Source organism: Hypanus sabinus, chromosome 8 (genome assembly GCF_030144855.1).
Source record: "Hypanus sabinus isolate sHypSab1 chromosome 8, sHypSab1.hap1, whole genome shotgun sequence".
In the NCBI taxonomy this organism is placed as follows: Eukaryota; Metazoa; Chordata; class Chondrichthyes; order Myliobatiformes; family Dasyatidae; genus Hypanus; species Hypanus sabinus.
The window spans coordinates 157,943,456-158,015,544 of NC_082713.1; the positions used below are offsets into that span (position 1 = coordinate 157,943,456).

The following is a 72,089-nucleotide window of genomic DNA, read 5'->3' on the forward strand; positions in this document are numbered from 1 at the left end:
GGCAGTGAAGAAGGCTAATGGAATGTTGGCCTTTATTACAAAGGGAATTGAGTACAAGAGCAAGGAATTCCTTTTGCATTTGTACAGGGCCCTGGTGAGATCACACCTGAAGTATTTATAACAGTTTTGGTCTCCAGGGTTAAGGAAGGACATCCTGGCTGTAGAGGAAGTGCAGTGTAGATTCACAAGGTTAATTCTTGGGATGTCCAGACTGTCTTACACAGAGAGGTTAGAGAGACTGGGCTTGTACACGCTGGAATTAAGGAGATTGAGAGGGGATTTGATTGCAACATATAAGATTATTAAGGGATTGGACAAGATAGAGGCAGGAAATATGTTCCAGATGCTGGGAGAGTCCAGTACCAGAGGGCATGGTTTGAGAATAAGGGGTAGGTCATTTAGGACAGAGTTAAGGAAAAACTTCTTCTCCCAGAGAGTTGTGGGGGTCTGGAATGCACTGCCTCAGAAGGCAGTGGAGGCCAATTCTCTGGATGCTTTCAAGAAGGAGCTAGATAGGTATCTTATGGATAGGGGAATCAAGGGATATGGGGACAAGGCAGGAACCAGGTATTGATAGTAGATGATCAGCCATGATCTCAGAATGGTGGTGCAAGCTCGAGGGGCCAAATGGTCTACTTCTGCACCTATTGTCTATTGTCTATAACTTTGTTTATGATAGACCCCTTGAAGCTGAAGACAAATATAATTTCAGACAACCTATATTGTGCACAAATTTGGAGGAACAAGAAATTAACTTTTATTGAATATATGCAATTAATTGCATAATAATGCTGATGCTTTGCAGTCATTCAACTCACTAAAAATGTTCTGTTGATGGTTTTTGTTTCTACTCAACGTCTGAGTATTCTCGATTAAGTGTCCAACAATAATCCGCCAGCATTTATGGATTCCAGTTGCCCTGATACTGTTTCTACATAACTGTAATGTCCCGGTGAAAACTTTCACCGTGCTCGTCACTGACAGCGCCAGGGTTTGCAGGGAAGAAGTGTAAATGGTAATGCAGAAAATGAGCCTTCAGTGGCACATTGCAGCTTGTGGTTTTGTATGCTCGAAGCGTGACGTCAATCAGCTGCACATACAGGTAGATCAGCTGTACCTGCTGCCAGTGTCATTCCACATAGGTTTTAGCTGTGATATGGAAGAAGCCATCGCGAGTTACTTGGCTGAGCAGGGAGATAACACTACTGACCCATGCTTTGCAGGAATCTGAGGAGACAGTAGATGATCTACTTCCCTCAGAATGTCTGGTTGCTGATTTGTACATGTCAGTAGCATGCACTTTGGTGCTCTGTAGTTGCCAAGAAAATTTTCAATAACATCATAGAATGCCTTCCATATTCTTTTCTCTGGTCCCACTAGAATTTTTTTGAGTTGCTTCTCACTAATGACCTGTTTGATTTGTGGACCAACAAAAATGCCTTCCTTAATCCTGACATCAGTTATCCTGGGAAACATCTGTCTCAAATGTCGAAATTCTTCTTGGAAATCTATAGTTTTCAAAACCTGACCTGCCATTCAGAATCTGGTCTGCCTAAGAATGCCCAAAAATGCCTGGACAAGATAGAAATCACTTCAGTTTACATTGTGGGAAGCATTTGAACTGACTTGAATTATGAACTGAAATAACATGGATGGGTGATTTTAAAAAGTGGTGCGTCATAGGGAAATTTCATGATGATTTTCATGATCAGCAGCGGAAAATCCATAAGAGACACCCAAAAGTATTCAGGAAACAAAATCCTTGTCGTCCAGTGTAATCATTAGTGAAAAAGATAGATAGATAGATAGATACTTTATTCATCCCCAAGGGGAAATTCAACATTTTTCCAGTGTCCCATACACCTATTGCAGCAAAACTAATTACATACAGTATTTAACTCAGTATAAATATGATATGCATCTAAAATCATCCTCCCAAAAAGCATTAATAAATAGCTTTTAAAAAGTTCTCAAATAGTTTACTAAAGTGCATTGAGTGGTAACTTAAGCTGAGTCCTAACCCCGGCACTTTAACATGTCTTGCCCCTGGTGGTTGAATTGTAGAGCCGAATGGCGTTGGGGAGTAATGATCTCTTCATCCTGACTGAGGAGCATTGCATTGACAGCAACCTGCCACTGAAGCTGCTTCTCTGTCTCTGGATGGTGCTGTGCAGAGGATGTTCAGGGTTTTCCATGATTGACCGTAGCCTACTCAGTGCCCTCCGCTCTGCCACCGATGTCATACTCTTCAGTTCTGTGCCCACGACAGAGCCCGCCTTCCTTACCAGCTTATTAAGATGTGTGGCGTCCCTCTTCTTAATGCTGCCTCCCCTGCACTCCACCACAAAGAAGAGGGCGCTCTCCACAACTGACCGATAGAACATCTTCAGCATCTCACTACAAACATTGAATGACGCCAGCCTTCTGAGGAAGTACAGTCGACTCTGTGCTTTCCTGCACAGGGCATCTGTGTAGGCAGTCCAGTCTAGCTTCTCGTCTAACTGCACTCCAAGATACTTGTAGGTCTTAACCTGCTCCACACATTCTCCATTAATGACCACTGGCTCCATATGAGGCCGAGGTCTCCTAAAGTCCACCACCATCTCCTTGGTCTTGGTGATATTGAGACGCAGGTAGTTTGAGTTGCACCATATCACAAAGTCCTGTATCAGTTTCCTATACTCTTCCTCCTGACCATTCCTGACACACCCCACTATGGCCGTGTCATCAGCGAACTCCTGCACATGGCAGGACTCTGAGTTATATTGGAAGTCTGATGTGTACAGGGTGAACAGGACCGGAGAGAGCACGGTCCCCTGCGGCGCTCCTGTGCTGCTGACCACCGTGTCAGACCTACAGTCTCCCAACCGCACATACTGAGGTCTGTCTGTCAAGTAGTCCGTTATCCAAGCCACCATGTGTGAGTCTACTCCCATCTCCGTTAGTTTGTGCCTTAAGATCCTGGGCTGGATGGTGTTAAAGGCACTAGAGAAGTCCAGGAATGTAATCCTCACAACACCACTGACCCTGTCCAGGTGAGAGAGGGATTTGTGCAGCAAGTACGTGATAGCATCCTCCACTCCCACCTTCTCCTGATACGCAAACTGAAGAGGATCCCGATTACACCCAGCCATGATCTTATTAAGTGGTGAGGTAGGTACACTTTTGCACTTGATTTGTATGATTGTAAGTGGGAAATCAAAGGTAAATGAGAAAATGACATAACTAATGAGGGAAAGCTGGGATCCAGGGTTATCTTCACAAAGGGAGGTTTTTTTTAAGATAGTGTGATAGAATGTCATGCAGATCTTCAAATGTAAAGTACGATGTAATGCAATATAATATAATATAGATATTGGACATGTAGCATGAGCTGAGGCACTTAAACACAGTTAATTAAAATAAATCTGGAATAACCATATAACCATATAACAGTCACAGCACGGAAACAGGCCATCTCGGCCCTCCTAGTCCGTGCCGAACTCTTAATCTCACCTAGTCCCACCTACCCGCACTCAGCCCATAAACCTCCACTCCTTTCCTGTCTATATACCTATCCAATTTTACCTTAAATGACACAACTGAACTGGCCTCTACTACTTCTACAGGAAGCTCATTCCACACAGCTATCACTCTCTGAGTAAAGAAATACCCCCTCGTGTTTCCCTTAAACTTCTGCCCCCTAACTCTCAAATCATGTCCTCTCGTTTGAATCTCCCCTACTCTCAATGGAAACAGGCTATTCACTTCAACTCTATCCCTCTCAAAATTTTAAATACCTTGATCAAATCCCCCCTCAACTTTCTACGCTCCAATGAACAGAGACCTAACTTGTTCAACCTTTCTCTGTAACTTAAGTGCTGAAACCCAGGTAACATCCTAGTAAATTGTCTCTGCACTCTCTCTAATTTATTGATATCTTTCCTATAATTCGGTGACCAGAACTGCACACAATATCCCAAATTTGGCCTGACCAATGCCTTGTACAGTTTTAACATTACATCCCAACTTCTGTACTCAATGCTCTGGAATAATAAAAATAATGTATTAGAAATAACTGATGATCCTAATGGAAGCAGCTCTCCTGTGCTTTTCCTGTTGTCATTTAGACCACTTAAAGTAATCCAGGAAACCACTCTCCTGTTTCAAGCAGTTACAAAAATAAGGTTAGGAAACGGACGTGCTGAATATGGCAGTGCAATGATGTAAAATCGTTGATTTCACAATAATTCCCTTTGTCTCTCAGTGCTTGCTGAGTGTTCCCACCATCTTCTGATTATTTTTCAGCTTTTCACCATCTACAGTTATTACTTTTTCTTGCTTTTCAGTTGACATTAAATATTATTTGACAGTGTTTGGAATGTGCCCTATAAAAGTAAGTAATTAGAAATTAAGGGAAGATCTCCCTGCGCTAATTAAGCTAAAATAATAATTTAATGTACTTCTTAGACCTGACATTATACAGCTGCACATTTATAACCTTACCTTCATCGTAACATCAAAATTGGTCATGAACGATATTCACTGAATGGCGTACATATACAGGTCATTACCTGGCCATTCCGAGGCAAGTAGTTCATTGACTGACCCAGGGGTCTACGGTGCATGGGTCAGTGCTGTGATCTCCCTGATCAGCCTAGTAACTCATGGTACTTCTTCCATATTACCCCTAAAACCTACGTGGAAGGACATTGGCCACAAGTACGGGGAACACAAAGCTGATAATTCTCCACTTGGTGAGATATTACTTCCTTCATCACTACCGGGTCCTAATCCCGGAGCTCTCCTCCGAACGGCGACTAAGGGACCTTGAAATTATATCACTGTTATTCTTGAAAAAGTATCAAACATATTTACTCAGATGTGAATAGCCAGAAATATTAATGCATTTTCACGGGCACGTTGATATTGCGTGTTAGTTTTGAACGATCCGTTTTCTTTTACCAAACGAAAGAAAAGTTTGTCCCTAATTTCGCAATAAGGATGATGTCTTTAAAATGCAATCTATGATATTATTACAACGTAACATCATTTTTTTGATGATTTCTTCCTTATGTAATCCCAAGAGAGACCTAATTTAATTCTCTGGGGGTCTATGACATCACGTCAGATTGTGCTTCTGTTTATGTGCTGGGAGTTAAGAGCTCATTTACTCACGCCAAATTGAACGGCGATATGCGCTTCGGTAAAAACTGAAACTAGGCGTCCTAAATCTGAACGAACACTCATTTGACAACTATAATAATCATTGGCTGTGTGACAGACGTCAAGTTTTCATGATTAAACTATAACAGAAACAACCAACACTCATTACAGTACATGGATAATTGGACTATCGGGATACACAATATTTACAAAATATTTCCTTGGGGAAAAGTCCCTGCAGATTCTTTTTAACTCTACTTTTTTTTCCAAGTGATAATTCTTTATACCAGCTTTTAGATCAGGTCGGTTTAACAGGAAAATATTTCAATTGTTCATTTATTAACGAACTTGGTGTTTTGGTGGAATTTTTGCCATTACAAGGCCTATAAACTTCAAAGAACCTTTCTGAGTTGACTTCAATTTGTCTTCAACGTTTAAACGATAAAGGTGCGCATTGCCTTTGCGTTTTCCTATGGCAACCCGGCATTGTTAGTAATGGCTAATTATTTCCTGAAGAAACTAGATGTTGACATTGCAACGAAATGCGGAAGATTTTAAGATATTTTGTTAATAGGATAATGATTTCTGCATAAAACAGTTCCTTCACGTGTAACATAAAAATCATGACATGAAAATGATTTCAAAGATTTATTCAGTTTTATAAAGCCACGATCTTCGACTTTCTGCCATACACGGATAAAAATGTATTACAAGTGACCATTAGCAATGCAAAGTTGACTGCTATACATAACTTACTGTAAGTAATTACAACCATGTGTATAACATTATACACAATAAATACATCAGAAATAAATATCTCCTTGTTAAGTTAATAAAACGTTATTTTGGGGGGAAACTAGTACTGTTTCCTTGCGTCTTGGTTTTCTTTCCTCAGTTATTAATTCGTGATCTCCCCTGGTGTCCGGGTTTCCAACCTGCTGTTGAACAGCGGTTCGTTATCTCCTGGAGGAGGATGAACATCTCCCCGACAACCTTGGCCTCACTCGCCTCGCCGAGCTGGAATAAACGAACCAGAGTAAGAAATTAACATCAGTTGAATGAATTCAGTGCAGGAAAACTAAGAAGTCTTCTACACGAAACATAGCGCCGAAAAGATAGTTACAGAGAGTCACGTGAATACCGAATGCTGAACTCTACCGAGGTCAATTCTTTTCTCACTCTTGATTGTGTCACGTTGTTGAAACGTAACCGAATTTGTACAGGTGATTCCCGAGTACCACACTACTAGCACAACAGTTTTATGTCATGAATCTGATCTGCACAATGTGCATGAATTCTTAGTAAATTACCTTCTCCACTTTCTGCTTCAGTCGTTCGATGTTTTTGTTGGCTTTCGTTTTATCTTCAGTATCCTGAAAAGAACACAACCAATTCAAACACAAGAACTGGTTTCAGCGCCCGTTCCAGTCAGCGGTACTTTCGCACAGTTCCCCTCCCTTCTACCACTGAGCCCCGATTTGAACTGTTTGCCCACCAGCAGAGTCATAACACTGCGTATTTAATTATTCGTTTGAAATGCGAGCGATATCAAGTCTACGTTCTCTCGAATTGGTTCAATCAGAACAGGAAACACTTACGCAAGCAGACATGTGCCGTTTCATCAGAACGGCGAGAAACTCTTTAACGTCGTTTAGATGCGAATATTTGGCGTGCAATTGGTCAGGTTGGAGAACGGTTCCAAGGTAGAAGTCAATCACCTCTTTGAGAACGTAGCAGCTACCAGATTCCTGCAAAGCAAACCATGGATCTTACAGGTATTCTCCAAAACGGAACGATACTGTGAATTGATAACGTGTGTTCGGTGAGATTAAAGAGCATCGCACCAATACAATGTCATACCTCCAGGCCTCCAAATAGATCCTTTCCCACTAGTCTCGTCTCCGTGTCCTCGTCGTGCTTTTGAGCCTGTGAAATGATGGGTATGGATTAGAGATGTTTTTAAAAAGCTTGAAACAACATTAATCTGAATGCAGAATGAAAGACAAATTCCTTTACTTACATCTTTAGACAGGGCATGGACCTTATGTCTCATTTGTCGTAGTAAATGTCCTTCTACCTGACAAACCGCACTCGCTGCCCCGGATTTCAAACTTGGAGCAGTGCTCCCTGGGACTGCAAAGCCACCAAGTACCAACACAACTACAGTCGCGAGTGAATACATTCTGAAAACAATCTATCAGTCAGATCTAGCCCACTTGCAAGTCAAAACTATCTTAACTTCGCTGCACCTCAATCAAGATTGAGATAAGGCTGACAACCAAAAGTGAAAAAGATGTGTTGAGCTAGCCCGCTATCTGCTGCTCTGAACATACAGCTGTGTGCAATGTTTATATATCTATCAAAGGTAGGACTGAAATCTCCCTCAATGATCTGATGACGGATAAATTTACTCAATAAATTTCCGCTTTCTGGCAGGTAATTCGGATCTGCTGATTGTGCAAGTTCGAACATTCTCGTAAGATCAGCATTTCGAGCAAAAAAAAACCTATTTTATGACCAATAATGGTAGTTTTCCTAATCAGATAACTCATCGTGACCAACTCCCCCCCCCCTCCACCCCCCAAAAATGCTCGAACATTTAAGGTGGCCTAATCAGCCAATTCCAGAGGGTGGATGGACAGATTTTGTTCTGTGTTCTTTGGACAGGCTAATTTCAAAGACACAGATAATTTTTTTTCCTTTGGCAATATAAGATCAATAGGGCTATGTTTCAATTGTGCACAAACATGTTAAGCCCAGAGATAAAAACAAGAACGTCAATGTCATCTGATATAACTAACTGGTAAGAGAATGGCCAACTGGGTCAGTTAAAAGGGTTAATTTAATAATACTGAAAACCAATAAGAATTGCAAGTGACCCTCACCACCAGCTGAACTGCAGTTTGAGTACTACATACAGTTCTGGTCGCCAGACTACAGATTTACCAGGATGACAGCAAGATCAGACATTTTTACCAATTCAGAAATTGGATGGGCTGGTATTGATTCCTTTTGAATAGAAGATGCTAAGTAGAGATTTAATCAGGAAATCCAAGTTTCCTTATAAGTTTACATAATATTGGAAGGATCTGTTACCTCTAACTGGGGAGTGGACATCAGATGACATGCTTAAACTGACTGGCAAAAGAAATGGGCTGTTTGTGGTTTGGTAGTCAGTGTCTGAAAGGGTGGTGGAGGCAGAAACTCTCATCATATTTAAGGAGCACCTGGTGGCGTGCCTGAAGAGTTTTGACCTGCAGGAGATGCTGGAAGTTAGGATAAGGCTGATATCAGTTATGTAGCTGGCACAGACACAACGGTTCTTTCTATGTTTTAATTTTCTATGGTTCAGTAATTCATGCAAAAATAGGTATCCATCTACTTTTCCCTTAGACAGATTTCAAAATCTGTCACATTTTGTGGTTTTCAGCAAGATCATCACTAATGCATCAGAGGATTTCTTGTTACACGAGCATGGTGGTGGACAAACCCAAGTGCAGAACACAGGCATGGAGGCAAAGTCAGAAGGCATCATTAGCGTAGCAAGCATGGAGTTGGTATCCAGGGGCAATGCTTGACCTAGAACTGGTAATCCTAAGAACCTTGAAACAAGACTACTCACACCAGAGTCAACCAACGAACTGGCAGCTCCTTGTTGTGATCACAGAGTTTTTATACTGCATTTGCTGATGGAAGGCAGGTGTTTGTAGTTAGTGGAACCTGAGAATGATTGGGACTTAATGAGGTGATTGAGGCCCAATTCCTGAGGTAAATTTCCAGGTGGGCAATTGCCAGAAGGGACCATGACATTTCTAGCTATCGGTATGCCCAATTTTAAAATCTTGAAACAGGTAATCTATTCTAAAGTCTACAACAGAAAGAAACTATCAGGAAGTTTAAATGACCAAGGTCCAAGTGTAGCGGCTACCCAAACAAATTAATGCTGTTAGAGATGAAACAAGGTGATTTATTCTGTATGACAAACTCTGATCCAATCCAATACCAATGTTCAAAAATGCAGAGAAATGTATTCAATCCTTTATTAGTAACTAGTAAAACATATAATCTTGAAGTGTAGTGTTACGAACCTCGTAACTGGGTCACTTACCAGCAAAGATAGAGACGTCCGTTGAAGTCTGATGGTACTATTTTTAGCAGCATTTATTAGTAAAAATACACAAAAATAATATCAATGCAAACATACAGATAATATACGTTGTCAATACTAAATCTAAAATTGCGGGTATAATAATAATCAATAAGAAATAAGCTCTATCGTTGTCTAGGGGATAATGTATTGTCCGATGGAAATATAAAAGTCACTTAGTTCATTCAGGCTGCAGCCTTTGGTTGGAGTCAAGAGAGAGATTTTAGAACTTGCCAGCTTTTCCTTTTTATGATGTTGATACTTCGAAATTTCGTTGGTGTGGCCTCTTCTTTAGCTAAGCCGTTCCGTGGAAGCCTGCCAATTCCTAGGCAAAGGAAAAGGACGCACGCGAGCTCCACCGGCTGTCGCTAGTAAATGCTGTCACGGGATTTCTAGCGTTTCTCCTGGTGCGTCTAAAGGGGTTGTTCCCCGACCCCTCTTTTATCCTTACTCACGGGGTCTCAGATGTCAATCAAGTTGGGATGATGCAATCCCTCAACCAGCCCACTCTGGTCATCCGCTGAGGGCTTCAATGAAGAGTACAGTACTCAATACACAATTCCATCTCCAAGAGACAATGGCCGTTATCTGTGGCTTTGTCTCGCTGAGGCCAGGACACATTCCAAACCCTGGGTATTCTGGACGACTCTCTCTCTCATTTCCTGGGTCCCAGACCTGAATTAATAGTGATCTTGCGATTCTCAAAAAGGAGGGGGCTACTTTGTACCCTTCGGCCCCTCAGAGTTGTGGCACATTCGCCACAGTAGAAAATTATGAAGCTCATGATAAGTATCATAAACTTATATACCTCAGTGATACGCAATGTACTTAAGCGGACTTGAGCAAATTTAAGTAAAATTAAACTACAAATGTAATTAAGTGGTCAACAAAATATATCACACCTGGTGGTCCCCAGCTCTAAAACTAAACAGAATAAAGCATGAATAGGCAACTTATTCCACTTGCTTTTACCATGCTCCCACCCACACTGCACACAGAATACAATGCAGATAAAAACCAAATGTATGGCTCCTACACAAAGTAAATTTATTATCAAAGTACATACCTGTCTCCATATACTACCTGGAGATTCATTTTCTTGCAGGCATTTGCAGGTACATAAAGGAATACAATAGCATTCATGAAAAGCTGTAAGTAACAAATACTGACAAACAACAAATGCGTAAAAGTAGAAAATTTAATGCAAATAATAAAGTAGTAGAAAAATAATACTGAGAACAAAATGCTAGTGTGACGCAGCAGGCCAGGCAGCATCTATGGGAAGAAGTACAGTCAATATTTTGTGCTGAGACCCTTCATCAGGACTAACTGAAAGAGGAGATAGTGGGAGATAGATTTGAAAGTGGGAGCAGTAGGCGGAGGGGAAGGGATACACAGCTGGAGAAGGGAAAGGATCATGGGACAGGAGGCCTAGGGAGAAAGAAAGGTGGAGGGGAGCACCAGAGGGAGATGGAGAGCAGGCAAGGAGTGATTGTGAGAGGGAGAGAGAGAGAGAGAGAGAGAGAGAGAGAGAGAGAGAGAGAGAGAGAGAGAGAGAGAGAGAGAGAGAGAGAGAGAGAGAGAGGAATAATACATATATACATACATAAATAAATAAGGGATGGGGTAAGAAGGGGAGGAGGGGCATTAATGGAAGTTAGTGAAATCAATGTTCATGCCATCAAGTTGGAGGCTACCCAGACGGAATATAAGGTGTTGTTCCTCCAACCTGAGTGTGGTTTCATCTGCAATAGAGGAGGCCATGGATAGACATATCAGAATGGGAATGCGACATGGAATTAAAATGTGTGGTCACTGGGAAATCCTGCTTTCTCTGGCTGACACCTCTTTCCCCCCCCCCTCTTTTCTCTCTCTCTGTCCTTCTCACAATCACTCCTTGCCTGCTCTTCATCTCCCTCTGGTGCTCCCCTCCACCTTTCTTTCTCCCTAGGACTCCTGTCCCATGATCCTCTTCCTTCTCCAGCTGTGTATCTCTTTTGCCAATCAACTTTCCAGCTCTTAGCTTCATCCCTCCCCCTCTTGTCTTCTCCTATCATTTCGGGTCTCCCCCTCCCACTTTCAAATCTCTTACTATCTCTTCTTTCAGTTAGTCCTGACAAAGGTTCTCGGCCTGAAACATCAACTGTACTTCTTCCTATAGACGCAGCCTGGCCTGCTGCGTTCCACCAACATTTTGTATGTGTTGCTTGAATTTCCAGCATCTGCAGATCTCCCCATGTAATACTGAGAATGAGTTGTTGAGTTGCAGAGCAGCTTCTGTTAAAAATGTTGTACCTTCAATGACTTATGGAATTCCAGGCTCATTATTGCCCAAAATGGAGTAGGAACATTCAGGATAAGACCAAGAACCTTGAATCTTTTGGGAAGCAGTTTGAATTTAGGGAGAAGTGGCAGAAAGAGCACATCAGTTCGCTAAACTTCCCACACCAGCAAATACTTCCTGTCCTCCATGAAGCAGAGATTGTGCATTCAACATTGGCTTTACCAGTGACCTCAGAGCTCCCTGAACTGGAGTAGAAGTAACTAATCCTAAAACTCAAGAATGCTCAGGAAGATGATCCAGTGTGACACAAACTATAGGGGACCTGAGGAGTATTTAAGAAATGCAAGCAACCTTGTGACTCTTCAACCAGATTGAAGTATCAGCACTTAAACCATGTAAAGTAATGAAAAATAGCATTGACTCACAGTACAAAAAAAAAGCGATTTTTAATATTTATTCACCTCTCAAAGTCCAACCCTATGCCTGCATCATGGAGAGGTGGAAATGGTTAAGACCTGCCAGCAGGCTCTGGTGAAGCTATATAATCCATTCCCCTGTACAGAGCATGCAATAGATTGCAGAAACGTTGATGAACTCCAACCATACCATTGATCTCAGTGGACGATAGAGACGGAAGGTCAGAGATGGCCAGGCCAAGGGTCCGAGGAAGTAAGTAAGTAATATTTATGCAGTTTCTATATAAACTCTGATAGAGTGAAATTCCACACTTGGAAAATTAGGTGTTCCATACCAAAAGATATAGGAGCTGAATTAGGCCATTTGGCCCATTGAGTCTAATCCACCATTTCATCATAACTGATCCAATTTTCCTCTCAGTCTCCTGCTTTCACCCCATATTCTTTCACGCTCTGACTGATCAAGAATCTCTCAACCTCTGCCTTAAATATACATAAACACTTGGCTTTCACAGCTGCCTGTAGCAAAGAATTCCACAGATTCACCACTGACTGGCTAAAGAAATTCCTTCTCATCTCCATTTTAAAAGGATGCCCTTCTATTCTGGGGCTGTGTCCTCTGGTCTTAGACTCTCCCACTATAGTCAAGTCAAGTCAAGTCACTTTTTATTATCATTTTGACCATAGCTGCTGGTACACTACACAGTAAAAACGAGACAATGTTTTTCAGGACCATGGTGCTGCATGAAACAATACAAAAACTACACTGAACTACGTAAAACAACACAAAAACTACACTAGACTATAGACTTACCCAGGACTGCAGTAAGTGCACAAAACAGTGCAGGCATTACAATAGGCACAGTAGAGGGCAGTAAGTTGGTGTCAGTCCAGGCTCTGGGTATTGAGGAGTCTGATGGCTTGGGGGAAGAAACTGTTACATAGTCTGGTTGTGAGAGCCCAAATGCTTCGGTGCCTTTTCCCAAACAGCAGGAGGGAGAAGAGTCTGTATGAGGGTTCATGGGGTCCTTCATAAAGCTGTTTGCTTTGCGGATGCAGCGTGTGGTGTAAATATCTGTAATTAATGGCAGGAAGAGAGACCTCGATGATCTTCTCAGCTGATCTTCTCAGATGATCCGCTGCAGGGTCTTGCAATCCGAGATGGTGCAATTTCTGAACCAGGCAGTGATGCAGCTGCTCAGGATGCTCTCAATACAACCCCTGTAGAATATGATGAGGATGGGGGGTGAGAGATGGACTTTCTTCAGCCTTCACAGAAAGTAGAGACGTTGTTGGGCTTTCTTTGCTATAGAGCTGGTGTTGAGGGACCAGGTGAGGTTCTCCACTAGGTGAACACCAAGAAATTTGGTGCTCTTAATGATCTCTACCGAGGAGCTGTTAATGTTCAGTAGAGAGTGGTTGCTCCATGCCCTCCTGAAGTCAAGAACCATCTCTTTTGTTTTGTTCACATTCAGAGACTGGTCCATTAGCTGCTGCACCTCCTCTCTGTAAGCTGATTCATTGTTCTTGCTGATGAGACCCACCATGGTCGTGTCATCGGCGAACTTGATGATATGGTTCGAGCTGTGTGTTGCAGCACAGTCGTGGGTCAGCAGAGTGAACAGCAGTGGACTGAGCACACAGCCCTGGGGGACCCGTGCTCAGTGTGATGGTGTTGGGGATGCTGCTCCCGATCCGGACTGACTGAGGTCTCCCAGTCAGGAAGTCTAGGATCCAGTTGCAGAGGGAGGTGTTTAGCCCCAGTAGGCTCAGTAGGCTTTCATGGAGCATTTTTCCATAGGAAACATGCTCTCCACATCCACTCTATCAATCACCCCTCATTCTTCTGAATTCTATGAATACAGGCCTAGAGCCATCAAAAGCTCTTTATATGATAAGCTTTTTAATGCTGGAAGCATTTTCATGAAACTCCTTTGAACTCTCTCCAGTTTCAGCACATCCTTTCTAAGATAAGACAGATAGATAGATACTTTATTGATCCCAAAGGAAATTACAGTGTCACAGTAGCATTACAAATACACAGATATACAACTATTAGAAGGGAAGTAAGAAAAATTAAAAATGTTACCTCAAACAGGCTAACAGGAGGGTGTCATCACTTCCCCAGGCTATAGGTTGGCTCATTATAGAGTCTAATGGCCGAGGGTAACAGTAACCTCATATAGTGCTCTTTGGAGCAGCGCAGTTGTCTTAGTCTATTACTAAGAGTGCTCCTCTGTTCAGCCAAGGTGGCATGCCGAGGGTGAGAAATGTTGTCCAGAATTGCCAGGATTTTCCAGAGGGTCCTTTGTCCTAGCACAGCCTCCAGTATGTCCAACTTGACTCCTACAACAGAGCCAGCCTTTCTAATCAGTTTACTGAGCCTGTTGGCATCACCCATGTTGACGTCATTGCCCCAGCTCACCGCGGCATGGAAGGTTGTACTGGTGACAACAAACCAGTAGAACATGTGAAGGAGAGGCCTGCATACTCCAAAGGACCTCAGCTTCCTCAGGAAGTAGAGGCAACTCTGGCCTTTCTCGTTGGTGCTCCACTCAAGTCTGTCATCCAGGTGCACCCCCAGGTACTTGTAGATCCTCACCACACCCGTGGCCTAAAACTGCTCATATTACCACAGTTTGTGTGAATAACTACTCCTTATCACACTTAACAACTAATTGAAGATTGAACACCAGAGTGGCGCAGTAGTACAGCAGTTAGTGTAATGCTTAACAGTGCCAGTGACCCAATTTAATTTCCTGCTGCTGCCTGTGCACGATTCCCATGTCTGCATGGGTTTCCTCTGAGTGCTCCAGTTTCCTCCTCATTTCAAAGTTGTAGGGTTAGTAGATGATGGGCAAGTTACGTAGGACCAGAAGAATGTGGGCTGGCCCAGTGTATCCTCAGACTGTTTGGCCTTGACACAAACAAGACATTTCACTGTCTGCCTTGATGTACGTTTGACTAATAAAGCCAATCTTTATCTAATCGTTTCATTTATCCTGCACATCTAGTGAATAATTAATGGCCAGGTGTGGCAACTTCATCCTATACATGGATTTCAACCCGCACTTTGAAGTACTGATATTGCATATTTCCATAACCCCAAATAAACATTGAAGACCCTGCATTGATTTTACTTGACTTTAACAATAGTTACTGTAAAACATCCATTTGAAATGTAAAACACAAAAGTAAAACCAGTCTTAATTTGAGTGCAGTTCAGAGAAGGATTGAGGCACAATGTGCTGGATGGACAAGTTCTGAGTTCTATGAAAATCTGAATCTTATCCCTAAATATCACCAAGGTGGTGAATATTGGTAGCTCGGGTTGAGGCATTTGATGTTACGGTGTTCAGTGAGCTTGCCAATTAGCTTGTAGATGTTTCATCACCACTTGCAGTTGCTGATGATTCTCTCTGGGCATGCTTACACTTATATAGGCTCCTGTGCACATTTGCTTGCCTTGGTCCTGATTGGCTACCCCTTGAATTGACCTTTAAATTCTTTTGGCTGGTCTTTCTACGAACTCCTAACTTGATGTTACCTCGACTGTGATGAAACATCTGCAAACTACAAACGTTTGTAATTGGCAAGCTTGGCTAACACCACAGCATCAAATATCACCAAGATACAAATTTCACTGCACAGATTTATCAATGATAACAAATTACTTAACTTGACTATGGTTGTTCTTGGTAAATTTTTCTACTAAAGTGCTTTCCCATTGCCTTCTTCTGGGCAGCATCTTCACAAGATGGGTGACCTCAGGCATTATCAATACTCTTCAGAGATTGTCTGCTTGGCATCAGTGGTTGCATAACCAGGACTTGTGCTCTGCACCAACTGCTCCTATGACCACCCACCACCTGCTCCCATGGCTTCACATGACCCTGATTGGGAGGCCAAGCAGGTGCTACACCTTGCCCAAAGGCAACCTGCAGTCTAGCGGAGGAAGGAGAACCTTACACCTTCTTTGGTAGAGATGTATCGCCATCTTACCACCCAAATGTTTCAATGTGAAAGTGATAAATAAATCTGAACCCGAAACTGATATGATACCTGACCTGATACCGTGAAATCTTATGTCTTGAATATAAAAGTTGTCCACTTTATTGCATATTCACTTCAAAGTATGGAACCAGGTTCAACCTGGAAGTTGGAAAATAACGTGACTTTTTTAAGGTTTAAAATAGATGCTCAACCTACTCCTGCCAAAATGTTGCAAAATGTTCTGTCATGTGCTGAGCCTTGAAGCAAAGTGTCTGATCTCAGGTTCTGTGGCAATCGTGTTAATGGAAATGGAAATTGACAATTCTGTATATAGCAAATAAATGAGGGAAAGTAATTGTTAACATTTGATTAATTTTTCAGTCATTGAGCATAATAGAGCAAAAATAATTTACTTTTAATTAAAGGGAAGAATTCTTAATATGTATGCCGTGTTTATTCTCACATCCGCTTTCCCAGAAGATTGACCACCAGTGTTCTTATCAAAAACCTTAATTACCACATGGGTTACTCTGCTACAGGCATTTCAGTAGTTTTAGAGATAAATGTGATAGATACAGAATAGAGATTGGGCTGCAGCAAGGCATCAGTCTGCAGTTGCAACGTTTCCATTGAACCTGACAGCCCAGTGAAGGATCACATAAGCATTATATATTGTTTAGTTTCAATTCATCTACATTCAAAAACAATTATACACAGCAGCTTATGTTAAAAATTCCAAAATATATATACCTTTAAACATTAGAAATCAATTAAATTCATTAAGGCAGTCACAGCATGAGATTTAGCTAAATGGCAATGCACAACAGAGAATCATAAATATTGAATACCTTATATTTCAGTCTTACTTTGTTTTAAATCATAGCTTTTCAATGGTAATCAGAATTATAAACAGCACATCTGTTGTGCTCCATATTTAGTGCCCTTCTGATGATAAAGGATGAGTAACATCGAAGTGCATTTTTGCATCAACTTAATTAAAACCCGCTGTTACGATTAAAGTTCTTAAAGGTCTCATTTTGAATCAATTTTATTATTATCTTCTAGGGAACAAAACAAAAATTTTTACAAGCAAAAGTCAAACCCTGAAGTCCAAGCAAACTAACCTGTTCCTGGCAGCTTTGAGTGAATGTTACCATAGAAACAAAGATGGAGTGAAGACAACACCACTTATAATAAATCAGTTGGATTCAATTACCTTGATTCTATGAAAAGAAAGTTATTTCCAACAGGGGTCAGGAATAAGTCAACTCATGGATGTTAATTTAGTTTAGTTAATTGAATATGAACTCTTTCAGCTTATGTTCCACGCAAGACAACATTATAAATCCCATTCAAAGTGCTGTCCTAGCACCTGAAAAATGTAGGTGAGAACTTGAATTGTCAAGGCATAGAGGACTACGGACCAAGTGTTGGTAAATGGGTTTAATATTAGATAGGTGCTTGAAGGTCAGACGAGAGGGTTGAGGGGGGAGCAGGTGGGAATGAAGTGCTTCTTGCTGTGCTGTATGATTAATGACTGAGCTAATCAGATGGATAAATAGCAGTGCATATTCCATGTATCAGCATTAAGCGTGCTTGACTGAAAAATGAGTGAAGAGAACGTACCACTGATAATTAAAAAAATTGAACACCAGGGGACTCAGAGAAACATAATGCTCTATTGCTGAGTAATTTTAGAAATTAGAGAACATTTGTGATCCATAGGAACTTATCATAGTTTTTCATTCAAGATGATAAACATCTATTTATTCTTCTTCCACATGGGTTTATCCAGGTTTCCCCAAAACTGTTTTTTAAACTATTTGACTTATGTACTCCTGAAGGTATCACATCCTGTATTCCAGGTAAATAGATTCTCTTGTATTCCTTTTGTATTTATTCAGGTCTAAATGATATTTCTATGACCCCAGTTCAGGTGTTTCCCAGAAATGGAAACATCTTCTCTACAGCTGTACTATCAAACATCCTTCATAATTTTGAAGACTGTCAATTCTGTTAGTTTGCTGTTCAGATTTGTTCTTTTAGAGAGAAGGTATCAAATGTGTTATTTATATTAATAATACTTAACATTTAAAATACATTCATACCTTCACTTAATTCACTTTCTATTCAGCTACAGATGAAATTGATTTATTCCAATGAAAACAAATGAGTGTGTCACTGTTCCCTCTAAGTTATGTGGGTGTGCTACCGTGCAGTAACTGAAGTGCTCCTTCACACATGGCCTTTGTTGCTGTGCAACTGGAACTTTTTAATATAATGTTAACATGATTTTGAAATTATGCTAATATAATTTTGAAATATATGTTAATAGAATTGTGAAATACTCTGTAATTTATTATGTATTAATGAATATAATCCATAATTTTTCTAAATTATAAATGTACCACAACCTTTACTTGGAAATGTTTCAGAGCTTCAATGTATTTACATTGCCAGTGTTTCAATTCATATCGCTGTTACAAATTATGATGTTAAATGCTGCATGGAAGTTGGTAGCTCATTGTTAATGATGAATGCCGATGCCATCTAGTCGAAACATTTTACTTTTCCCATTGTGTCTTTCAGTTGTTTTGACTGCCTAACATTGTTTACTTGTGTTGTGAGTTGTAGTTGGTGGTGGTTTGATGTGAAAAATTCTATATTCTGACCTCTTGACATCATTGGAAAATTTCAAGCTTATAGAGCTGACTGTAAACATGGATTCAGTGTTATGAATTCAGTCAAATGAAAATCCAGAAACAGACTAGAAGAGGAACATTTTGATAATCTATTGAGTATAGAGATTTTATTTTTCTGCAACTATGGTCTAACGAATTCTCTTCCCTCACCTATCTTCACTGACAATGTAGATGCATATTAATTAATCTATTGTGGGTTTTATGATCAGGTTGAGCGAGTTGGGGAAACAAAAGTAATGAAAGAGATATCAGGGTGCCACAGTGTGCAATGCCATCTCTATCTGAATCAGCTCAGCTTCTCTCCCGTTTCCCCAGGTCATATTAAAATAACTTATGTAGATGCCTTTGGGATTTCTATAAAATTAAGTATATTTGATGCCATTGATCATTAAATGATTAGTGAAACGAATTAACGCACACAAAATGCTGGAGGACCTCAGCAGGCCAGGCAGCATCTCTGGAAAAGAGTACAGTCAATGTTTCAGGCAGAGACCTTTCAGCAGGACCCTTCCATAGATGCTGCCTGGCCTGCTGAGTTCCTCCAGCATTTTGAGTGTGTTGTTTGGATTTCCAGTATCTGCAAACTTTCTCCAGTTAGTGAAACGAATTATGTAGTTTTGGAAAAATATTTAATATCAATTATTGCTCACATCTAGCAACTTTACATCAGCTTACAAAGATTGGTTGTCATGGATTGAAAACGCGCTCTTAATGAATAGTTTTTTTGTTTTAGTTTCATTGCATGTTTAGGCTAAGGTGCAGCAGAAACTAACACAATAATTTACGAAACATGACAGCTTTTGCCAAAACTATCCAAAGTTATACAGAAATTTAGGACAAATTCTGCAATAAACTTGCCAAGAGATACTAATTCACTTATCAGAAATATCCTGCATGAAAAGTATAAATGTTGTGTATACCTATTTTATATTGTTATTAATCGTGGGAAATTAGTATGTGTAGGGTGTTAAATGCAAGATTACGAAGTGTGGTGACACCGTTCTAAAACATTTAATAGCCTGGCACAAAGCAGCAAAGTTTACATAATGTGGGCTACAAAGTATGAATCGCAGATGAATTGGTCTATTAGCACACAATTCGACAACGAAACTGAGCGACCAGATACGGCAAGTTTGCAGCTCGTAGTTCAAACTCTGATGCTTCAGATTGATTATTCATGGAGGTTCACTGTTCAACGATGACAAGTAATCCAGTCTTATGTCTTTCTGTTTTTAGAATGGAGAATTTCGCCGCAAGAGCATGAACAAGTACCGAAACGGCCTCTCACGCTGGTGAAAGTACGCGGTCTCTTTAAGCATGAAGTGCTGAGAAACCAGGCTCCTGATTGGCCGAGAGCCCGCGCATGCGCATTCGGGGGAGACGCCGCTCTCGCCAGGGAAACGGGGAAGAGCAACAGAGGCGGTCAGGTCTGTCTGTGAGTTGACAGGGGTAGGGGTAGCACTGCACCCCGACACCCTGGCAATCCTGCATCCAGAATGCCCGCGAAATTCAAGGTAAGACCTCGGCTCTTGTACGCTTGGGGTTTAACTATGCTGGCAGAGGCGGGTGTCGCCTCGGGCCAGACCCCAGGCCCTGCTGCTTCCCATCCCAAACGGTGCCCAGCTTTCCAGACACCTTGTACCGTAGCGGTATTTATATGTCACACGAGCGTAGCTTTGCTCTGAAGATGTTCATGAAGTGACGAACAGAATTTGTTATTCGCTTTAGCACAGAGTTTGCACACTGAAACTTAGCAGACTCTGGAGTGGGTGGGGGAGCCCACATATTTTAAAAGGGGTTATGGACGTCACATCATAACCAGGGTAAAAATGAAAATCGCTGTGGTTTCTACTTCACATATAATCCTGCAAAGCCATGCTTTAGTAGATTAATATTACAGTATGACTTCCCAGGATTATATAAAGCCTGGAAAGGATTGAATCCAGCTACCACAGCGCAAGACCTATATTTACATTCACCATCTGGCGTTGCTTACGGTCTGATGATAATTTTTAATTGATGTTTTGTCCCAAAGGATATTGTTAGAACAGGTTATACTCAAATATTTCACTTGTAAATTATACCTTATTAAATGGTTAAGACTGGAAGATGGGAAAAGTATCAGATGTAAAACAGCATTTATTACTGATAGGTTTGCAGACAAATATAATCCAATAAGCCATATGTTCCTGCTTTAAAGCTGAGATCAAGATTATGAACAGATCGGTTTTATGGAGGACTCAGGATGTTTTTCTGTAGGCGAGGAAGGAAATTGGCACGTCCGAAGACAGTTCACAAGCCAACTGAGAGAACAGTGAGTGGTAAAGCAGTGGATTCAGATTGTCAAATGGACACTGACAGTGCTGCACCATTGACTGATGAACAAGGTTAGAGAATGCAGAATCACAGGCATTTTGTAGAATGAATTCTTTACTGGTTTCAGGACAGAAAGAAGAGTAGAAGTGAAGGTGTGTAGTTGTTTGTGAGCAAGGTGAATATGGCAGTTACCAAACTAAATTAATATTTACTACAACTATCTGGTACATTATTCACCTAAATCATAGAATGCAATGCTTGAGGAAATGGAGAGATAAAGAGCGTATATCAGAAACACAGTGTTCTGGTGGAAAGATTAAGGATGCATTTCCTTGAGAGGAGCGACAAGTGGTAGGTAATCAGAAAGGCACACATTAGTGTGGGTGGGAATCCAAAAACATCTCCAAAGCAAGTGTTGCAAGTGAAAGAAAGAAAGAAAGTGTTGGTCCGTGACCAAATAGTTAAGGCTGTGGGCTAGCTATCTGAAGGTCGTTAGTTCGAGCCTCAGCCTAGGCAGTGTGTGTGTCCTTGAGCAAGGCACTTAACCACACACTGCTCCAGCACGTTTATAGCCCAAGTGGCGACGGTTGGTGCAGCATGTCCAAGACAGGACAAAGGCAATGCATCTCTCCGGGTGGTGGGATCTCTCAGAGAAGTATGTTCTTTGTAGGTTGAAAGTAAATTACAATTGCAGAGGACCCAGCTTTCACAAAGCAGGTGCAATAGCTTTTAAAAACCATGTTAAGTGTCATGCTGCAAACCATAGCAATATACCCAGCCCCAGGTTGCAATCCTGTTCTCCTGTGCCAGGCCAACTTTTATTCTTTAATCAATTCCATAAAAAATTATAAATGATTCTTATAAGTGAAAATTGTTGTTGTACTATCTACTAATAATAACTGTTTTAAAAGTAATTCCTTGTATATGAAACATTACTTTTTGATATCTTGCACAGATATTTGACAGAATTCCAACTTTTGCTGATATTCAATCCTACTATTAAACTTTATGCTGTCTATTTACTCTTTTTAGGGTTTAAGTGAATACAAACGTAACTTCAGTTGGAACGAATCCAAGAGATCACGCTCTAGTAGTCCTGTTTCTAAACAGAAAATACCATGGGCAGGTGTCCCTTCAGAACTGCTTGGTAAGACTTCAATAGGATAGGTTTCCTCAAGGACCACTTTAGTTTAGTTGTTTATTTTGTGTGCAAACCTCAGCATCCAAACTGTGATGTTAACCAAATTGCTGTAATGGCTCTAATAATTTTCCCAATCTTTCACTCTGCGGCTGCAGCTTGTTTCGAAATAGCTTTCAATGGGGGAGACCTAGTTTGTAGGATGTATGGAAATAGTGCAACCGACATCACTGTCATGACCCCAACCTTTTTCATTGGGCTGAAGTATGCAGATGACAATTGTGAATGTGCAGGTTGAAGGCCAAGGCTGATGTGCAGTAAAGTATATGAGAAAATAGGCATGGCCTTTTGCGATGGAGTGAACACTCCACACACCCTTGTCATTCTGTTGTCATTGCACTGAGTGTGTGCACTTCAGTGTCTTCCCCTGTATATTCTCATAATGGCTGATGTGCTCAGGTTGGCTTTATGATGACTTTCCTGCCATACACAGCAGAATATTCCATTTCTTTAGTAATAGGGATGTGTAAATGTGTATGTGTTGTTTGTATACTCTACTTAAGGTTGGTACTTCTTTTTATTTTGTAATATGATTGTAATTACATTGTGGGGTGCATCATATTCTAATTCAGGTGTAGTCTTAAGTTAACTTTGTGGGTAATTAAATATGGTATGTCCTGCTGCCTAATAATTGGGGCTCTTGTCTCTCAGTTGGAGATAGTGATTGGGATTGCCAGGCGTTCACCTTGGACAAAGTATGGAACTAATATTGAGTTTTCTGGTGAATATCTTTTTGTAAATATTGACAGTAAGTTTGATTTTTTGATGGATCTAATAAACATCCTTGCACTAAAGTGCTAAGTGACTCCAGCCATTTTTCCTTTAGTCAAAACCAACATGTCTAACACATTACATACCTGTAAAGCAAAAGTTCTTTAATAACTTTTCTCTCACTATGCAACTCTGTTCTCATACAAAAAACTTGGAACATTACACATTTAAGAGCATAAGATTTAGGAGCAGAATTAGGCCATTTGACCCATCGAGTCTGCTCTGCCATTTCTTCATGGCTGATCCTCTCAGCTCAATCTCCTGCCTTCTCCCCGTATCCCTTCATGCTTTGACCAGTCAGGAATCTATTAACCTCTGCCTTAAATATACATAAAGACTTGGCCTCCACAGCTGCACATGGCTAAGAATCCCCCAGATTCACCACTCTCTGGCTAATGAAATTTCTCCTCATCTCCATTCTAAAAGGACGCCCCTCTATTCTGAGGCTGTGTCCTCTGGCTGTAGACTCTACCATCATAGGTAGCATCCTCTCTACATCCACTCTTTAATTGTTTTTACTGTGTACTGTACCAGCAGTTATGGTCTAAATGACAATAAAAAGTGACGACTTGACTTAAGGACCTTTCAAAGTTCGATAGGTTTCAATGAGGTCACCCCTCATTCTTCTGAATTCTAGTGAATCCAGGCTCAGGGCCAATAAACGTACTTCATACGCTAAGCCATTCAATTCTGGAATCACTTTCGTGAATCTCCTTTCAACCCTCTCCAGTTTCAGTTCATTCTTTCTAAGATAAGAGGCCCAAAATTGCTCACAATACTATAAGTGAGGCCTCACCAGTTCTTTATAAAGTCTCAGCATTACATCATTACATTTCTTGGAAGTCAGTAGCAATAATGAAATTCACCTTTTCCTTCAGTGTGACAGTACAATTGTACATTTTAGGAAAGGGGTATTTGAAGAACAGGTTTTTTAAACCTATCACAAAGGGTGTGATGATCAGTAGTGTTTGCTGTCTTTAACAATTATGCAACGTAGACTTCCAGCAGGCAGAGAGACACCACCAATGCTCTCCCTGAAACATCCTACAAATCAGCAGGCAAGAGAAACCAACTGATTCAACAGCTTGTCCGAGGCTACTGTTCCCAATGCTGAGGACTCATAAATCAACTCTAATGAATAAGCCATATAATTTGCATGACTAACTCCAGAATTCCAAAGCAGGCACTCTATTGCAAAGTATCTGTTGTGAGACATTATGAGATGAGTAGGAGATAACTAAAAAACAAAGATATTCTTAAAGCCTCCATTAAGTCATGGATATCCCTGGCCCATAAGTACTCAAAATGGAGAGGCTGTATTTGGGCTGTAAGGATTGTGAATCTACTTTTGGAGCTAAAGGAATGTACACCTCTCAGACAACTCAATTGCTTGACTAGTCAATTACTACTTGCATCATCTGTGCCAGAAAATGCAGGCTCATATTGGATTCATCAGTCACTTTAGAACCCACAAAACTAAGATGGAATCAAACCATCCAAAGTCCTAAAAGTACCAAATAAATTCAAAACAATCAACTTTTGTTATATTGTACTGAAAACCAAAATAATGTTGGAAGTACTCATCAGATTGAATGGTTTCAGTAGATAAAGAAATTGCTGATGTTGCAATTTCAAAGATATTCTCTCTAGTTTTAGTCTCCCTAAATAAACAATAGGTTTATGGTGAGAGGTCAAAGTCAAAAGTCAATGAAAAAATTATCATCAGAGTACATACATGTCTCCACATTCAAATCTGAAATTCTTTTTCTTGTGGGCATACTTGGCAAATGTATAGAATAGTAACTGTAAACAATCATTGAACAACAACTATGCAAATATCTCAGAATGACGGTGCAGACTCGAGGGGCCGAATGGTCTACTTCTGCACCTATTGTCTATTGTCAAATATAAACAAATAGCAATAAATAACAAGAGCATGAAATAACAGGATAAAAAGTCCTTAAAGTGAGACCATCAGTTGCGGGAACACCAGAAATAGAATGAGTATAGTTATCTCCTTTTGTTCAAGAGCCTAATGGTTGAAACTGTTCTTGAACCTGGTGGTGTGAGTCCTGAGGCATGAGGAGTGAGAAAAAAGCATGGCCTGGGTGGTGAGGATCTTTGATGACGGATGCTGTTTTTCTAAGGCAGTGTTACATGTAGATATGCTGAATGGTTGGGAGGGCTTTACCCATAATGTACTGGGCCGAATCTGCTATCTTTTGTACGATTTTCTGCTCCAAGGCATTGATGTTCCCATGCCAGGCCAGATCAGTACACTTCCCACCACACATCTTTTGAAGTTTGCTCAGGTTTCTGATGAGATGCCGAACCTCCGCAGACTCATGAGGAAGTAGAGGTGTTGACATGAAAGACTTAAAAGGAACCTGAGGGACAATTTCTTTACACAGTGGATGGTACACATATGAATGAGCTGCCAGAGGAAGTGCTTGAAGCAGATACAATAGTAATATCTGAATGACATGGGTAGGAGGCGTATAGAGGAATATGAACCAAATGCAGGCCGATGGGTCTAGTTTAGTAGGCACCATGCCCAACATGGACGAGTTTGGCCAAAGGTTTTCATGCTAGATTATTTTATGATTCTAGTTTATTTATCCTTTTAGTCTCATTATTCTTCATAATTCTTGTAAAGAAATTTTACAATGATGGTGAGCCAAAATTCAAGGGCATTCCAAACTATGAAGAAGCATGCAGGAGTAAGCAGACAGGTTACCACAGTGGACAGAGAAATGGAAGGTGCAGATCATTCTACAGTATAGGGAAACAGTTGTAGACAGAAAGGTCACATTAAGGCCAAATGGGATAACTGTCTTCTTAAAATATTGCAATGTCTGAGAGTCATCATAAGTTTATAAGGAACTGCATACTATTATGAGTGTACTATCTTTGGAAAGATATTAGAGATTTGGACAGGGTAGCAACACTTTTTAGTGAAAGGATAGGAAAGTTGCTGCCTTCCCATTTTCATAGACATTAGAAAAGGGGGAAAACATTTTACAATTGTATACTAACCACAATTGAGATGAATTTTCTGTGGTACTATGTGAAGGCATTATGAGATATATGGATGCAGATGCGAAGAAAGTTGTATTAACTGATCATCAACAGTTTGGTGAGAGAGTTGGAGGGAATAGGTTGTAGGAGTTGAAAGTAGTTTTGACCACAAATGTTTCTAGAAATATGCAAATCATTGATACACTGTTATAGTGAGGGATAATCTATAGTATGTACAGTATGAAATAAAAGATAGTATCAAATTAAAAGCTCGTGTACAAAGTCGCAAAGAGTAGTGGGAGATTGGGAAAACTTTAAAAAGCAACAAAGAACAACTAAGCAAGAAATTAGGAAAGGGAAGATAGAGTATGAAAGTAAATTAGCACAAAATATAAAAACAGCAAAAGTTTTTATAAACATATAAAGCGGAAGAGGCTAAAGTCAACGTAGGTCCCTTGGAGGACGATAAGTTGATATTGGGTGATAAGGAAATGGCTGAGGCATTGAATGACTATTTTGTGTCGGTCTTCACGGTGGAGGATACGTCTAATATGCCAAAGAAGGATGTTATGGACGAAATAGGAGGTGAGGAACTCGATAAAATCGCTGTCACTAAAGAGATAGTGATTTAGCAAACTAGAGGGCCTGAAGGTAGATGTCCCCGAGTCCTGATGGGATGCATCCCAGGGTGCTGAAGGAATTGGTGGAGGTTATAGTAGACACGTTGGTAATCATTTATCAAAACTCTCTAGACTCTGGGCAGGTCCTGGCAGACTGGAAGACAGCAAATGTCGCCACTTTTTTAAAAAGGATGTAGGCAAAAGATGGGCTACTATTGGCCAGTTAGCTTAACATCAGTAGTCGGGAAAATGCTTGAAGCTATCATTAAGGGAGAAATAGTGAAACATTTAGAAAGGAGTGGTTCCATTAGATAGTGCAGTGTGGATTCAGAAAAGGCAGGTCCTGTTTGACAAACTTACTGGATTTCTTTGAAGACATAATGAGTGCAGTGGATAGAGGGGAACAGGTGGATGTTGTATACTTGGATTTCCAGAAGGCGTTCAATAAGGTGCCACACAAGAGACTTATAAATAAGATTTGAATGCATGGAGTTGGAGAAAGTGTATTGGCATGGATAGTGGATTGGTTAACCGATAGAAGGCAGAGAGTTGGTATAAATGGGTGTTTCTCCGGTTGGCACTCTGTGGTGAGTGGGGTGCCGCAGGGGTCGGTGCTGGGCCCGTAGCTGTTTACCATTTACATTGATGATTTGGAAGAGGGGACTGAGTGTAGCGTAGCAAAATTTGCTGATGACACTAAACTGAGTAGAAAACCAAATTGTACAGAGGATGTGGAGAGTCTGCAGAGGGATATTGATAGGTTAACTGAGTGGTCCAAATTTAGGCAGATGGAATACAACATTGGTAAATGCGAGATCATCCACTTTGGAATGAATAATAGAAGAGCAGATTATTATTTAAATGGTGAAAGATTGCTGCATGCTATTGTGCAGAGGGACTTGGGAGCGCTTGTGTATGAATCGCAAAAAGTTGGCTTGCAGGTACAACAGGTTATTAAGAAGGTAAACGGAATGTTGACCTTCATTGCTAAAGGGATTGAATTCAAGAGCGGGGAGGTCATGCTGCAACTATACAGGGTACTGGTGAAGCTGCACCTGGAGAACTGTGTGTAGTTCTGGTCTCCATACTTGAGGAAGGATATACTGGCTTTGGAGGCAGTGTAGAAGAGGGTCACCAGGTTGATTCCAGGGATAAAAGGGTTAACCTATGAGGAGAGATTGAGTTGCCTGGGACTATACTCTGGAGTTCAGAAGAATAAGAGGGAATCTTATAGAAACATACACAATTTTGAAAGGGGTAGATAGATAAGATAGTAGGAAAGTTGTTTTCATCAGTAGGTGAGACTAGAACTAGGAGACATTGCCTCAAGATTCAGAGGAGAAGATTTAGGATGGAGATGAGAAACTGTTTTCCTAGAGAGTGGTGAATATGTGGAATTCTCTGCCCAGGAAAGCAGTTGAGGCTTCTTCACTAAATATATTTAAGAAACAGTTAGATAAATTTTTACATGGTAAGGGGATTAAGGGTTATGGGGGAAAAGGCAGGTAGATGGAGCTGAGCTTATGAACGGATCAGCCATGATCTTATTGAATGGCAGGGCAGGCTCGATGGGCCGGATGGCGTACTCCTGCTCCTATTTCTTATGTTATTATCTACTATAAAAAAAGATTTTGAATATCTTTTTTATTTGTATTTCAGGAAATACTAGGGAACCAAACTTCACCTCAAAGAAACGAGTGCCATATTATAGTTCTCAAGTTTCACAATCTTTTCATTGGAATGGGAGTAATAATTCAAGAAATACATTTCATAAAGCAACACCAAATGTGAAATTCCAGTCTTCTGAATTCAATGGACAAGCAATTGAGAAGAGTCAAGAGAACCAGAAAGAATGTGAAACACCTGATGGCCCTCGAGAGCCTAAAGTTTCAAGATCACGGTCTGCAGACTGCCATTTGCACTCAGTATCTGAGCCAACTGTTCTCAAGGATAAGAATTTGGCTGTAGAGGTACACAAATCGAAGGACAACAATATATCTTGTAAGAAGGAAGTTGCAGATAAGGCAGTTGGTAATGATGTAAGTAGAAACAGTGATTATTGAGCTGATTTATTAATTGCTTTTAGTCCCCTTTAGCAAGATATAATAAGTTGTAATGAAATTCTGTATTTGCAATCGTATTTTTGGTTCTTTTAATAATTTTCAAAGGGAACTTTCATTTTAAGAACATGTTACCCTTTTTTAACTTGACAATTTATTATACTTCTATGTTACTAAATCTTTATTTGTTACATGATAAAATGATAAGTATAATGAATCATAAACACAGAAATCCAGAGCAACACATGCAGAATGCTGGAGAAACTCAGCAGCTCAGAAGTGAGTAAACAGTTAATGTTTTGGTCCGAGACCTTTCATCAAGTCTGATCAATCATACCTTTTGTAAAACATTCAGTTAAGTTTCTGAGTGCAGATCATTAAAAATGATTGCGATGAGATTTTAAGCACATAGATTTTGAAAAAAAAAATAGTCATTCAACCATACAACCAAATGTAATAGTGTTCCTCTGGGGTCAAGGTGCAAAACATAGTACCAAGTGTCATTCACAGTACAAGGCACATATAGCACATATAAGATGGCAATAAACATATATTCAGTCACACAAAAAATATTGCCCAAGTCCCTGAATGACGTCTTGCAAATTGATGGTGCATGAGTGTTGTCAGCAAGAAGAACCAGACCTCAGCAGTCTGCAGAGAATATGCACTCACACATCCAGCTGGTCTAACACTGAATGAACACTGGAAAGCAGCACTGCTGGGTGGGACCTGTCACCAAACCAACGTAGACACCATGTCGCACTGCCTGTGGCGTCTCCCCTCCTGGACTGCTGCAACAGGTAGTCCATGGCATGAGGGCTAGTCCTCGCTACAGCTGAGGCCACGCAACTCCCCTGCTGTCTCATCAATAAACCAGTGAACCACACGTAGTATTTTATATTACTGATGTGCAATAGGGTCTTGGAAGCAATAAGTTTTGATTTGCTATCTGTAGTGTATTTTGTGCAGTAATTCAGGTTTCCACTTCATACTGTACTGTCAATGTTAAACTGTGATTCTATGTTGTTTGTAGGTTAACTATGCACTCCTTAAAAAATCAGGATTGAAGTCTGCACCACGGAGGAGTTTAGGGAGAAGCTCTGAGTACCAACGGCAATTTGCTTGGAAAAATCAAATACTCAATTCTCCATTACTGGCTGCAGAACAGGTAACCTTCCCCCTTGCTAGGTATGTCATTGAACAGTCTACTAACTGTCGACTTAGGAAATATCCAGTTGACGATTTCAGTCAACTAAAAAGATTACTTAATTTAACCTGGTCCGATAAAGATGTTCATTTAACTGTTGTGTTAGTTCAAAAACATTGGTTTGTTGTTTTTAAGTATCGTTATGTATTGATATTAATTTTACCTTACACTTTTTAACAAAAATGGAATCAGTTTCCCACTTGAGTTGTTAGTATAAGTAGGTTGTTTAGACCATAAAATATAGAAGCAGAAGTAGGCCATTCGGCCTATTGAGACTGCCTTAAATGCACCCAATAACTTGGCCTCCACAGCCGCTAATGGCAACAAATTCCACAGATTTACCACCCTCAGACTAAAGTAATTTCTCCACATCTCTGTTCTAAATGAACATCCTTCAACCCTGAAGTCATGCTGTCTTGTCCTAGAATCTCCTACCATGGGAAATAACTTTGCCATATCTAATCTGTTCAGGCCTTTTAACATTTGGAATGTTTCTATGAGACCCCCCCCCATTCTCCTAAACTCCAGCGAATACCGCCAAGAGCTGCCAGACATTCCTCATACAGTAGCCCTTTCATTCCTGGAATCATTCTCATGAATCTTCTCTATATCCTCTCCAATATTGGTATATCCTTTCTAAAATAAGGAGCCCAAAACTGCACACAGTACTCCAAGTGTGGTCTCATGACTGCCTTATAGAGCCTCAACATCACATCCCTGCTCTTGTATTCTATACCTCTAGAAATGAATGCCAACATTGCATTCGCCGCCTTTACCAGTGACTCAATCTGGAGGTTAACCTTTAGGGTATCCTGCACAAGGACTCCTTTGCATCTCCGCATTTTGAATTCTGCCCCATCTAAATTATAGTCTGCCTGTTTATTTCTTCCACCAAAGTTCATGACCATACACTTTCCAACATTGTATTTCATTTGCCACTTCTTTGCCCATCCCCCTATACTATCTATGTCTCTCTGCAGGCTTTCTGTTTCCTCAGCACTACCCACTCCTCCACCTATCTTTGTATCATTGGCAAATTTAGCCACAAATCCATTAATCTCATAGTCCAAATTATTGACATACATTGTAAAAAGCAGCGGTTTCAACACTGACCCCTGTGGAACTCCACTGGTAACCAGCAGCCAGCCAGAATAGGATCCCTTTATTCCCACTCTCTGTTTTCTGCTGATTAGCCAGTACTCCACTTATGCTAGTAACTCCCCTGTAATTCCATGGGCTCTTATCTTGCTAAGCAGCCTCATGTGCGGCACCTTGTCAAAGGCCTTCTGAAAATTCAAGTACACCACATCTGCTGCATCTCTTTTGTGTATCCTACTTGCAATTTCCTCAAAAAATTGCAGGAGGTTAGTCAGGCAGGATTTTCCTTTCAGGAAACCATGCTGGCTTTGGCCTATCTTGTCATGTGCCTCCAAGTATTCTCATCCCTAACAATCGATTCCAACAACTTCCCAATCAGTGATGTTAGGCTAACAGGTCTATAGTTCCCTTTCTGCTGCCTTCCACCCTTCTTAAATAGCGGAGTAATATTTATGATGAGTTTCTTATGTAAAAATGAAATCTAGGAACTGTGCCAATTCAGGGCAAGTGGGGATGCTTGATGATCTTTGTAAGATACATTATATAACCATAAGAGAGTCTGCTGCTGGAAGTCCAGAGCAGCATACACAAAATGCTGGAGGAACTATGCATTATATGCCAGATTCTTGACAGAATAGCTTTACTTATATAGATTTTAGAAATGTTGTTTATGAACTGCAATGACAACTTGTACAGCATATTTCATAAAAGGAAGTATTCAAAGTATTTCATAAAAGGAAGTATTCAAAGTGCCTTACAAGAGTATAATTAGACAAAGGTTATAACTTATTGACAACTACTAGGCCCATGATCAAGATAATGAAAACAGAGATGCTATTGGTTTTTAAGGAGGATCCCAGAATGAAAGGGGGCCATGCTTTATGGATTACAATGTCTGAATGGTAAAACGATGGTCACCAGTGGTGAAGCAAAGGGAGTACTAATGCACAAGAGACCAGAGTTGAAGAGGTTAATGGGTAAAATAAAACTTCATAAGTCGAATGTCACATGTAACTGTTTCTTTTTCTTTGCATCTTGCACTTGTGACTGAAGGGATTACAGATAGGAGCAGGTAGTGGTTAAAACCATGGAGAGACTTTTATATGGAAATTTTAAATGTAAAGCTCCAGTGGAATTTAGGAATGATTAGTGATTGGATCTCATGGGTGCAAGTTGGGATATAGCAGCAGGTTATTGTCTGATAGTGAAAGAGAGTGTGGCTATGAGAGAATCTGAATTGTCCAATAGAGAGGTAACAAAAGTCAGCATGAGTGTTTCTATAGCAGGTAGGATGAGGCAAAGAGATAGAGGTGGGTTATTATAGAGGGGAAGCTGGCATATTTTGTGACTGAAGAAAAATGGTAGAGAGTTTCAGATGCAAAAGTGGTGTTGCAAGGAGGGAAGGAGATAGATTAACAAGGGATACAAACAGACTCAGACCATGACCAAGATAAGGAAAACAGAAGTCCTGTGAAATAGATGGTATAGTGAAGGGGTTGATTATGAATAATGAGGCGTCCTTGCATTCAAATGATCTTTCTCCCTCGACGTTGTCAGAGGACGGTGTCAGAGCAAGGTTTAATTGATTCATTTTGTAGATTGTGGACTCTAATTGACGTATGATGTGTTTCTAGTTTTTCTGATTGCTTCTATTTTTGTTGCTTAGTTGGGTGAATTTAAATCAGGATGGTCAGTGAGTAGTGAGCAGCTCAGTTCAGTGAGCTGAACTGAATATGCCTTTTGATTTAGTGTTTTATATTCTGTGTTTTAATTCCTGTTTTGCAGTTTGTGCGATTTGTTGTATTTTTATGAGGGGGAAGGGTTGATTTTTTTCTTTGAAGAGGTTGCATGGTTCTTCTTTGTTTCGTGACTGTGGGAAGATGAAACTCAGATTTATATAATGCATAGATACTTTGATAACAGATATATTTTGAACCTTGAATCTTTGAATTTATGCAGTAAGTTTAAAGCAGGGACAAAGATAGCAATGTTGTTAAGCAAATTTATTTGTAAAGGCAGATAGAATCATTAGGGGTGAGGAGTCAGTGGAACACAGAAACATATGAAGGCATTAATTAAAAATATTTGGTGAGAACTTTGTGGAAGGTTAAGAATGAGGGTCTTATGGCTGTTTTCTCAGTGCCTTTGGAGTAGTTATGAGTATTTTCACTTCAGTTTGATACAAATATACAAATCTCAGTTTGACGGACACTTGCCATATGGGATTCATAATTAGTAGCGGTGAAGAGATTTAAGGATTCTGATCCATTTGATGAAAGAGAAAATGTGTTATCATCTAAATGAGCAACACAATCAGATTGATGCACTTACAACACTGGCTTTCTATCAGATCAAATGAAACAAACACTTTATAACTCTTTATATATATATAAATTAATATCCCAAAATTGGATAGTTGAGCAAGTGTATGTTGTCACTTTCTAGATTATTTACACCAAAAATCCGGATATTCCTCCATTTCAAAAGGGTAAGATGACCACCGAAACAGAATATTCAAGTCAGTTTAAAGGTATGCAACCACCTAAAGGACCACGCTTGCGTAAAGATTTTGAAGAAGAAGCTTTAGCATTTGAAATGGGAAGTCTTTCTCCACTGAAGGTAATTGAATATTACTCATAATAGCGATAAATACTATCCTCTGTAGTATCCAAGACATCTTTAAGGAGCGGTGTCTCAAAGGCACCATTATTAAGGACAACCACCTCCCAGGATGTGCCCTTTTCTCACTGTTACCATCAAGTAGGAGGTACAGAAGGCTGAAGACACACGCGCAGCGATTCAGGAACAGCTTATTCCCCTCTGCCAATCCGATTTCTAAATGGACATTGAACCCATGAACACAACCTCACTATTACTTTATTTCTGTTTTTGCACTAATTTTAATTTAACTATTTAATATACACATATACTTACTGTAATTCTGTTTTGCTCTTTATTTATCATGTTTTTTTATTCTACTGCTGCTACAAAGTTAACAAATTGCATCACCTATGCTGGTGATATTAAGCTTAATTCTGATTCTGAAATTATTTGTAATCTACTGAAAATCTCTTAGTGTTTATTTTTTTTCACTTTTATGCTTTTGCTGCCCTTCTCCAGCTAGACACATTGACAGGGAATGTGTTCTGTAATTGATGTGCAGGCGCATTTTATTGACAACAGGATAGATTAGAAATGAAAACTGACAATGCTGGAAACACTCAGCAGGTTAGACAGCTTCTGTGGAGAGAGAAGCAGAGCTATTTTTCAAGAGAAAGGACCCTTCCTTTTTAAAAAAAAATCATTTGCAGAAAAACGGAGTCAATGTTTCAGGTTGCTGACTGTTTATCTAAACCAGATCAGGTGGATTAATTCAAAATAGATAACACAAATAAATGCATTCCTTGGTACAGTATGTTAAACATACAAAGATGTGAATTGGGGCAGGACTGGAACCTTTGAACCTACTCCACCAATCAGTTTGATCATGATGATTGGAGTGCAATCCCAAATACAGCTTCCTGTCCACCTTACATAGCCTGCATATCAGATATCTTTCTCCCTCTGGCTTAGATAGTCAAAGATTCTGTTTCCACTGCAAGGGAGAATTCCAAAGACACGTGACTTTTATGTCTGTTTTGAATAGGTGACAAGAGAAGCAATCCACATAATTGTATACTCTCCAATGAGAGGAAGCATTCTTTCCACATTCATCCTGTTAATTCTGTTCAGGCTATTGCCTCTTTTAACCTTCTGTGTTTCAGCAGAAAAAGACTTAACCTGTCAAGCATTTTCTCATAAGACAACGTGTTATCCTAGGCATGTGTCTAACAAACATTCTTTGAAGTGCGAATGCAACAACATCCATTTTTAAAAGCCAAAAACTGTGAACAGTGTGGCCTTAACAAAATTCTATAAAAAGCATAACCTCCATTTAACATTCATTTTTCCTAGTAACAGGCAATAATTTTCTGCTGATTTGCTAATTATTTGCTGTTCCTTTATATAAGTTTTTTTTAAAATCAAGAACTATGCTATCAGTAATGTGCAACCAATATGATTTAACACACTGGTATCTATTCATGAAAAGAATATCAACTATTGAATGGGTTTGAACTGTATAATTAATGGGTCAGATATTTCTGACTTGGGCCAACTAAGTACTGTCATCAGCCCAAGATTGAACTTGTTTGATTTGGATATGAAAGACCCTTTATACTGACCTGAGTGTCCCAGCCTCTGAGTGGTGTCGGAGTCTCAAACAGCGCAGTTGAGAGTCTTATCCTGATGCCCCTTGAAAACCTTGGTACTTGTATAGCCTGTCACCCCCTTAACCCAGCGAAGGATTAAGCCTGGGACTTCTGTTTTTAAATATAAAAGGATATCCTGGAAGTTATGACACTTGCCAAAATGCAGACCGATATTCTTTTCCTTGTTTATTCTTCAAACACAAACTCCTCGCCCACTGGAATTCTGTTTTCATGGCTTCCTGTTCTCTCCCCACAAAATAATACTTTGTATGAAAATAAAGGTGAGTATTGTATATAAGAAAGGCATGGAAGTTTATTTTCTACATTGTTGCCTAAAAAGAAAATGAGTAAATTATTTGTTGCCTGCATCTGATTGAGTTTTCATGTATTTAGAATAATAAATTGAGATCTTTGCTTCCTAAGTTAACAGGGTCAACCTCTAGAGAACAGAATCAAGAAACAGAGATGCAAGGCAAACAGTGTCAAAACGAACAGAAATCACAAAAACCTGCTTACTCATACAAAGGACTTAGGTACATAATATTTATATTTATAACACTATGTGCAATTGTTAAAAATGATTTATCACATTCGTTGATGAAAGATATAATTAACTCTATTTTGGTGCCTTTTCCAGAAAGGTTAAGTCTGAATATAAGACTAATTTTCGGTCTCCTGTCCAGTATGAATATAGATCTAATGAGGTAGGTAAATAGTTACATAGAGTACTTATTGCATAAATGTCAGTGCATTCTTATAATGCTAGTATGTGCAATTCCTTGTTTTTTTATAAAGTCATTTCTTTATGAGTAGCTTAACTTTTGCACCTAAATACATTATTGGTGGTAATTCTTAATTATGTTATCTTGTGAATATTTGAAAGAATTTAAATGTACTTTTAAAGTTTTAGGTGTTCTGACTTAACCATTATTGAAAGCTTTAATCACTATATCCTGTGAATTCTAGTTATTTCATCTCTTTTAATTTTTAATGTATATTCTTCATTGAATTTCCAAAAGTTAAGTTATACTAAGTCCTACTATTCTTTACACAGGGAACTAATACTAACCTAATTTCCCCTTGGTATGCAGAGGTAAGTTTTTTGATTACATTTAAATGATTTAGTTTTAGTTTATATGAATATACAGTATAATTAGCAGGAACATTAAAATATGCTAGAAGCTTTGTGCTAAATTAATAACAAGTGTATTTTTTTGTGGATAAAGGGACAATTATATGAAAACAATCCGTTCTGATTTGAGTAAGTTTTCAACTACACTGTAATGAGCACAATCCAAGCATACCAAGGTTACATTGGATAAAATATGAAAAATTTTATTAGGAGTTTTAGATTTGGTAAGTCACCAAAGGCACTTGCAAGTTTGTACAGATGTACCATGGAGAGCAATCTAACTCTCTGCATTTCTGTCTGGTATGGGGAGGTCATTGCACAGTATTGAAATAAATTATAGAAAGTTGTAGACTCAGTCAGCTCTATCATAGGCACTAGCCTCCTCAGCATCCAGGATATCTTCGAAGAGTGATGGCTCAAAAAGGCGGCATACATCTTTAAGGACCCCCATCACCTAGGACATGCTGTCTTCCAATTGAGTGGAATGGACAGTCGGTGATGGTGGTGGAGGTGGATACGATTGGATCTTTCAAGAGACTCCTGAATAGGTACATGGAGCTTAGAAAAATAGAGGACTATGGGTAATCCTAGGTAATTTCTAAAGTAAGTATATGTTCGGCACAACATTGTGGGCCAAAGGACTTGTATTGTGCTGTAATTTTTTTATGTTTGCGATGTTTCTATGCTACTATTGGCGAGGAGTTACAGGAGCCTGAGGACACACCCTCAGTGATTCAGGAATAACTTCTCCCCCTCTGCTGTCCAACTTCTGAATGGACATTGAACCCATGAACACTCCCTCACTGCTTTTATTTCTCTTTTTGCACTACTTACCTTTAAAAATATATATTTACTGTTTATTTAACAGTTTTAATAAACTGTTATTTACAGTTTATTATGTAGTGCAATGTGCTGTTGCTGCATAACAACAAATTTTATGACATATGCTAATGATATTGTACCTGATTTCTGCCTCTAATATTAAAAATCTCCTCTGATCTGATGTGACAGGTGAAGGAGCTTAGAGAGAAAGCTGAAGCATATAAGAGGAGAGCACTTGGTACTCACTTCTCCCGGGATCACCTCACCCAAATTCTTTCTGAACAAAATAAGCTGTGGGATGTGTCCTCAACATCGGATACTGAAGAATCCGTCAGTGACTGTATCAAAGCTCTGGACCTTGCAAGGTATAGATTAGTGAGACAAATGATCCACATTGAGTTCGTTAAGAGAAATATTGAAATTTATATCAACCAAATAAAAAGCATGCTTTCAGAGTTTGTGTTTAATCTATATTTTTTGTCAACAGTTTATTAGTATCTTGTATTTTATTATGTACCAAAATGCTTTCATTGGCAACACTACAAATGTCTTGTTGCATAACTGTCAAAATCCTTTAAAATATTAATGTTTTATATTTTATATATATGAATTTTGTGGCTTTCTTTAATGAAATATATGCCATGAGTGACATGTAAATGTTATATATTCAAGACCCACAAATCATTTCATAATACTGATAATGTGTAGAGAATATTCCCTAGCAGTGAAATATTTATTTATATTTATAGGGCCAGAGAAACACCCAACATTTCCAGCATTCAAAAAAATCATTGCTCTACAGAACAAAGTGCTATAGTATCACCAAGGGCAACTAAAAACTACAATGAAACAATGCAGAATGGTACTTCAGATGTTCCTACTCTACCAGTCAGCAGAAAATTGGCATGGAGTGTTGAGGACGATAAGCCACATGAAGCAGAACTAAGAGAAGGTGACCAAGGCCAAAACTGTGAAAGTAAGGAGATGGTTGAGGGAAATGCAGAAGTGGAAGCAGTTGTGGAAAGGTAGATAGAAATTTCTATCAAATTGCAATGGAAGGGTGTGGGAGAGGGGCTGGAAAGTGAATGAGGAAAAAAAATAAATAATGTTTAATCCTTGGAATAAAAGTATAGCAAAATTAATTTAATGCAATCAAATTCACCTGATTTCTTTCAAATGTTTACAAATTTATATAAAACTTCCATGTAAGTGATCTTTATTTTTGTAATCATATAATAGTTATTTGAACAAATGAAAAGCTGTGTGCAGAAATTTGACTGAAGATCTCAAAATTTAAAGTTGTCCTTAATCCAGTTTTTCAAAATTATGTGTAGTTGACAACTATGAATTTTGAGCAGAGTTTTTGATATCATTAATTGTGTGGTCTATATTATATTGGCATTGTGTTTTTTTAAAGCTTTTCTTCCGTAGTTATTAATTATACAATTTGGGAGAGCTGATTGTCGAAACCTTTTCATGCACAAGTTTTTTTCTCATTAATCTAAAAACTAATTGTTAGAAGAACTGTACAAAATTCAATGTTAACTTCATTAAATTTCTAGAGAAACAGCCCCTGTAAATGGACAGGATGTGGTAACTGGAAATTCAGACTCAAATGGACAGTCTGAATTTGGATCTGATGCAGGTGGGCGACTGCCTACTCCAAAGCTGAAGGCAACTGGTGGAGTCCATCGAACTCATCATGATCTGACCACACCAGCCATTGGTACAGTCATTTATTGATGTAGTGAAAATGTCATTTTTAAACAATCTTTATTAAATAGCAATGCATTTAATTATATGTTCAAAAGTTGTGAAAATCTGTATGTGTAATAAAATGACTGGCTAGCATGATACTAAATTTAAAAATAATTTTGTACACTACTTTAAAGTGTTTCATTCTGAAGCTTGTTTTAATTTGCTTTGCTGTGGATCATATTTTGCTTATGAGCAAAATTTAGTTGGTATTCCTTGCACCATGTTCAACCTTCTTTCTAAACCAGCATATTATGACAAGTAAATATATTTATACTGGTTGGGACTGTCAGCATAAATTTAACCAAATCGCTCATTTATGGAGAATCAGGGGAAGTTAAAATAAATTGCAGAAAATGGTCCAAATATATGGGAATGTGGAAAAGTGACAGAAGTATTCTGAAGTTCTTCAAATTTCTTCACAGGAACATTGATGAGAATTTGGACATAATAAGGTCATAAGGTCAGGCTAGGAGTTCTAGGAGTTGGTTCAGTGTGTCCTAGAATTTTAGATGATCATATAAGGTCTTATGGAAGATATAATTTCTAAAATCATAAATATTTGTTGCATTGAAGGTTTTAGGGAAGGAAGGAAGTAGAGGAGGTTGGTGAAAATAGAGAAAAATAACTAAATATAACCTACAAAACTCAGATAACTACATGCAGCTAATTAATTCTTCATTTTAATGATTTTAATCTACCAGGAGGTGCTGTTTTGGTTGCTCCTCGCCAAGTCAGATCACCATCACCCCATCGTAGGAAAAGTCAGCCTCCATTGGGAAAATCATATTCACATTATCATATTTCAGAAGCATCAGGCATGAAAAAGGTACAGAATTTCTATGTGAGGGATTTGAGAGACTGTGAATCTTTTGGCTTGTTAGTCTACCAAAATTTCTGGATCTAGACACTTCTGAGCAAAGTAATTAAAGACATGTGGTGCACTAAGAAACTGGCATTGTAGTGCTACTTGTTTCCTTCCCTTTTGGAGAATGGAAGATCATAATTTATAAATATCTAAGGTATTTATACCATTTTATACTTAATGTAAACTGCAGTCTTGTGTGAACTATGATGAGAAATTTGTATGGGCATTACACTTCTTAAAATTCCACTTATATTATGCTATATTAAGAGTGTCATTTAAAATTTGGTGAAAGCAAAATGAAATTTTGATTAATAGGAAGTACCATCTGATATATATGAAGTAATTGATATTCTAATTAAAAGAGGCCCAAGTTAAGAATTAAATAACATTTGGGAAATATACTAATATGCATATCTATACATTTGCTTTAAGTTGGGTGGAAGTTGCTATCTGTTGTGATTTATTCCAGGGGCTATTTTTTGAAAATATGATGAATTCACAATGCTCACTAATGTGTTTGTAGATAAATAGTTTTCTTTAACATCATACCTGGTGTTTTCCAGCAAGAGTTACTTGATTACAATCATAATTGGGAACTCCAGAAGATTTCCTCTTTTTCCTATTTATCCATCTTCAGCTCTTTCTTGAGCTGAACTTGGATAACAATAGACTTGAGTTTAATCCTGTAATTTTCAGGTCTATGGACCCTGCCATTATGACGTTGTTACATGTCCAATGAGTCATTGAGGAACGCAGTGCAACCTTTGTTTTTGTAGTAAAACCTTTATAGAAGATTTTAATAAGACTTAACTATAAATGATCTTTCTTTACTACTTAGACTGAATTGCTAAGACATTCTCCAGCAGCTGGTGTTTTGACGCGTGATCCTATCCCTTTGAGGGAAGAATGCATGCCTGCAGATTACAGTACTCCATCCTATGCAAAGATCTTGCCTTCTGTTCAAGCATCATTAAAGTCTCATCCTCCTTTTGATCAAATGTCTGCTTCAATTACTCCTTCGCTCTCTAGGACCTTCCCTTATCGGATACAAGGAACGCTTAGACATCCAGAGTTCCAGCATAACGGTAACTTGTTAAACTCATTATTAAGGACGGTATAAAGAGACAGCTGAAACAGGCAAATGCAGAGATTCATTGCCAAAAGAGGAAAGGCAATATACAGAAGCTGCAAATAGCATGTACTTAGGTTTCCAAAAAAAATCTAGGGAGGGAGCCACTACAAAGGTTAATGGGGAAAATGAAAACCCATGGTGTAGGAGGTAACATGTTGTAACATTGACTAACAAGAAATAGGAAATAAGCGTAAATGGACTCTTTTTTCACTTGACAAGATATAATGAATGCTGTTCCACAGGGATGGATAATGGGAGCTAATCTTTCACAATTTGTGTAAATGACTTGGATGGATGCACTGATGGTATGATTTTGTGCTTCCCCGGAATTTTTAGTTTGTTAGAACAATACTTCATGGGTAGCAGTTCAATTATTCATGCCCCTTAATGTTCAATTATTGAAACATTGTTCAGTTCTGTTGTGGCAGTGAAATTCAGTCCTTCTGTAAACGTGATGTGTTAGTCAAAAGTCAAGGTCAAGTTTATTGTCCTGTGTATAAGAGCATGTGGCACAGTTACAATAAATAACTTATTTTCAGCAACATACAGGCACTTAAAATCATATAAACAACATTCACAAGAAAGACATAAATAAAACACAACTTTTACAAAAATGAACACAATTACACCATAAAGTGCATTTTAGTGCAAAGTGATTTAAGTCATAGAGTTGCTAAACTTTAGTGAGCAGGGTTGTTTCAGTTGCTTCAGCAATTTAATGGTTCAAAGAAAGTAGCTGCTCTTGAACCTAGAGGTGTGGTACTTCAAGCTCCTGTGCCTCATGGCTGATAGTCGCTCTGAGAAGATAGTTGTGTCTTTGGTGAACAATGTGTCTGTCTTGAAGCATCACCTCCTGTACATACTACTGATGGAGATGGATGTGCATGTGCATGTGTTGGGTTTTGATGGTGTCCATGCTATGAATGGAATAATATTTCACTGTAAACACTACTCTCTTGTGAAGTTTCTAGCATTACAAGAGTAATATAATTGAAAATAATTCAAGTAAGTATAAATATGTCCTTTAAAATATGTAATTTTGTTGGGGTTAATGGATGTTTAAAAATCTGGAGAGAACTGTGTAGTGAGATTCAATATTAAGTTCCTACTTTAATTCAATTGAAGGTAATACTGGAGGACCAAGGACCAGCCTGCTGAAGTTACAAGCAACAGATCCAGATCCTGCAGATAATGGTACTTGTATAGTTTTTTTTTTCCAAATATAGTTCAAATCTGGTTTATTATATTGTTTGAGCTATATTTATTAAAGAATTTATACCTTGGTATAACAGAGCTTTTTTTGAGTTGATACTGAAGCATTTCAGTGACTCCTCACCATATTGACATAGGAAAGAAAAGCAAAGAGGTCTCGAATAGAGAATTTAGAGAGCTAGCCAGAAAGCTGAGAAGCAGGACCTCTAGGGTAGTAATTTCTGGATTGCTACCCGTGTCATGTGTCAGTGAGGATAGAAACAGAATAATTTGACTGATAAATGCTTGGCTGAGAAGCTGGTGTAGGAGGTAGGGCTTCAAGTTCTTGGATCATTGGAATCTCTACTGGGGGAGGAATGACCTGTTCAAAAGTGACGGGTTGCACCTGCTTCTGAGGGGGACCAATATTCTTGCAGGCAGTTTTGTTAGAGCTGTTAATTTGACAAGGTGGTGGGAACAGGAATGAAGGGACTCAGGATGGGAAGGATGGTAAAGAAGCAAAGATAGCATGGAGTCATACTGTCGGGAAGGGCAAGCAGATGATAGGACAAAATGAACATCCAACAGGGTGCGTATCAGTGCATTAGAGATGTAGAATCAAAAAGGGCAGCAAATACAGTAGTCAACATGGCATATCCCAAAGCACAGAGTTAAAGAAATAAGGGGGATGATCTTGTTGCACAATTACATATTGTTGGGTATGACGTTGTGGCCATCGTGAACTGTGGCTGAAGGATGGTAGTAGTTGGGAGCTGACTGTCCAAGGTTATACTTTGGACAAAGGGATAGGAAGGTAGGTAGAGGGGGTGGTATGGTTCTGCTGGTAAAGAATGGCATCAAGTCAGTAGAAAGATGTGATGTAGGATCGGAAGATGTTGAATCCTTGTGGGTTGAGTTAAGAAATTGCAAGGGTAAAAGGACCTTGATGGCAGTCATATACAGGACTCCCAACAGTAACTGGGATGTGGACCACACATTACAATGAAAAATAGTAAATGTGTGTCAAAAAGGACAATGTTATGATAGTCATGAGAGATTTTAACATGCAGGTCGATTGGGAAAATCAGGTTGGTAATTGATCTTAAGAGAGTGAATTTGTTGAATGCCTACAAGATGACTTTTTAGAGCCCTTTGTTGTTGAGCCTACTAGCGGATCAGCTATACTGGATTATGTGTTATGTAATGAACTGGAGGCGATTAGGGAGTTTAAGGTAAAAGAACCCTTAGGAACCAGTGATCACAATATTATTGCATTCAATTTGAAATTTGACAGGTAGAAAGTAAAGTCTGATGTAGCAGTATTTCAGTGGAGTATGGGAGATTACAGTGGTATGAGAGAGGAGTTGGCCAAAGTAAATTGGAAGGAGCTGCTGACAGGGATGCCAGCAGAGCAGCAATGGCGTGAGTTTCTGGGAAAAATGAGGAAGGTGCAGGATAGATGTATTCCAAAAATGAAGAAATATTCAAATGGCAAAATAGTACAACCATGGCTGACAATGGAAGTCAAAGCTAATGTAAAAGCAAAAGAGGATAGAGGATTGGGAAGTTTTTAAAAATCTACAGAGAGCAACTATGAGTGATTAGGAGGGAAAAGATGAAATATGAAAGTATGCTAGCAAATAATATCAAAGTGAATAGTAAAAGCTTTTTAAAGTACACAAAAAATTAAAGAGAAATGAGAGTGGATATAGGACCATTAGAAAATGAGGCTAGAGAAATAATAATGGGGGATGAAGGAGCTGGCAGATGAACTAAATGAGTATTTTGCAAGATACTAGCTGTATACCAGATGTTGAATGGTGTGAGGGAAGAGAAATGAATGCAGTTACTATTACAAGGGAAAGGATGCTAAAAAAACTGAAAGGTGCAAGGGTACATAAGTTACCTGAACCTGACGAACTGCACCCTAGTATTCTGAAAAAGGTAGCAGTAGAGATTGTGGGGGAATTAGTAATGATCTTTCAAAAATCACTGGACTCTAGCATTGTGCCAGAGGATTGGAAAATTGCAAATGTCACTCCACTCTTTAAGAGAGGCAGCAGAAAGGAAATTATAAATCAGTTGGAGTCAATTGTTAAGGATGAGGTTATGGAGTATTTGGTAACACAAGACTAGATAGGACAAAGTCAGCATGGTTTCCTTCAGGGAAAATCTTGCCTGATGAGCCTGTTGGAATTTTTTTGAAGAGATTACAAGTAGGATAGTTAAAGGGGATGCAGTGGATATTGTATATTTAGACTTTCAGAAGGCCTTTGACAAGGTTCTACACAGGCTTCTTTCCAAGTTTAGAGCCCATGGTATTACAGGAAAGTTATTGGCATGATTAGAGTATTGGCTGATTGGTAAGAGGCAGCGAGTGAGAAGAAAAGGATCCTTTTCTGTTTGGTTGCCAGTGACTAGTGGTGTTCCGCAGAGGTCAGAGTTGGGTCCGCTTCTTTTTATGTTGCATATCAATAGATGGCTTTGTCGCTAAGTTTGCAGACGATACGAAGATTGCTGGAGGAGCAGGTAGCGCTGAGGAAATGGGTAAGCTGCAGAAGGACTTGGGTAAGGTAAATGGGCAAGAAAGTGGCAAATGAAAACAATTTTGAAAAACGGAGAGAAAATCCAAAAATCAGAGGTGCAAAGCGACTTGGGTTAACTGGCAGGTTGAGTTGGTGGTGAGGAAGGCAAATGCAATGTTAGAATTAATTTCCGGAACAGGGATATAATCTGAGGCTTTATAAGGCAGAAGTGAGACCTCAGCTTGAGTATTGTGAACAGTTTTGGGCTCATTTAAGAAAAGATGTGCTGGTACTGGAGAGTGTTAAGAGGAGGTTCACAAGGATGATTCTGGGAATGAAAGGGTTATCATACAAGGAAAGTTTGATGGCTCTGCGTCTGTACTCACTGGAATATAGATGGATGAGGGATGATCTCATTGAAATCTTTTGAATGTTGAAAGGCCTAGACAGAGTAGATGTGGAAAGCATGTTTCCCATGGTGGGTGTGTCTAGGACAAGAGGGCAAAGCCTCATGATAGAGGAGCAACCATTTCAAACAGAGATGTGGAGAAATTTCTTTAGCCAAAAGGTGGTGAATTTGTGGAGTTTGTTACCATAGGCAGCTGTGGAGGCCAGGTCATTGGTGTATTTACAGTAGAGGTTGATAGGTTTCATGATTAGACATGGCATCAAAGGTTACAGGGAGAAGGCCAAGGAGTGGGGCTGAGGAGGGGCAAAAAGATCAACCATACGTGAATGACAGAGCAGACTCAATGGGCCAAATGGCTTAATTTTGCTCCTATGTCTTATGGTTTTATGGTCTTGCATTCTAACAGCCACTGGAAGAAACGGAATGAATAATTAAAAAAATCCAGCTCTAGGAAAAAGAAAGAAATATGAGTTTATTCAATAAAGAGAAGCTTCAAATATAATTTAGAATTTTGGAATGAAGAATAAAGCTCACATGCTAGTAGATATTTAAATAATGAGATTTTTTTCTAAGGCAGTCTTATTTTGATGCATGGTTGTCTTGACTTGATATCTGAAAATGCCTAAGCTAATAAATTACAATACAAGCATTTTATAGGTGTTTTACATGTAGTAATTGAATAACAGCCCATATGGAATTTAGATAACTCTCCATCTTAATGTGTTCCAGTTATTATCATGTCTTATCTTGATTGTAATATATTAATTGGTAGAATTAAGAAAGAAATAGATAGGCAAGGAAAAGATGTGAACAGCCAGGATCAAATCTGCTGATATGTAAGAAATAGTTAAATTGTTAATTGCATTTTAGGTAGCGAACATAAGTATATTTTATTATATTTAAATGCGGTCTTGTTTAGATTGAGTTTAGGATATTCATACAGTGTTTCAATTCATTTGTTCAAATTATCATAATTATTCACTGTTTGTGCAAATGTAGATACCCTCTGCATAATCTGTTAAAATTTAATTCCACTATCTTATGAAGGTTGATAAGGTTAATTGAGGTCTTGACGGTTATTATTCTGAAAACTATCTTATCCAAAGATCATTTAGGGTGCATTTCATCTCATAATGAGGAAGAGCAATCCAGTGAGTAAGATCTAAATGTTAACTTGGAATAAATCTATGTAGTATGTTGGTTTATTCTCATGTTTTAACTTCATTTCTCCCTGCTCTTTTTTTTTTTGCAGTGTACTTTTATTGGCAATAATTGTGAGTTAAACCAGTGGATTGGTCTTGGCATAACTTAATAACAGGAGATGAAAAATTTGCTGCCAGGGTTCTATTTGTTCAGTAGAACAAGACAAAATGTTGATAGACAATCCACTCAAAATAAATATAAAACATCATATGAATTATTTAAATGATGATACGGTTAACATCCCATGGTCTTGGAGCACAGATTTAGAATTAAAATATTTATCTATTTCTAGTCATTTCTTCTGTATTTAGGGTTAGGGTTATAAGCAAGGTCTTGCATAGAGTTAATTGCATAGAGATCCATGTCAAATTGTTTTATACTCATGATAAAGCCTAATTTTTCACTCTCTTTTGAGACACTTGCATCTAATTGAAAGTGCTCTGGATGGTTATAAATTACAGCAGCTTTTAAAAGCAAATGATCTTTATTCCAAAATTATTATATACCATTTTGTTCAGAGTGATGAAGCTTGTTCAGTTAATAAAATAACAAGTGAATTTTCAAGCAACACACACAAAATACAAAGTGAATTTTCAATTACAGTTCACACTTTTTTTCAAATACAAATTTAATGAATTTAAGAAATAGCATTAGGCGCTATAAATAAGATAATTATTGGATTCATTTACAAATCACGTTATGTAACTTATGTATCTGATAGTGAAATAAGTTGTAAAGAGATGAAATCCTCTGAAGAAATTCCAAAGTATAGTGCTGATGGACAGATTGCAGTATGGATTATATCCAATTTACAGAACAGAAGTCAGCCAATCAGACCAATTCGTCAAACCCAGCCTGTGATCCATGGGAATCACCACCCACCCTTGTCCTTCAACTAATTTTTTTCAGCATAACCTAACCTGGTTGAAGGTTCTTATGTTCTGAATATAATCTCTTGTCAGACAGGTTAAATCAGTTAAATGCAATAACAATGAGATGTAAAGTGTCATTGATAATCAACATGAATTTCAAAATGGAAGTTCTTGTTTGACCAAATTTATTGATTATCATTTTGAAAAGATGAAAGAAGGAAGTAGTATTACCAAAGGTTTAAGTGATATAGGTTTTCAAATGCCCTTTAGTAAAATATGCCATGATAGACTAATACATGAAGTCAGAGAATATGGAGTTGGAGGACAACCAGCAGACTACAAAGCAACAAACGCTGGAGGAACTCGGCAGACCAGGCAGCATCTATGGAAAAGAGTCTACAGTTGACGATTCAGGCGGAGAACCTTCATCAAGTACCATAACCCCCGAAAGGTCTCAACCTGAAATGTTGAATGTTTACTCATTTCCATAGATGCTGCCTGACCTTCTGAGTTCCACCAGCATTTTGTGTGTGTTGCTTTGGATTTCCAATATCTGTAGGTTTGCAAGTGAACAAGCTGTTTTCAGGACCGAAAGTAGAGAGAATGACTAAAGTGTAGTTTGCAGTGGAACAAGTAGTGTTCCACAATGATCAGTGTTGAGATCACTGCTATTCATAATTTACAGTGATAGTTTAGGATAAAATCAAAGACATGAGTGGGATAGAGGAACAAAGTACATAACCACTAAAAGCTGCACCATGTGTGAGCAATAACTTGAATTAGGTTTCATTTTTAGAGAGAATTGGAAAGTGAGGAAATTACGCCAAACCTTATGAAACCTCAAACTGTTCTGATGAACAATCTTTAACCTGAAATGTCTGTTTCTCTTTCCACAGATGGTTCGTGGCTGGTTTAATACTTCCAAACCTCTAAATTTATATTGAATTAGCAGTGTATTTTAAATTTTCATTCCATTTTGGACCTTGATTAGTTCAAACTTAGAACATTGCATGCAATTCTAGGTCTGGTCACCACATTATATAAAACATAAAAACACTGGAGAAGGTGCAGAGAATGTTCACAAGGATGAAGTCAGGAATGTTAAGGTATACAGAATGAAAAGCACTGACCAAACTGGATATCTTTTGGTGAAAGAAAGAATTCTTTTAAATTAGTTAGTATATTGATAGATGCATTTAAGAGGAGGTTGGATATCCTTATGAATGATAATAGAGATGTTCACGGCTGGAATTTGATAAAGATTGATAGGGAGAGTGTAAAGTCTTCACTCAAGAGTTATGAACCTTTCCAAATCTTAAACCAGATGGCTCTGGAAGCTCAGTTGAGAGATTGACAGATTTCATGGCATTAAGGAAATCAAGAGAAATGGGAATAGTGCTGGAAAATTACTGTATTGAATTAAAGTGAAAACATTGTTTTGCATGCCATCCACGTGGATCATTTCATCATTCAACGCATTAAGAGAGTACAAGGTAAAACAATAAGAGGGTGCAGAATGAAGTACTGCAGCTACAGAGAAGTTGCTGAGCAGGTGGACAGGTGCAAGGTTATAATGAGGTAGATTGTGAGTCTATCATCATACTAGCAACCCATTTAACTGTCTTATAACGGTGCACTAGGAGCTGTCCTTTGTAGTAATGTGCTTTCTAGATTTTATATACAGTCGGCCCTCCTTATCCGTGGGTTCCGCATGCGTGGATTCAACCGACCATGGATCAGGAAAACCCGGAAGTTCTCTCTCTAGCACTCGTTGTTTGAGCACGTACAGACTACTTTTTCTTGTCATTTTTCCCTAAACAATGCAGTCTAACAACTATTTACATAGCATTTACATTGTATTAGGTATTATAAATAATCTAGAAATGATTTAAAAGTACAGGCAGTTCCCAGGTTATGAACGAGTTCTGTTCCTGAGTCCATCTTTAAGTTGGATTTGAAGTCAGAACAGGTACATCTGGTATTATGTAGCCTCAGTTAGTAAAACATTTGCCTTAGTATATAGTATATATTTTACCTTTCTGCATATAAAACATTTAAGAAACATATATATTTCAATAATTAAACCACTGCGCTACTTAGTAATAATTGTAGCTTTCATTGGGGCAGGGCCTTTAAAATGCTCCATTAAAATTGTTCCGATCATTGACTAATGCCTAACGCTTTTCCAATGACCGATGGCGTTTTACCTCTTTCCGATTGCTTTATTATTTCCACTTTATTTTCAATCGTGATTATTTTCATGAACAGAAACACTGCAGATTCAGAGCTGTGCTGGGTCCTAAAGACCATCGCATTGAGACAGGTTAAATAAGGGACTTGAGCATCCGCGTTTTTTGGTATTCGGGGGGGGGGGGTCCCAGAACTAATCCCCCACGGATAAGGAGGGCCGACTGTATTCTGTCCAGTGGTAGGGGAAAGAACAAACAATGACTAGTAGGGATTTTAATTATGCTGACTGCTTTACTGTGATGGTGAGGAGTGTAGTCAGAGTCCATGGCAGGGAGGCTAGTTTTTGTGACATAGTGAGCTGTGTCTCGGGCAGAGCAGTTTCCATATCAAGCCATGAAGCATCCAGACAGGTGGATTCGATGGTGCATCGATAAAAGTTAGTGAAAGTCAAATGGGCCATGCCAAATTACCTTTCTTCTTAACTGTCAGGACTGAGTTGCCTGTAATCAACACCAGGGGTTCTGCAGCTGCTAGAAATACAGAGCAACGCACACACAAAATGCTGAAGGAACTCAGCAGGTTAGGCAGTATCTATGGAAATGAATAAACAATTCATGTTTCGGGGTGCAATCCTTCAGAACTGCCTAGTAAAAACTGAAGGAATTTCTTGATTCCCACCAATACACAGCTTTTACTAGGCAATTCCAAAATGTGTTGACCCAAAACCTCATCTATTTATTGACTTACATGTATGCTGCTTAACATGCAGACTTCCTCCAGCATTTTGTGTGTATTGCTCTGAATTGCCTATATCTATTTTTTATCCAACATAGTTCTGAATTGTATTTATTTCTACATAATATAACATTATTTACATCAACGTAGTATTATTAAAACTAGGATTGTGGCCTTTTGTCCAAAGATCGGTCATTCATGAGCTTGTGATAATGAAGGTGTTCTAAAGCTCAGACAAAATTATTAAAATGTGATTCTAGCCTGGTTCATTCTCTCTTTCAGAGGATGATCGAATGTCACAAATATCTGCACGGTCTGCAGCGTCTAGTTCACTCGCCTCTCAAGTCCTTGAGCGTGCTCAGAAAAGGAGAGACAATTTCTGGGGCAAGAGCCTATGAACTTTTAGATAGTGGTTCTTATCAAGAAGGATGTGTGGGTTTTGGTAAGGTGTAAGAATTTTTTAGTCTGAAAACTATATCCTGTTCAGATTTGAATTGTAATTTTTACATTATGCATGATAAATCTTGCACTTCACTCTCACTTTGTTATTTTTTAAAAAGCATTTTATTTATAATGTTCTGTATGTAGATGCTGAGGACTAAAGTTCAGATTTTGATGTTTGCTAAAATTTTACAATAAAAAGACACATTGAATTAATTTCAATTACATAGATACAGAAAACATTACGTTTTAATGTCTGTAAAAATGGAATGTACAGTGTAGTTTTAATAAATATTTTTTTAAAATATGAAAGATAAACTTGTGTAAATGTCAGTGATTATTATGTAAGGCTAATTCTTACCCCGATGTTACTATTATCACAATGATGCATTGTTTTAAACACTGATTTATTTACACGTATCATATGCACAGAGACCCAGCTTTCCCGACTTCATTGCTAACGTAAATGAGAAAGCAAATGTAGGCTTTTGTGCAGTAGTCGTGGTGCAGAGCAACCTATTGATTATGGTCGAATCCAGTGCAAAACATGGCGGCTACATTGTTTAAACTGTAGAAACATTTCAAAAACTTAATGTTTACCATTGCAAAGATTACACCACTGCAAAGATTGGCAACAACAGCTATTCCACTTTAAAATAATCACATCAGTTATTTAGAAGTTGCTAATAACTACTGTTTGTCTGCACACTCTTATCTTCCTTAACACAATCACAAGACACCAATATAGTCCATCTAGAGCAGTGGTTCCCAGACTTTTTGTGTTACCATCCCCTAGGTTCTCAGGCCACATCCTCAGTGCTCCTCTCTCCCTTTCTGGCCATTACATAAAAACTGTAAAGAATTTTAATTTACGATGCACAGTGAAAGAAAATAGGAACTGCAAATTCCAAGCAGTGATAATTAATTGCAAAAATTACATTGATTTAAAGCTACAAATACAATTATTTCTTTATTTAATTACAGTATATTTTTCATCAACATTATACAGTGTACATTAGTAGTCCAACTATTTACTATTCATTGCTTTTTGACCTTTCGATGAAATGGATGGAGTTGGTGCAGTGATATCAGCTTCTCCACATTAGGCTGAATGTCATCCCCACACTCAGTAATTTGCAGTTTCTTCCACACAATCCAATATTATTTTTACTAGGTGATATTGAAGGGATAAAATCAAAATCCAAATTGAATAAATATCAGAAAGAATTCATAAAAATTGCATTGGCAGTAGCCAAAAAGGCTATTGCAGTTACTTAGAAATTGGATTCATACTTAAGTATAGATTATTGGAAGAATGAAATTTTTAGCTGCATTCCACTTGAAAAAATTACTTATAATTTAAGAGATAAATATGAAATATTTCTGAAAATTTGGCGCCCTTATTTACAAAAACTAGGATTAAATATATAGGTGCTCCGAAGATAAAATTATTGGTTATCTGGGGAAAGAAATATGCATATTAAAGCTATTATGAACTCCATGGAGCATGTGGGGATCTTCCGATATCCAGGCATTCTTTCTTTCTTTTTTCTTTTTTTTTCTGTAGGGACATGTTGGGGGGAGGGGGGAAGGGTTGATAATTTTCTTTTTTCTTTCTGTAACCAATTTGAAAATTCAATTAAAAAAAAAATTAAAAAAATTTGCAGTCTGTTTTGCTGCTTTGAAAGAAGTTAGGTGACTGCACAGAAACGATGCTCCATTAAATATGATGTTTGAAAGGTAATAAAGAACATCTTGACCCTTTTGCACAGTGCGGGATAGCATTTAGAAATTTCTTTCTGCAACCAAAAAGTCTTACATAATTTTTTTTTTGAACCTCAGCTTTAGCCCTAAGTCATTTTGTAGCAATGTCAGTTCTAACTTCATCCTTTATGTTAATTCCTCATTACAAGTGTTCAGGAATGGATTTATCACCCATTCTGAAATTTGGACCAAGAGAAGGTCCTGAAATCTCTCCAACACATCTTTCACTCATGTGGTCACAGTATACTTGAAGATCATGATCTATTCATTCTCTTCCAACTCAGAGAGGCTTGGAAATTGGAAAAGGCTACAGCAGCTAATGTTGAACTTAAATAGGATTAAATTGGACAGAACTGTGCAGCAAAATGATTTGATTTTGATAAGGTTCACATAATTTCCTTGCAATTGAAGATTAATTTCATAAAACTTTGTGAATAATTCTGACAAATCAGCGATGTCAAGAATAATATTCTTGAAGTGATTACTGAATGAAGCATTCGAGTCATCAAAGAACTTTATCAGTGTCAAAAAGCGCATAAAAGTGTCTCAAACAGTTTCCCTCTATTTGACTTCTGCATGCAACAGCAAGCATTCAAATTTTTCATCATTCTCAATAAAAAAAAATCTTAGTTGAGAATTGAGAGCGTTGGACTTTATTTATTGCTATGATAACAGTAATGATTTTTGCAACTGATCATTTGGGTTTCTTGTGACATGATGTTGTCTATGAATTCCACAGTGAATGGTAAATATGTTTGGTACAGCTTTTTTCAAGAAAGTAATTACCCCTTGGTGGCATCCCGTCTTTGATGGTGCCCCATCTGTTGCACAAGCAAGAATGTTGGTGAGAGCAATGACCTTCTCTTTGAAAAATTGTTCAACAACCCAAAATATTGACTCTCCCTTTGTATGTTTCTAGTCCCCTTACAACAACTCCTGAACAATGCTTTCATCTACCATGAAGCAAACATAACCAAGAAGCTTTGTTGCCTTTCAGAGTTGACTCATCCAACTGCAGAGCAAATGTTGTAGTACTGTTTTGCACAATGTGTTTTCCATAGTCTCACACATTTCATCTGTTTGTCTTTGAACACAGTTGTCAGTGAGCACAATCACTCTAATTATTTGATCTGGTGGCTAACACAATACCATACTCAGAACCTTCCTTACTGCTGACCAAATCAGTTCTTCGAGTTTATGGGGCTTTCCAGATTTAGCGGCGAGCAATGAAATGTTGTATGAAGCACACAAAGCATTACTGTTTTGTTGTGAAGTGTTGGCAACATGTATTGAAATGTTTTCCATTTCTGAAAGTTTTCATGAAGTGACTGAATATAAGCCAAGTTCTTGTTTGCTTTATCAGCGTATATTCCCTTCAAGTGTTCAAGGAGCCTCACTTGAAAAAAAACGCTTTCACACAACCAACACATTTCCTGCTCAACACAAAACACAGAATGCTGGAGGAACTATGAAAGGTCTCAACACGAAACACCAACAAGTCTCAGCTTGCTCCTGCCCCACCGAACTTATTTCTGCATACCTTGACACTGTTTGATTCCCCCTTGTTCAATTCCTTCCCACCTATATCCGTGACACTTCTCATGCTTTGAATTTTTTCAATGATTTTAAGTTCCCTGGCCCCCACCGCCTTATTTTCACCATAGATGTCCAGTCCCTATATACCTCCATCCCCCACCAAGATGGTCTCAAAGCTCTCCGCTTCTTTTTGGATTCCAGACCTAACCAATTCCCCTCTACCACCACTCTCCTCCGTCTAGCCGAATTAGTTCCTACTCTCAATAATTTCTCCTTTGGCTCCTCCCATTTCCTCCAAACCTAAGGTGTAGCCATGGGCACCCGCATGGGTCCCAGTTATGCCTGCCTTTTTGTTGGCTTTGTGGAACAGTCCATGTTCCAAGCCTATATGGGTATCTGTCCCCCTCTTTTCCTTTGCTACATCGATGACTGCATTGGCGCTGCCTCCTGCAGGCATGCTGAGCTCGTTGACTTCATTAACTTTGCCTTCAACTTTCACCCTGCCCTCAAATTTACCTGGTCTATTTCTGACACCTCCTTCCCCTTTCTTGATCTTTCTGTCTCCATCTCTGGAGACGGCCTATCTACTAATATCTACTATAAGCCAACAGACTCTCACAGCTACCTGGACTATTCCTCTTCCCACCCTGTCTCTTGCAAAAATGCTATCCCCTTCTCACAATTCCTCCGTCTCCGCCACATCTGCTCTCAGGATGAGGCTTTTCATTCCAGGATGAAGGAGATGTCTTCCTTTTTTAAACAAAGGGGCTTCCCTTCTTCCACCATCCACTCTGCTCTCAAACGCATCTCTCCCATTTCCCGCACATCTGCCCTTACCCCATCTGCCCACCACCCCACTTGGGATAGGGTCCCCCTTGTCCTCACCTACCACCCCACCAGCCTCCACATCCAACATATAATTATCCATAACTTCCAACGGGATCCCACTACCAAGCACATCTTTCCCTCCCCTCTTTCTGCTTTCCACAGGGATCACTCCCTACGTGACTCCCTTGTCCACTCATCCCCCACATATCCTTCCCACTGATCTCCCTCCTGGCACTTATCCTTGTAAGAGGAACAAGTGCTACACCTGCCCTTACACTTCCTCCCTCACCACCATTCAGGGCCCCAGACAGTCCTTCCAGGTGAGGTGACACTTCACCTGTGAGTCGGCTGGTGTGGTATACTGCGTCCGGTGCTCCCGGTGTGGCCTTTTATATATTGGTGAGACCCAACGCAGACTGGGAGACCATTTCACTGAACATCTACGCTCTGTCTGCCAGAGAAAGCAGGATCTCCCAGTGGCCACACATTTTAATTCCTCGTCCCATTCCCATTCTGATATGTCTATCCATGGCCTCCTCTACTGTCAAGATGAAGCCACACTCAGGTTGGAGGAACAATACCTTATATACCGGCTGGGTAGCCTCCAACCTGATGGCATGAACATTGACTTCCCTAACTTCCGTTAATGCCCCTCTCCTTCTTACCCCATCCCTGATATATTTAGTTGTTTTTTTCCTCTCTCTGCCTTTTCTCCATCTTCCTCTGGTGCTTCCCTCCCCCGTCCCATGATCCTTTCCCTTCTCTAGCTCTGTATCCCTTTTGCCAATCACCTGCCTGGCACTCAGCTTTACGCCATCCCCTCTGGTCTTCTCCTATCATTTCACATTTTCCCCTCCCCCTCCTACTTTCAAATCTCTTTCTATCTTTCCTTTCAGTTAGTCCTGACAAAGGGTCTCGGCCCGAAACGTCGACAACACCTCCCTATAAATGCTGCCTGGCATGCTGTGTTCCACCAACTGTTTACTCTTTTCCATAGATGCTGACTGGCCTGCTGAGTTCCTCCAGCATTTTGTGTGTTTTGCTTTGTATTTCCAGCATCTGTAGATTTTCTCATGTTTGTGACATTGCCTGCTGTCAGTCAAATACTGAATTAGAATCCAGGAACAAGAGCACTGGGGTGAGTCCCCACCAGATTCAGACAAATTAAACTATATGCCTGTTCAGGTGTAGCAATGCAGTGAATAAGGGTAAATCTAATAGGAAGTGCGGGAATTGATTTTGGAAAGAAATGGAAGAAACTTAGGGAGAAATTCTACTTGGACCATTACCAGGTATTAATAGAGTTTAGTCTTATATTAAATTGGAGAACATGGGATTCACCATGGGTATTTTAACCATGGGAATGGGAACATAGTGCTTGGACATTGCAACATGATGACCCGAATGATGCGCAGTGTATTTGACGCGGTTAGGAGATTGTAATGGCCAACCAGGTTTACCCGTAACCTGAATCTTATAAAGTTTCGGAGATACTGTATAGACTCTTCGTCCAAGGAGTTCACTCTGATCATCAACCTCCTCCTTCCGCCCCCACCCAAGTTTATACTAATCGTGCCCTGCCCCACTCTCCCCACGGTCCCATCAGCTCCAATTCCCACCTAATTTAGAGCCAATTGCTGTGGCCATTTAAACTACAATCTCACACGGCTATCGGGCGTGGGAGAAAACCGGATCACCAGGGGAAACCCACCCGGTTAACGAGAGAATGTGCGAACTCCTTACAATCGAGGGCTGTACGAGGCAGCAGCTGTACCAGATCCGCCGCCCCAGTTAAATATCAGTGCTGTTAACTCGAATGGATCGAAAACAAATTAATTGTTGATGTCTTCAGTTTTAGTTGATGCTTAATAAGTACAATATTTCTTGGCGAAAGAAACCTCGTGTTGATCCAAAAAAAAAAGTCCTTGGGCAACTTTTTGTTAAAAAAATACATACTTGCAGAATCAAACTCGTGCTTCTGATTATGCCGAGAACTGACGTTTATTTGTTTAATTTGCAGAATAAAAGGGTGTTTTTTTTTCTCGTGTAGGTAACCCAGGAGATTTGCATACTTAAAGATCCTTCCAAGAAAACAGATGATCTCCTCCGATGTTTCCTCTGCCGGCTGCGAGCAGCGGTTAAGAAAGGTACGCATTGGTTTCGGAGACTTTCCTCCCACGGTACCTGGACAACTCAGCTGGAATCGCCGCGTTCAGGGTGGACACCGGGGAACTCCGTGTGCGGGCTGGCTTTCCGCCAGTACGCTGGAAACGGTTCAGAACGGTGCCGAATGGACAGTGGCCCCAAGTTCCGACTCGGAGACAAAACCCGTGTCTGCGCTAACGCACGTGAAGTGACAGTGCGTGCCAGTTCATATGCAAAGGCAAATCCCCATCCCCCTTTAAAGGACTATGTTCTATAAAGAAGTCTTTAAAAATAATCCCCCAAGAGGACCGCAACCCTGCCGTGGTTAGGAGGCTTGTGTGCCTCCTGGAGAGCTATATTGGATGGAGTCCGGGCTTCATGCTTTAGCTCCTGGTAGGGTCACCCATCCCACACAGGTCAAAGGGTAGAGGCCAGACTAAGAGTGGTCCGCTGGACCACAGGTTTCATGGCTAACAACTCTGACTGCTAAAACAAAACTATTACGGAAACAGCAATGAAGAATCCTTCTACATCTGAGTGTGACGGTATTCCTGAGTCTCTGCCCGGAACCTGCATGAGAGACAGCATTGAAAACGACACGATGAAGGAAGCCCTGAACACTGCCAGAGACGGAGGACATTTATTGCTGCCCTAAACGCCAGCGGTATTACGGGCAATAGAGAAAGAGAGGGTAATAGCGTTGTATTAATTGTCAGTGACGTCAGAATCAAGTTTATTGTCCGTCTTATACGACGCTCAATTTGTTAATGTATAGCAGCAGAACAGAGCAAATGTAAAATTACTACAAATTACTAAATAAATAGTGCAAAGCAAAGGAATAATGTGGTAGTGCTCATGGTTCATGGACCTTTCAGAACTCTGATGGGGGGGGGGGGGAGCTGCTTCTGAATCTCCAGGCTCCCGTACCTCCTCCCTGATGGCAGTGGCGAAGAGGAGTGCGTATTCTGGATAGCCACATTCTTCAGACGCAGCCTCTTGAAGACGACTTTGATGATGGAGAGGGTTATGCCGATGACGGGGCTGGGCTGGCTGTGTCTACAACTCCCTGCAGCCTGGTGCAATTCTCTGCATTTTGGCTTCTATTTGTAAATACTCTACAGAAGGCAAATATCTATTGAGAGGTAAAATTAGAAAGAAGATCTGCGCTTATATGAAGTCCCACCACCCTATCAGGATATCCCAATGTATTTGCCAGTTTAATAAAAGAGTTTTGAAATGTTGAACTTTAAAGTTCGAAGTAAATTTATTATCAAAGAACATAAATGTCACCATATACAGCCCTAGATAGATTTACTTATGGGCATGCTCCATAAATCCGTTAAAGAATAACAACCATAATAGAATCAATGAAACACCACACCAACTTGGGCGTTCAACCAGTGTGCAAAAGATGACAAACTGTACAAATATAAAAATAAATAATAATAATAATAATAATAATAATAATAATAATAAATAAGCAATAAATATTGAGAACATGAGATAAAGAGTCCTTGAAAGCAAATCCATGGGTTGTGGGAACATTTCAATAATGCTGCAAGCGAAGTTAAGTGAAGCTACCCTTTTGTTCAAGAGCCTGATGTTTGTGGGGGTAACTTGGTGGTGCGAGTCCTAAGGCTTCCGATGGGCGCAGCGAGGAGAGAGCATGGCCTGGGTAGCTGGGGTTCCTTATGAGGGATGCTGCTTTTCTGCGGCAATGTTTTGTACAGATGTGCTCAATGTTGCGGAAGGATTTACCCGTGATGGACTGGGCCGTATTCACTACCTTTTGTAGGATTTTCTGTTCCAGGGCATTGGTATTTCCATACCAGGCTGTGATGCAGCCAGTCAATATACTCTCCACTACACATTTATAGAAGTTTGTCAAACCTTGTTGCTTTGGACACTTACTTCCCATGTCCAGTACAATATTTTGACGATGGAAGGTAAGCTGCGTTATATTTTATCTCTTAGCTTGAAAATATCTTCATCTCATTTTGTTTATTACTTGTTAGGTTGTTTCGCTAACTGCCAGTGACATCATTTATTGTATATCCCCGAATGTCCCCAAATTGAAAAGGGCAATTAGGAATCAAACATATTTGCTTATCTGATTTTTTCATTAAGCTCACCACAGTGGTGCTGTACCCCGAATACCATTGGATGTGTGAGTACTGCTTGAGACATCTACCTTTCTGTTCTGGAGATTTGAATCAATTTGCAGAACACCAATCTGGTCGTTAAAAGGCTCTACATATTATAAACCCTTTCTGGATGAGTTTACTGAATTTCATTAGCACCACTGAAGCAATTTCTTGATTATGAGAAGGATCACGGTGATCCCCTGATATAATGAAAATAATAGCAGGGCTAAGTGATTTTTTTCCAGACATCTGTGGTACTTCACAACTCTCAGGACACCTTCCCCTTATCATAATTTGTTGGGACATTTGCACCAGGGTAACATGCACTTTAGCCACCACCATTTTACACTAGAGAACCATAAGACTGCAGTTGCTGGAATTTGGAGCAAAACAACAAGGTGGTGGAGGAATTCAGCGGGTCTATCAGCATTTGTGGAGGGAAACGACCAGTCAATATTTCAGATCTCTAAAGAGATAATTACATGCTCATAAGTGATAATTTATCCTTTGCATATGCAAAAGTATAGATAGAAAAATAGCTTCTGAAATGGATTGCTATATTTTCTCATCCTGTCTGGATGTAAAATAATTGGTCACTCTTGTACTGGGCGTTGTGGCAGTTTCCCTCCTTCTCCCTCCACTACCCCGCTAGGTGCTTGCTTAAGAAATGTTTAAGTTGTAAGGACAAATTATATGTACTGTATCACTCACTCTCTCTCTCTCTCTATATATATATATCTCTGTGTGTGTGCATGTGTGCGTGCGTGCGTGTGTGTGTGTGTATATATATATATATATATATATATATATGAATTCCTCCAGCATCTCCTTTATGTCTCACCATTTTCCACACCCACTCACCCCTGCTTTCATCAGTATATTCTGGCCTCGGAAAAGTAGCGTAAGTTGTCAGAGTTGAGTCACACTCTTCTGCTTGCACTGCTTAGCTGTAGGCAAAGTGAAAGAAGAAAGCCGAATTTACATTGAATCTCAGAATTTCATATTTTGTAATCAAAGATGTTTTTAACAATGTAATATCTATTCTAAACATAGAAAAATTGGCAGCAAACTTGTACACCATAAGACTATTTGGTGATCACATTGAAGCATATAAAATTCTAAAGGAGGCCTATGAATATTTTTATGACCTTAAATGGTCACCTTTCAAATTTGGAGACCTTGCCCTCATGTTTTGGACTCGCCCAGGAGAAGAAATGTCTTTTCAACATTTACGTTATCTATCGCTAAGAATCCTATATGTTTCAATACAATTGTATATCAGGACAGATCAGTCCTCTCCCACCCATAAATGTATACTGTTCAATATAACCTTTGAATGGTAGTTAAATTGACCACTAAATTAAAAATAAATAGAATATGAATATTGACATTTTAAAATAAAATGCAGATTACAAATTTCAACAAATTTATTGGAAGTAGAGTATTAGCCATGGGTGTGAAGCTGCTGAATTTCGTTTCAAGGGTCCATTGAATACATTTTCTAATATAATGATAGCACATCTAATACTAAAAGCATTATTGATTATGAACTATTGATTATGGGATTGGGTGTAACTGCTGTAATTTCAGAAACCAAAACAGCTCATGTACATCACCTCACAACATGCCTATTTGTATCACACACAAAATGCTGGAGGAACTCATAGGCAGGACAGTATCTATGAAAAAGAATTAACAGTTGGTGTTTCGGGCCAAGACCCTTCTTCAGAACTGAGAAGGAAGGGAGAGATGCCAGAATAATAGCTATGGATATTGAAGTTTCATCAATAATATCATCATTTATTGTCCATCCCTAGAGAGACTGACTGTAGTGACAAACTTGACCTTTCGTTAATAGGACCAAAACCGCCAGCAAAACAACACATTTAAATGATAAAGTAGTGTACCTATGGTATTTCCCTGGAACTTTATCAATCAAACCCTGACATGAAGCCACACTAAGAAAGAAAGGGGCAGGAGACCCTTTATCTGGGCAAAGAATTGGGTCTTAAAAAATTATTTTGGAGTCATGGCATCATACTCTGAAGAAACAGGCCCTACCAATCATTAAGAACTCAACTATATTAACTCCATTTCTGGTCTGTAGCCATCTTTATAAATCTTAAAGGCAGAAAGAAAACAAAATAAGTTGTGAGATTTCAGAATGGATTTGCAGACCTTAGTGTTTTGTAAATGGAAGGGCGTAAGTTATTCTCTATGGGGATGATCAAAAAGCCAGAATCGGAGGAAAACAAGTGCTCGGATTTACAGATGTAGAGAAGATAAGCACGATGTAAATAAGCACAATGAGGCTGTGTGTCAATTTGAGAACATGGATTAAAGTTTAAAATTGAGGTTTAGTTAGTAGGAACCAATGTGGATCAACTTAGCCAAATTTGAAAGGCTGGAAAATTCAGTGAGTCAGGCAGCATATGTGAAGTCAAAGGGATAGTCATTGTTTCAGGTTGATCAGCAGGCTCTGTGATGTAAGAGAAAGGTGAGTTAAAGATGATCTTGGGTCAGAATATGACAGTGTGGCTGTTAACACTGCAATCCAGTTTCAGACAACTGACAGGGAGCAGTGACAAGACGGTGCCTGGGGGATAAAGACGATTAGTTTATGGATTGAGATGGTTATGTTTAAGGAGAAAGAAATCCAATTAGAGAGATTCAACCAAAACGCTTTTGGGAAAGGTGGACAGAAATTAAGTATTTAAAGGGAACTTGGGTTTAGGCAATTATTTGCAAGTGTAGGAAAGCAAGCGATGGTTGATACAGCATTTTTGATTTCCTGAGGAGCATCAAGAAAGCTTACCTCTGTCCCAGGATACTGACGGACTTTTACCGCTGTACCACTGAGAGCAGACTCACCAACTGCATCTCAGTGTGGCATGGCAATTAATCCGTATTGGACCGCAAAACACTCCAGTGGGTGGTGGAGCAACTGCCCAGCAGATTATCGGCACCCAATTGCCCACCACTGAGAACATCTACCATAAACACTGACTGGGCAGGGCGAAAAGCATTAACAAGAATGCATCTCACCCTAACCATGGATCTTTTACTCTCCTCCCATCTGGTAGGCGCTACAGAGGCTCCGCTCCCCCACCAGCAGGCTCAGGAAAAACTTCTTTCCTGAGACTGTGACCCTGCTGAACCTCACATCACAGCGCTAAGCAGTATTGCACCCATAATGTGCAATATCTGTTTATATTTGTGTGCTTATTTGCAGTCATTTGTAAATAACACTATTCTTTGCATTTCTGGTTAGATGCTAACTGTATTTCATTTGGCTTTGTATCTGTACTCGGCTCAATGACAATAAAGTTGAACCTAATGTAATCTAATTTGATGGAGGGGAACAGTATTTGAAGAGAGAATTGTAAATAATATCTTAAATGAAGGCTGGAACAGATGACATTTAAGTGAAAAATTGGTGTGTGGAATGGTTTGATGCTTTCAAGGACTTGTATCGATTCCCCTCAGTTGTGGAGCTATGGATCCAGACAAGTGCTAACGAGAAATCACAGGAATATTGCTGCAGGCACGGAATAGATAATGTACAGTACAGCCACAGTAACCTACAATTTAGAATGGGGAAGGTGGTGAGATCATGCTGACAGCATTGATGCTGTTGGGCTTCTTGAATATTGTAGCCACCATTGCCCAAGCAACAGGAATGGACAGTATCATATCATGCTTTCTGCAGTTTTATCTATAAGATATCTCTTTATCTCTTTAGGTATGTGAAGAGGAAAAGATTAGTTAAGACCAAAGTTGGGCCCTTGAAGGCAGAAACAGGTGAATTTATTATGGGGAACAAGGAAATCGCAGACGAGTTGAACAGGTACTTTGGATCTGTCTTCACTAGGGAAGACACATACAATCTCCCAGATGTAATAGTGGCCAGAGGACTTAAGGTAACGGAGGAACTGAAGGAAATTCTCATTAGGCAGAAAATGGTGTTGGACAGACTGATGGGACTGAAGGCTGATAAATCCCCAGGGCCTGATGGTCTGCGTCCCAGGGTACTTAAGGAGGAGGCTCTAGAAATCGTGGATGCATTGGTAATCATTTTCCAATGTTCTATAGATTCAGGATCAGTTCCTGAGGACTGGAGGGTAGCTAATGTTATCCCACTTTTTAAGAAAGGAGGGAGAGAGAAAACAGGGAATTATAGACCAGTTAGCCTGACATCAGTGGTGGGGAAGATGCTGGAGTCAATTATAAAAGATGAAATAGCGACACATTTGGATAGCAGTAACAGGATTGGTCCGAGTCAGCATGGATTTGCAAAGGGGAAATCATGGTTGACTAATCTTCTGGAATTTTTTGAGGATGTAACTATGAAAATGGACAAGGGAGAGCCAGTGGATGTAGTGTACTTGGACTTTCAGAAAGCCTTTGATAAGGTTCCACATAGGCAATTAGTGGGCAAAATTAGAGCACATGGTACTGGGGGAAGGGTACTAACATGGATAGAAAATTGGTTGGCAGACAGGAAACAAAGAGTAGGGATTAATGGGTCCTTTTCAGTATGGCAGGCAGTGACTAGTGGGGTACCGCAAGACTCGGTGCTGGGACTGCAGCTATTTACAATATACATTAATGATTTAGATGAAGGGATTAAAAGAAACATTAGAAAATTTGCAGATGACACAAAGCTGGGTGGCAGTGTGAAATATGAGGAGGATGTTAGGAGAATTCAGGGTGACTTGGACAGGTTGGGTGAGTGGGCAGATGCATGGCAGATGCAGTTTAATATGGATAAATGTGAGGTTATCCACTTTGGTGGCAAGAACAGGAAGGCAGATTACTATCTGAATGGTGTCAAGTTAGGAAAAGGGGAAGTACAACGAGATCTAGGTGTTCTTGTTCATCAGTCACTGAAAGTAAGCATGCAGGTACAGCAGACAGTGAAGAAGGCTAATGGCATATTGGCCTTCATAACAAGGGGAGTTGAGTATAGGAGCAAAGAGGTCCTTCTGTAGTTGTACAGGGCCCATGTGAGACCACCTGGAGTATTGTGGTCAGTTTTGGTCTCCAAATTTGAGGAAGGACATTCTTGCTATTAAGGGAGTGCAGCGTAGGTTCACGAGGTTGATTCCTGGGATGGTGGGACTGTCATATGTTGAAAGATTGGAGTGACTGGGCTTGTATACACTGGAACGAAGGATAAGAGGGGATCTGATTGAAACATATAAGATTATTAAAGGATTGGACACGCTTGAGGCAGGAAAGTTAGATATGTTAGATATGGCCCTTGTGGCTAAAGGGATCAGGGGGTATGGAGAGAAAGCAGGGATAGGGTTCTGAGTTGGATATCAGCCATGATCGTACTGAATAGTGGTGCAGGCTCGAAGGGCCGAATGGCCTACTCCTGCACCTATTTTCTATGTTTCTATGAAACATGTTCCTGATGTTGGGTGAGTCCAGAACCCAGAGGCCACAGTTTAAGAATAAGGGGTAGGCCATTTAGAATGGAATTCAGGAAAAACTTTTTCACCCAGATGGTTGTGAATCTATGGAATGCTCTGCCTCAGAAGGCAGTGGAGGCCAATTCTCTGGATGCTTTCAAGAAAGAGTTAGATAGAGCTCTTCAAGGTGGCAGAGTCAAGGGATATGGGGAGAAGGCAGGAACGGGGTACTGATTGTGGATGATCAGCCATGATCACATTGAATGGTGGGGCTGGCTCAAAGGGCCGAGTGGCCTACTCCTGCACCTATTGTCTATTGAGAGTATTTGGGAAGTAAGGAATATATGACTTCTGAGCTTAGTTTAAGGGTCATGTAGACTTTCTAGAGTCTCTGTCAACTTTGATATCTAGAATGTTGATGTTTTGTTGATGCTGACAAACAATACTATTCAGGCAGAAGTGGTGAATGACAGATGTAAGTAGGATGTGTGGAGATGCTCATTTGTGTTGTGCAAATATTGCTATTTATCAACCTGTGCAGGATGCACATGGACATGCATTGTATTGTTACTTGAAGAAATATGAAGGGTACTTGCAGCCATCAAAACTAAATGAGCGTGGTGGGACCCAAACTGAGCATGGGTGCACATTTTCCGTAACCAAATTCTGCATAACGGGACTATTGTTGATTCTTTTAGTCCCTTTGCTAACAACATTATCCGAACAATAGCTGTTTCATGGAATACAAGGGAAATTTCCACATTGATGTGCAGGTGGCAGGTTGCAGTTATAAAAGCATAAAGAACATAATAAGAGCCAGAGTGAGCCACTCAAACCCTCAGACCTGACCCACCTTTCACCCCAGGCCTTATTTCCTTACCTGTACCAATCTTATAAAGCCCTTGATTCTCTGATTATGCAAAGATATATTTATTTCCTCTTTAAATAATGCCAAATGATCCAGCAATAGCAATGCAGCAATAGTTTGACTGAGGACTTACCTACTTTTAAAGTATGAATCTTCCTCACTGCAGCCACAGTATTATTTGTATATACAATTTTGTTGTGTCCCTTGAGTTCAACCATTTCTTATGTTATATTATGTTATCTTATATTTCAACCATGCTACAAGATATGAATCAATTGGTTGAAGACTGGAACCTGTGATCGTTTGGATAGGGAAGGCAGAGAAGGGTCATGGCTGAGAATTTCTGGCTGAAAATTGTTGCAAGTGCTTTAGCCTTGTCTTTTGGATTTATATGTAAAGCTGCACTGAACATTGCCCAAAGAAGCCTGTTCCCCTTCAATACTATATTGTTCATTGCTATTTATTCTGGAAGAAAGACAGCAGAGATTTAAATGATGCAGTCACTGTAAAAGCACTTGGCCCAGTCAGTATCAAATTCAGTGGAGAGATGGACTTCCAATGGTGCTGCAAGAAGAGAGTATGTGACTGTAGCCCTTTCCCTAGACTCTGCTCTTAAGCAGTCTTTCAGGACCAAAAATAAGTGATTTATGCTCAAGTGTAAATTGTGGCTTCTGAGTTTGCTATTGGGGTGAAGGTGGGGTTATGCAGACTCTTCCACAGATTGAACAGGTGCATGGTTTGTATTCTTATGCAGCCCTTCTGCAACACACATGAAGTTCTGGAGGAGCTCAGCAGGCTAGGCAGATCTATGGAAAAGAGCAAACCGTTGACATTTTGGTCTGAAACCCTTTACTGTATAGATAGGGTAAATGCAAACAGGTTTTTTCACTGTTTGGGTGGGACTACAACGAGAGGTCATGGGTTATGTATGAAAGGTGAAAAGGGTAAGGGGAACTTATCAACATCAACCAGAAGGTCGTGAGAGTATGGATGCAACTGATGCATTCAAACTCAATTTCAACATTTAAGAGAAGCTTGGGTAGATACATGGATGGTAGAGGTATGGAGGGCTATAATCCCACTGCAGTCGATGGGAGCAGGCAGTTTAAATGATTCAGCGCAGACTAAATGGGCCAGAGGATCTGTTTCAGTGCTGTATTTTTCTATAACTCTATGACAAATCCTTCCAGTATTCCACAAAGAAAAATCATGAAGTAAAATTAATAAGAACAATCAAGTTAACAACAACACACCAACTTTTTGTACTGTACCTCTGGTATTGCTCTGAACTACAAAATCTTCATGTTTTACTGAATCAAGGATAAACGTTACATCTGGTGCCCTGAGAGGACTGATAGGCATTAGGTGCTGCTACATAGTCCTCTGTTGAATGTTTACAGGACTGCATAGCTAGACCTGTTTTTAATCAATTCCACCAAATACGATGACAAGGTCAACCGGTATGAAGGAGAGTGAATTCATTTTAAAGCCTGACTTAGAAGCAAATATTCCAAAGCCATGCTGATAGTTACACACATAACTGAAAGCATTTGCCTAGAAGTCTAGGTTTACACTCCAAATGTTTTTTTTTGTGGTATTGCTAAATAATTGAGGATGACTTTTTAAATAATAAATGGATTTTATTGGATGGTTAAAGAGAAATTATATAATCTAATTGAGAAGTCCAGACAAAATGTTCAGTTTCTATGGCTACAGTTAAATTCTATCAGGAAGGATGGCTGTTTTTAACATGATCTGTGACATCAGTCTCATAGATTGAATTGAGAGATAAGCAAAAGGAAATCCTTAATTACAATATACAGACGTAATAAATACAACAGTGGGGTTAGAAACCACTTTTATATGTTTTGCACTGCAGCTATTTGCTAATTGCCAGAACGAAAGGAAGAGGCAAGCCTAGCCATTTGACAGATCTAACATTCAGTGAAGCTGAGGCTGGCGTCTTGCCAGTTGTCAAGGAGTGAGCCAGCAACTTGCAGTGAGAAGTCCCTGTGCTGCACAGGATGTTGCCGCTCAGTTATGCGTTGGGCTTCCCATCACAGCAGTGAACCTGTGCTGGAAAGAACAGTATGGTCCAAGCTTGAGTGTATGATGTGCTTAGATGGCTTCCTAGTCATAGTACCAAAAACATTTGAATTGAATTGAATTTGATTTGAATTACTACTTGCATACTTCATATACATGAGGCATAAAAATCTTTACGTCTCCATCTAAATGTGCAATGGCAACTTATAGTAATTTATAATAAATATATTATGTACAACAAGACAGTCAATATAACATTGGAAACACAGTTGCATCAGTATGAATTAAGCAGTCTGATGACCTGGTGAAAGAAGCTATACTGGAGTCTGTTGGTCCTGGCTTTTATACTGTGGTACCGTTTCCCAGATGGTAGCAGCTGGAACAGTTTGTGGTTGGGGTGACTCGGGTCCCCAGTGATCCTTTGGGCCCTCTTTACCCACCTGTCTTTGTAAATATCCTGAATAGTGGGAAGTTCACATCTACAGATGCGCTGGGCTGTCTGCACCACTCTCTGCAGAGTCCTGCGATTGAGGGAAGTACAGTTCATGTACCAGACAGGAATGCAGCCAGTCAGGATGCTCTCAGTTGTGTCCCTGTAGAAAGTACTTAGGATTTGGGGGGCCCAAACCAAACTTCTTCAACTATCTGAGGTTAAAGAGGCACCATTGATCCTTTTTCACCACACAGCTGGTGTGTACAGACCATGTGAGATCCTCAGTGATGTGTATGCCGAGAAACTTAAAGCCATCCACCCTCTCATCTCCAGATCCATTGATGTCAATAGGGGATAGCCTGTCTCTATTCCTCCTGTATTCCACAACCAGCTCTTTTCTGCCATAGATAACATCACTTGTGTATTGGCGAGTAGAAGACCAATTAATTTTCTCCCTAGTGTTCATTCTGCCCATGCTATAGACTAACTGAGCTATATTTATACCATGCTCTGTTGTTCTATAGATGTGTAGTGGAGGGTATATTTGCTGGCTGCATCACAGCCTGGTATGAAAACACGAATGCATTGAATGGAATATCTTACAGTAAGTAGTGGATTTGGCCCAGTATATCATGGGTAAAGCCCTCCCAACCATTGAGCACATCTACATGAAACCCTATCATAGGAAAGCAGTGTCCATCATCAGAGATCCCCACCACCTAGCTCATGCTCTCTTCTCACTGCTGCCATCAGATAGTACATGAGCTTCAGGACTCATGCCACTAGGTACAAGAATAGTTTCTACCCCTCTACCATCAGGCTCTTGAATAAAGGGGGATAACTACACTCATTTGCTCGATCATTGAGATGTTCCCACAAACAACAATCTCACTTTAAGGACTAGCATATAATGAGATAAGGACACTTTATCTTATTATCTCATGTTCTCATTATTTATCGTGTTTAGTTATATTTCCACTTGCACAGTTAGTTGTCTTCTGTACTCTGGCTGCCCTTTCATTGATCCCTGTAATAGCTACTAATCTATAGATTTGCCGAGTATACCCAGAAGGAAATGAATCCTAGCATTGTATATGGTGACATATATGCACTTTGATAATAAAATTACTTTGAACTTTAAAGCGTGTTGTTCTGGAACCCTAGAGAATTGGCAGTAAAACATGCCATATTAAATAAATGTTTCTGATTGTGGTTTGATGTGAAGTTCTACAATATATATGAAGGTCTGTAGTACCGAGTGGGAGATGCGGCAAGTACGTAACATTTTAAAAGGAGTCTGTAAGGGATAAAGGTAAGTTATATTTTAATTGTAGCACGATCATCAAACCTATTAAAAGATGCACAGCCAAATCATCACAATCTGCTTTTTTCCCCTTATTGAATGATAACATGAATTTCAGATTTTTAGCTTTTGTGGATTTCATTTTGTTATTTCTTTGCCCTGTATGTACACCTGCTGCTATAACTGGAACAGATTTTCCCACTAAAATGAAAGAATTATACATTTATTGATTTATTTTTAGAAACTGAGAAAAGCACTACCAAGGTATTTCCTTTCAGCAAAGAATATTTAAATAACAGCACCTTGCAATTATGTTCAATCTTTGATGTGGGTAGACTGTGAATTGAAACACACTAGAGAGCTGAGCACACAGTTTTGAGAATGCAGAACAAAAAGATATGATATAGGAATAGAATTAGGCCATTTGGCTCATTGAATCTGCTCTGCAGTGGGGGAGTAACTGCCAAGGACAGGTGGTTTATTTTATGAGGGTGGTCATGTAGTGACTGTGTGAATAAAAAAGTAAAATGGTTTTAAAAAAAGGTCTTAATGATGTTGGGTAAAGGAATAAATTTACATTGAACTTTTGACCTTCGAACTTAGAATAGTTAGAAGTGCAATAGAGTGGATAATTTGGGGAGAAGGCAGAAACATTTTCTGCTCTGCAGAGGAAAAACTGTAGAAGTTTAAAACCAAGCTAATCCTTTCTTGTCGAGTACCCATGATAAACTGAGAAGAAAGTTCCTGTCACTAGCGGGAAATCTTCTGATATTTCAGCGGTGACTTTGAAGAATGTGGCAGAATTCTGAGCCTATTACTTAAGGAACTAGATGGATACATGAACGGAAGAAATTCTGCAGAGGCTGGAACTCCAAGGCAACAAACTCAAAATGCTAGAGGAACTCATCAGGTGAGGCATCGTTCATGGAAATGAACAGACAGTTGGTGTTTTGGGCTGAGCCCCTTGTATTGGCTTGAAACATTGACTGTTTGGTCATTTCAATGGATGCTGCCTGACCTGTTGAACTCCTCCAGCATTTTGTGTGTTTGGAGATGGATACATCATTTATATTAGTTAACTTGTAGGAACATTGAGAATTTAGAGCATTAGAGCCTATTGAATGCATGATGTTTGTGCCAGTTGAGTAAGTTTCTCCTAGTCTAATTCACTTTCACCTCTAGGTTTGTAACCATACATATCAAAACTCTCTAAGTACACTCCCTCAACTCTCCTGTTCCTTTTACCAATGGCTTTAAATCTATGTCCTTTCCAGACATTGATACCTCAGCTATTTACTCTACCCAGAGCCCTCACAGTTTTAATAATTGTAATTTAAATTATACACCCTGTCAAGTCTTCCCTTAGTCTTATTTATTCCAAAGAAAGTAACTCTATTTTGTCCATCCTTTCCCTATGATAAATTCTTTTAAACTCTCCAACGTATCCTTGTAAATCCAGACGCTTCTTCCCGGCAGTGTGGTGGCTAGAGCTGTTCAAAATGCCGCTTAAGAAGGGTTTGCATTTCTAATTCTTGCATTAATATAGGCAAGCGTTCCACATTCATTTCAATCACCTTATTATCTGACCCCACAGCCTTCAAGGATACATCAACTCATTATCTTCTCGAGTTAAATGGTCCGGAATATTTTTTTTAAATTTCCGCCTGGGGGCTCTCTAGACTGGAGGAGACCGATCTGGCAATATTAAGTGATTCTCACAATCAAGGTTCATGATATTTGTTTGGCTAAAATGAAACTAGGGTATGATATCATAAGATATTAGATGGGGAACTAACATTATTGAAAGAGTAATAAAAATAATTAGATACAATTCCTGAATGATCATGATTCATTTTAAAACGCTGACTTGATTTTACTAGAACTCTGCAAATTTGCACAATCGTCAAAACCCGAACTACAATTACCTGCTAGAAAGCGGAAATTTATCGAGTAAACTCCACACGTCATCAGATCATTGAGGGAGATTTCAGTCCTACCTTTGATAGATATATAAACATTGCACACAGCTGTATGTTCAGAGCAGCAGATAGCGGGCTAGCTCAACACATCTTTTTCACTTTTGGTTGTCAGCCTTATCTCAATCTTGATTGAGGTGCAGCGAATTTAAGATAGTTTTGACTTGCAAGTGGGCTAGATCTGACTGATAGATTGTTTTCAGAATGTATTCACTCGCGACTGTAGTTGTGTTGGTACTTGGTGGCTTTGCAGTCCCAGGGAGCACTGCTCCAAGTTTGAAATCCGGGGCAGCGAGTGCAGTTTGTCAGGTAGAAGGACATTTACTACGACAAATGAGACATAAGGTCCATGCCCTGTCTAAAGATGTAAGTAAAGGAATTTGTCTTTCATTCTGCATTCAGATTAATGTTGGTTCAAGCTTTTTAAAAACATCTCTAATCCATACCCATCATTTCACAGGCTCAAAAGCACGACGAGGACACGGAGACGAGACTAGTGGGAAAGGATCTATTTGGAGGCCTGGAGGTATGACATTGTATTGGTGCGATGCTCTTTAATCTCACCGAACACACGTTATCAATTCACAGTATCGTTCCGTTTTGGAGAATACCTGTAAGATCCATGGTTTGCTTTGCAGGAATCTGGTAGCTGCTACGTTCTCAAAGAGGTGATTGACTTCTACCTTGGAACCGTTCTCCAACCTGACCAATTGCACGCCAAATATTCGCATCTAAACGACGTTAAAGAGTTTCTCGCCGTTCTGATGAAACGGCACATGTCTGCTTGCGTAAGTGTTTCCTGTTCTGATTGAACCAATTCGAGAGAACGTAGACTTGATATCGCTCGCATTTCAAACGAATAATTAAATACGCAGTGTTATGACTCTGCTGGTGGGCAAACAGTTCAAATCGGGGCTCAGTGGTAGAAGGGAGGGGAACTGTGCGAAAGTACCGCTGACTGGAACGGGCGCTGAAACCAGTTCTTGTGTTTGAATTGGTTGTGTTCTTTTCAGGATACTGAAGATAAAACGAAAGCCAACAAAAACATCGAACGACTGAAGCAGAAAGTGGAGAAGGTAATTTACTAAGAATTCATGCACATTGTGCAGATCAGATTCATGACATAAAA

General features: G+C 39.4%; 3 protein-coding genes across 3 annotated transcripts in view; 2 read left to right on the top strand and 1 right to left on the bottom strand.

The window, feature by feature from the left end:
- Positions 1-6,025: 6,025 nt before the first annotated feature.
- LOC132397829 (interleukin-22-like) lies at positions 6,026-7,327 on the bottom strand. The gene is made up of 5 exons (XM_059976581.1): positions 7,166-7,327; positions 7,006-7,071; positions 6,744-6,893; positions 6,456-6,518; positions 6,026-6,162 (listed from the first exon to the last, which is right to left on the bottom strand). Exons 1-5 carry the CDS (start codon positions 7,325-7,327, stop codon positions 6,037-6,039), a joined length of 567 nt encoding a protein of 188 aa, XP_059832564.1. The 3' UTR covers positions 6,026-6,036.
- A 12,735-nt stretch (positions 7,328-20,062) lies between these two features.
- mdm1 (Mdm1 nuclear protein) lies at positions 20,063-50,818 on the top strand. The gene is made up of 15 exons (XM_059978342.1): positions 20,063-20,201; positions 22,036-22,150; positions 28,270-28,649; positions 29,704-29,838; positions 33,421-33,594; positions 35,649-35,758; positions 35,863-35,929; positions 36,280-36,318; positions 37,369-37,544; positions 37,929-38,204; positions 38,742-38,905; positions 39,639-39,763; positions 40,641-40,887; positions 42,060-42,128; positions 50,342-50,818. The coding sequence occupies exons 1-15, from the start codon at positions 20,184-20,186 to the stop codon at positions 50,455-50,457; spliced, it is 2,211 nt and encodes a 736-aa protein (XP_059834325.1). The 5' UTR covers positions 20,063-20,183; the 3' UTR covers positions 50,458-50,818.
- A 20,346-nt stretch (positions 50,819-71,164) lies between these two features.
- LOC132397830 (interleukin-22-like) overlaps positions 71,165-72,089 on the top strand; it is a 1,327-nt gene continuing 402 nt past the window's right edge. The window contains exons 1-4 of the mRNA XM_059976582.1: positions 71,165-71,326; positions 71,421-71,486; positions 71,599-71,748; positions 71,974-72,036. Of these exons, the coding sequence (XP_059832565.1) occupies positions 71,165-71,326; positions 71,421-71,486; positions 71,599-71,748; positions 71,974-72,036 (441 nt within the window). The remainder of the gene's footprint in view (positions 71,327-71,420; positions 71,487-71,598; positions 71,749-71,973; positions 72,037-72,089) is intronic.

What these genes read in the sequence shown, in the direction of transcription:
- mdm1 (XM_059978342.1), top strand. An exon ending in ATGAATATAGATCTAATGAG is followed by an intron (nt 35,930 to 36,279) that starts GTAGGTAAATAG and finishes TTCTTTACACAG; the next exon opens with GGAACTAATACTAACCTAAT. An exon ending in GTGGAAGCAGTTGTGGAAAG is followed by an intron (nt 38,205 to 38,741) that starts GTAGATAGAAAT and finishes TTAAATTTCTAG; the next exon opens with AGAAACAGCCCCTGTAAATG.
- LOC132397829 (XM_059976581.1), bottom strand. Translation starts at nt 7,327, where the DNA reads ATGTATTCACTCGCGACTGTAGTTGTGTTGGTACTTGGTGGCTTTGCA. An exon ending in AACGGCACATGTCTGCTTGC is followed by an intron (nt 6,519 to 6,743) that starts GTAAGTGTTTCC and finishes TGTTCTTTTCAG; the next exon opens with GATACTGAAGATAAAACGAA. An exon ending in TGAAGCAGAAAGTGGAGAAG is followed by an intron (nt 6,163 to 6,455) that starts GTAATTTACTAA and finishes CGTTTATTCCAG; the next exon opens with CTCGGCGAGGCGAGTGAGGC.